The 63,632-nt window shown below is 38.7% G+C and overlaps 4 protein-coding genes across 8 annotated transcripts in view; 2 read left to right on the top strand and 2 right to left on the bottom strand.

Moving 5' to 3' along the window:
* Positions 1-7,099, top strand: part of LOC104598878 (fumarate hydratase 1, mitochondrial) — a 26,502-nt gene extending 19,403 nt beyond the window's left edge. Inside the window, exons 10-18 of the mRNA XM_010261152.3 lie at positions 689-770; positions 889-983; positions 1,056-1,122; positions 1,256-1,306; positions 2,578-2,673; positions 4,922-5,020; positions 5,117-5,146; positions 5,234-5,299; positions 6,541-7,099. Coding sequence (XP_010259454.1) covers positions 689-770; positions 889-983; positions 1,056-1,122; positions 1,256-1,306; positions 2,578-2,673; positions 4,922-5,020; positions 5,117-5,146; positions 5,234-5,299; positions 6,541-6,627 — 673 coding nt within the window. The 3' untranslated portion in view covers positions 6,628-7,099. The remainder of the gene's footprint in view (positions 1-688; positions 771-888; positions 984-1,055; positions 1,123-1,255; positions 1,307-2,577; positions 2,674-4,921; positions 5,021-5,116; positions 5,147-5,233; positions 5,300-6,540) is intronic.
* A 6,584-nt stretch (positions 7,100-13,683) lies between these two features.
* LOC104598879 (lipase class 3 family protein) lies at positions 13,684-36,643 on the top strand. The gene is made up of 7 exons (XM_010261153.3): positions 13,684-14,300; positions 15,021-15,218; positions 15,370-15,642; positions 22,313-22,415; positions 34,105-34,223; positions 35,346-35,522; positions 35,856-36,643. Exons 1-7 carry the CDS (start codon positions 14,010-14,012, stop codon positions 36,588-36,590), a joined length of 1,896 nt encoding a protein of 631 aa, XP_010259455.1. The 5' UTR covers positions 13,684-14,009; the 3' UTR covers positions 36,591-36,643.
* Positions 36,644-48,430: 11,787 nt separating this feature from the next.
* LOC104598881 (uncharacterized) lies at positions 48,431-54,104 on the bottom strand. Of its 4 annotated transcripts, none has more exons than XM_088902297.1 (8): positions 53,182-54,101; positions 52,959-53,089; positions 52,774-52,851; positions 52,650-52,694; positions 52,495-52,539; positions 52,332-52,383; positions 50,372-50,521; positions 48,431-48,983 (listed from the first exon to the last, which is right to left on the bottom strand). In XM_088902297.1, exons 1-8 carry the CDS (start codon positions 53,525-53,527, stop codon positions 48,886-48,888), a joined length of 945 nt encoding a protein of 314 aa, XP_088758423.1. In that variant the 5' UTR covers positions 53,528-54,101; the 3' UTR covers positions 48,431-48,885. The 4 variants fall into 4 exon arrangements, with proteins under 4 accessions (XP_088758423.1, XP_010259457.1, XP_010259458.1 ...); XM_010261155.3 differs by having other exon boundaries at positions 50,372-50,468; positions 53,182-54,073; XM_010261156.2 differs by having other exon boundaries at positions 50,372-50,468; positions 52,959-53,100; positions 53,182-53,322.
* Positions 54,105-55,042: 938 nt separating this feature from the next.
* Positions 55,043-59,636, bottom strand: LOC104598882 (putative protein phosphatase 2C 73). 2 transcript variants are annotated; one of them, XR_016084715.1, is made up of 7 exons: positions 59,089-59,632; positions 58,459-58,776; positions 57,998-58,306; positions 56,542-56,659; positions 56,236-56,459; positions 55,631-55,859; positions 55,043-55,324 (listed from the first exon to the last, which is right to left on the bottom strand). XR_016084715.1 is itself a non-coding variant. In XM_010261157.3 (6 exons), the coding sequence occupies exons 2-6, from the start codon at positions 58,699-58,701 to the stop codon at positions 55,686-55,688; spliced, it is 1,068 nt and encodes a 355-aa protein (XP_010259459.1). In that variant the 5' UTR covers positions 58,702-58,776; positions 59,089-59,636; the 3' UTR covers positions 55,043-55,685. The 2 variants fall into 2 exon arrangements, 1 of the variants encoding a protein (XP_010259459.1); XM_010261157.3 differs by having other exon boundaries at positions 55,043-55,859; positions 59,089-59,636.
* Between the last annotated feature and the right edge of the window lie 3,996 nt (positions 59,637-63,632).

Genomic DNA, 63,632 nt, shown 5'->3' with positions numbered 1-63,632 from the left:
ACCTCCCCTACCTCCAAATTTATACCTGCTACGCAACTCTTTTCCAGATTTATTCTCAAATTAGACACTTTCAAATCCTTTTATTAGCTCCTTTAGGTTTGCTACCTTTTCACTAAGGCCTCCTTCACAAAAAATCATTAGGTCGTCTGCAAACTGAAGGTGGGTGACGGGGACTTGGTGTCTCCCTATTCTCTAACCCCTGATGGCATCTTCGTTGAGCCTTTAGAAGGTGTAGGTTCTCCAAATTTTGTAGGCAACTCTGAAAAAGTGCATGTTCCTTGTGGCCAGGTCATTTATCGTACCATTATTCTTTCGGAAGGGAGATTGGAAAGCTATTTTAGTGCACGTTTGGGAGGGCTAAGCTGGTTCAACTGCTTTGAGACGCTCCGGATAATCTATCTAAAGAGGCTGAAGCAAACAACCCAAAAAATAACTGACTACAGCCAATTAGGGCTCTCCGGATTTTTCACCTAACATAGCATAGCTGTCCATGTAGGGCCCACCTTGGAAAGCCAGAAACCACTGTGCTTAGCCCTTCCAAACAAGCACTGAAATACATATAAAAACTTGTTTGCACACAGTCTTCTCTTAGATATTACTTTCAAATGAAATCTCATCTGGTCTTGTGATTTGATTTTGCTTTTTTTTTTTGTCTTTTCATTTGTCAAATATGTGTATTTTATTTCAGGTTTGATGCAAAAATTGCTGCATCAGTAGCTGAGGAAACTAACCTACCATTTGTTACAGCTGAAAACAAATTTGAAGCTCTGGTTAATTTCTCAACTTAATTATTATTATTATTATTATTATTGTTGTTGTTGTTGTTGTTGTTATTTACCTTTCATGATAAAATTGTTTTGCATGCTCAAAATTTTCATGCTCTACCAGGCTGCACATGATGCTTTTGTTGAAACTAGTGGAGCCCTAAACACGATTTCTGCTTCTCTTATGAAGATTGCAAATGATATACGCTTATTAGGAAGGTACGTGTATTATGAATAATCTTTTACTTATTTGGTATTATCCTTGGAAAATTTATGGTGCTTTTTTTTCAGTGGTCCACGTTGTGGCCTTGGAGAACTTATTCTTCCTGAAAATGAGCCTGGCAGCAGTATCATGCCTGTAAAATCCTTTTCTTGTCCCATACTTCATTTTTCTCCTGTTTTTCTTCTTTAAGAATATGTATTTGTAAATTTTGGTGTTGAGATTATTATTCTTCTACTTTATAATTGAAGGCTGAGTTGTTCTGTTTCAGGGGAAGGTTAATCCTACTCAGTGTGAGGCTCTCACGATGGTTTGTGCTCAGGTAAACCTATAAGCTTTTACAATCCCATTTTTTTTCCTAATCAGATCTTACATTCTTATTCATGCTGGACATTGTAACATATGAACAAATCATTATTAAACAGTTGCTGAGTATTGAACATAATTATCCCTTGCTCAAACCGTGCTAGTTTATTTTTATTTTTTGTTTTATAGGAAATGGTTACTTTCATTGAAGATAATTAAAACACAAATGCAACTGTCAACCACCCAAGTACAAAGGTGCTGACCCCATTGATACAATTTTGAATTACAATACTACCCAAAACAAGTCTAAAAGTTCCTTGCTTTGCCAACATATCAGCTAACCCATTAGCCGACCTTCTAACCCACTTGAAGGAGGCTCTTATCTCCCTTGCTAGCCAATTTATTTCCCTCACAAACTGTCTATAGACCCAGACTCCCAAACTTTGTGACTGCTTCCACCCAATTACTAGCTTAGAATCCCCTTCTACCTCAACTTGATAAAGACCTATCTGCTTAGCCAACCTTAAACCTTGAAGTAGAGTCAAAACTTGTGCTATCAGTGAATCTCCCACTCCTAATTGATCAAAAAAAATCTCCCACTCCTATTGGTCCAGAGAACATAGCAATTAGCCCTGCCGTCTTCATTCCTAAGAACATCACCTATTCCAGACGGGCCCAGGTTGCCTAAAGAGGTCCATCAAAGTTCAGCTTTACGCTTTGCAAAGGAGTCTTCCATACATCCTGAGATCTGGCTTTCAAAGAAGCAGAATTTGCCACTGCACTCCATTACTTGTAAATGCCTGGCATACCTGTGTCAAACATGATACAGGCATTAGATACCATATGGACACAGTATGCTTTCTGGCTTCAACACTTTAAAATATGTTGATGGTATATTTTGACAAATCATCCTACAACAACTCTGTACATCATAAGTTTAATTAAATTTGGCAAGATATAAGTCTTGAGAAATGATACTAGATTTAACCAACTAGATATAAGTATATAGCAGCATAATATAAACATATCAAATTGGATACCAAAACCCATATCTGTGTCCTTGATCCTACAAAATGAAGTGTACTATCCATGATTACATTTTCTATATCCATGTCATGTAGATTGTTATTTATAACATATTTACTGCTGGTTAAAGAAAGACACTTGGAGTTTGTAATATTATCTCTATAGAATATTTTCCTTTGATTGTTTTGATAGATTGCTGATTTGCTAACAGAACTCATTTCTTTGCTTAACCTAGCTAATTGATGTCTTGGCACTTTGCAGGTTATGGGAAACCATGTGGCAATTACAATTGGTGGTTCAAATGGCCATTTTGAACTGAATGTATTCAAGCCACTGATTGCTAGTGGTCTTCTGCGTGTATGTCTTTCTGGTGCACTGCTATTTTTACTTGAAAAGAGATTGTACATATTGAACAATTCAAAGGTGCTTTAGTGTTTAGGAAGTTCTATCTGTTTAGGTTTGAAACACCATGGTGTTTATTACCTCATTAATTGTCAACATGAAAAACATCCAAATGATGTCTGATAACTCCCTTTGGCACCCTAAAACAATATTTAAAAATACGGAGGCATGAGACAGGATGCCAGAATCTTTTGATTGGTGAAGCTTAAGGCTCATGGTTTACTGGTTTCTAAGGAACAAATCAGCTAATCGGATGAAAAGTTTAGTAACTTGCAGAGTACATTTTTATGTAGGAAGAACGATTTCAGTCTTACAAAATTGTTTAATAGCTATTTTGCTGATAAAAAAAATTGTTTAATAGCTATTAAGAGTTCTAAATGTTAAAAAAAATACCTCAACTGGGTTTAAACATGTTAAAGCATGGATGCCAGCAAATGTGTATACATCATTTACATGCATAACACAGAAAAGACATCTCAAGGTTTGAGGAATGTGTTTTATAGTATAGGTGTTAGCGTTGTAAGCTTTTAACTGTCCAGAAACTTAAATAGTTAAAAATGATGATTTTATTTTTTCTGGCTTTTCACCATGTAAAATATCATTTTTCAAAACCAAACATGTTTTGACCACCCTAATTTACCAGTTTATTATGTGTTTTTTGTAATGATATTCAGAATTGTGTTTCCAAAACATGCTAGCATTTTGTTTTTCAATTATCCTAGAATATTTAATGACAAATTTGTCCAAGAGGATGAGTTGCTTAGAAGGTTTACTGCTTTGATTTTCTCTTGGACTTTTGTGTTAGAAATCCTTTTGGGGACATTTTTCCTCATCCTTTTGTTTGAGGGATTTATTTTATGCTTAGATGAATGTCTGGTGCCCTTGCTAGCAGCTTCTGTGTAGTGTGTACGGCTGCTCATAGTATTTGAAGCTTCTCTATTGTATTTTTGGGCTTTTTTTATTAATTAAATACATTTCCTTTAGAGCTGTAAAGTGGGTTGTGCTGTCCATGGGCCACCACGACATGGGCAGTCCCGTGGCTTGGCCCATACCCCTGGGCTGTGCCAGGCTTGGGTTTTGAGGCCCTCAGGTTGGCATGGTACGATCCTCATAGTGGCCCGACATGACCCATATATATATGTATGGTCTATGTATAACTGTATACATATATATATACAATAATTATATAATAATATATTAAAGTATATATGTGTGTGTAAGTTTTTGTTCTCAATTTTATTATACTATTTTGTTCCAATTTTATTGTAACTTTTTTCAATTTCATTTTATTATTTCTTATATAAACAGTTGTATACGTCAAAATTCATATATAAATAAAAGTTTAAGATATTTTTTTAATGTGCTGCCCACATCCCAGCCCAGCACAGGCTTGATTGGGCTTGTGCTGCAGGCTGTGCTGGGCTTCCTTTTTAAGGGGTTCCAGGCCAGGCAGGCACGACCTGCTACATTACGGGCAAACCACATCACACCTCTAATTTCCTTTTCTCAAATAAAATATAAAATTTTCACTAAATAGGAAAAAAGTTATAATCTGATTGTAGATTTCACCATACAACAAAGTAAAACATACACCCAATAGAAGAACAAAATAGACTCAAAAATTGTCGACTATATCCACAGATAACCACAATATATCCCTGCTATCTTCTTTAGTATGCTCTTTAAATTCTGGATTAGCTAAAGGCCAATTGATGATCAATGAAAAAATGTTGGCAACAATGCTTGGCAAAATTTTTGCTTTTTTACCACCTGAAACAATTAGACAGGGAAAAGATCTCCATCAGTTCTGGTTCGGCAAGACAAAAAAACTTGTAGATGTCTGTCCATATGTTGAATTTTAACATTGTAAACCTATAGAACAACTTTATGGAAGATTATTTCTGTGTTACTTGAATAACATTTTGCAGGAAAAAAATGACATCCCATTCATACATTTACTGTTCATTTATGCCAAATAAGCAATGGGAGAAGGAAAAATGTAACATTGATGTGTCCTTCAAGAATTGATATGGTTATGGAGTTGAGCATGGAGACTTTGCATTTAAGATGGCCCATGTAAAACTACTTCATGCTTATTACACAAAATATACATGTTCAGAAGTTGAAAGCTTCTAGATTTGAAATGATCCAAAGTTAAAATGCTATATAAAGCAAGTAAGCATTGTAAATTCTCCATTTGCAGTCACTGAGGTTGCTTGGGGATGCATCTACTTCCTTTGAGAAAAATTGTGTTAGGGGGATACAAGCCAATCGTGAAAGGATTTCAAAGTTACTACATGAGGTATGTATTAAATAATATTGTTTCTATGTCATTATTTTGAATGGAAAGTACAGTAACTGATTGGAATGCTCTGGCATGATTTTATTGGTCTTGCAGTCCCTAATGCTTGTTACTGCTTTGAACCCTGTAAGTTTGCTCACCTTTTTATACCACCTTATTTTTACCTGTAAGCATGTTGTATTCCTTTTTACGCTGACTTTCCTCATCTTCCAGAAAATTGGATATGACAATGCTGCTGCAGTTGCCAAGAAAGCACACAAAGAAGGAACTACTCTGAAGGTGATAACTTATTACCATGTGATGTTGGGATTTTGACATTTAGAATGTGTTTCGTTTGATAGAAATAAGAGAGAAACAGAAGGTTGAAGGAAAGTTCTTAATGAAATTTGTGCTATTCCTTAAGACCTTTCCCCGTTGCTCTCTTATTTTCTATCAAACCAAACATAACTTTAGTGTGCTCTGATCTTATAACTGACTAGGTTCTCTGTTATTGAAATGGTGAGAGTTAACTGTCCTATGATTATGTAATCTGTTATGCAAACCCCTTCTCTTTTCTAGCTTTTAAATCATTACTATTTCCCAAATATTTCAAGTATTTAAAAAATTATGTATCTAACAGCAAAACTATTTGCTTTTTGTGTAAATCACTATCCTGTGAAGACCCTTATCAGTGGGATTAGAGGTGTATCTAGTGGAACTAGAGAAAGAACAATATGATTAACAATAGATGAATTTCAGGATCCATCTTGAGCCAAGAAGAGTGATAAAGCTTGCTGACAGAAAGAACTGAATAGTTGTGGTCAAATGGGGCCTTATCTTTTGATGAAACCTAGACTTGTTGGATGGTTACCATTCACCTACCAATGGTTTTAAGTAGTGTTCCCTTATCAGAATTTATTAGACATGCTCAACTGATTATGAGTGAGTTGTTTCATGAGCTATGCTTTTAGAAGGTAAATCATTTTCTTCCATTTGTAATTTGAACATTACAAACATTCATATTAAAATTTGTTTGGCACAATAGTAAAAGAGGGATTATTGCTTTCTTAAATGGTAAAATCTTGTGGCTGACAAGCAAGAGAACATTAAGTTTGAACAGCAGCTTCTTTGTGCAAAAACAACAACAACAACAACAACAACAACAAACTTTAGGTCCATATCCAAGTCATCCCTCCCAAGGCCCCAGCCCCAAGGTGGCTGGAACCAACATTTGCTAATGGGCCAATGGCCCTTTTTGGTACAATAGTAGAAGGTTGCTATTACCAACCCTCATGCAAGTATGAATGAATTAACAAAAATTCACTGTTATCATACTTTTAGCAAAATTGTTTCAGTAATTTAAACAGGATTGTGTATTTACCAAAATGCTCCAACCTGCCTTTATTTACTTTTAACCAAAGTTGCATATAATATGTCTTAGGTCGGTTTTCCCTTCTGGGCAAATGGGTTGCATCTCTTGATGTCATCTTTGTTATTTCAGTTGTCAGTAAATATCAATCTCAAAAATTCTTATTTTGCAGGATTCTGCAATGAAACTTGGAGTGCTTACTTCTGAAGAATTTGACAAGCTTGTGGTACCCGGAAAGATGATTGGCCCCTCTGACTGACCTTAGAAAGATGTAGGTGCTCTTATGAACTGAGCAATTCCTGAACTTCAGAGCCAATTGCCCCGAAGTTCTATTCTTGCACAACCTCCCATCTCCAATTGTTGGTTGGATGGGGGTGGATATGAAGTGCTTAGAGATGATAAGGTTGTAACATTGATGTATCATGTACGATAAATAACTTGTTTTTTGGTGGTTGATTTTTGGCTCATGCAACCTGTCCTTAGCAGTTGCTTTAGGTTAACAAGGAGACCTCTCTTTCCCCTTTTAGAGTAAACAGCAATTTGGAGGTAAATACATCTGTAGGCTATGGAGAGGGTGAGGGGCCCAAGAAGTCTGGAATTGTGGATGACATTTCCAGAGAGGCTCTCCTCTGAAATAAATATTTTGTTGTGAAAGTAAAGAACCAGTTTTATACTTGTATTATTCGTTAAAAGGAGAAATGCACATTTCTTCCCCTTTCCTTTCTGCAGTACATTACAATTACAACTGAAATACAGCAATTCTATTAAGAACACATTGCTCCCATCTATTGGGCTGTTAGGCCATCTGGAAATCCGGTAACATGGGTTCGGTCTCTCATTTGAAAATCTTTCTTGCTTGGTTAAGACAGTCAACCGCACTCCAGACCTAGTTAATCTTGGTCTGTCATACCCACCCGTTCACCTACTTGGCCTATATGGGTTGCCAACCCATTATCGATATACAATGGCTACATAAATGGGTTTGGTTGCGTGGTTGTATCACAAATTGTAACCTCTGAATAATTGGATTGTACGGAAGCAAAAAATGGATGAATGGTCTTATAACTGGTGGGATATATGTTGTCATGTTGATGCTTGTAGCATTTTCATGGATGGATGTTGTGACCGATGAAGAAAGTTGGTTTAGATTCTGGGCTGCCATTTGCATATGGTGATATAGCCAAGGAAATTACAGATACAGAGTTGTCAATTGCCTGTCAACCGTTCTCATTTGGCTTCTTTCGTCCGTGAGAACGGTGATTGCAGTGTTTGTGGCTGCAAGGAGGGCTGGAGGGGGGGGGAGGGTCCCATCTATAGATAATATAATGTTCCAAGCATCTTCAGATTACAGACATGACTTATAAGAGATAAGCTTGGATGCTTCCACGGCAGTACCGATGGTTGTTAATTAATATCCTACAGTTCATGTAAGATTCGATTCTCATGTAAACTTGAAACAATATGAAAGTCAGTAATTGTAGTAGCATCTCTTCCATTAATGAAAGCTAGTTGGGTCAATTCAAATTGTTTAATGAAATGAGACAAATTGACCATAAGCATCAGATTAAAGAATCCTACTCTTCCCAACCACTTGATCCGATTAGAAAATTTTTCCCATATATGTAAAATGGAATATTATCCAAGCCTTATCCCAACATACATAAAATGGGATATCAAAAGCAAAATTCCCTGTATCTCTTTGTTATGTTGAAACATGCTGGTGGGGCTCTGCTCCTAGGCCACTGGCCTCTTTTCCTTAGAATAACTCATCTGGAGATTGATTGGACCTAGGGGTGCACCAGTGCAAGTTGGGCGGGTTGGGTTTATGGTCAACCCAGATCCAACCCTAAAATTTGGGCTTAATCCCTAAGCTTGGATCAAGCTCGAAGTCAAGCCCGATCTTCCCAACCTGAGCCCAGCTAGGGGTGGCAATGAGTCGAGCTTTTCACGAGCTGCTCAAGTTCGGCTAGTAAAAAGCTTGGCTTAGCTTGGTTTCAACCGAGCTCGAGCTCAATTCTGTGGCTCGATTAATAAACGAGCCGAGCTCAAGCCTACTAGAACTTGTCTCATGAGGCTTGCGAGCCGGCTCGAATATATATAATATATATAATAATATAATAAAATTATAGAAAATAATATATATATATATAATAAAAATATTATAGTTATTAATGATTATAATTCTTAATTTTAAATATAAAATTATTTTATATATATAATTTTTTTTATAAAATATATAGTAAAATTTTTATAAAATATAAAACGAGAAAGCTCGAGCTCGAGCTCAAGCCTTATAGAATAGTCTCGAGCCGAGCTCGAGCCTAGTACTATTCGGCTCGCTCGAATCCACCCCTAAGCCCAGCCAGCATTGTAATTTGATGAATTCGGATTGGACTCAGGCTTGGACTGGGTTTGGGTTGGTCAAAGAACTCATTTTAGTTAGTTAGTTAGGCCAGGATCTGGCTATCTAAGGGGTAGGCTCAACCCTGAAAAATAAAAAGCCCGAGTTCTTAGACCCAAACCTAACCCATGTAAAATTTTGGGGTGATCCGTTCGGGCTCTAACTGGGCACGCCCAAGTCGCACCCCTAATTGGACCATTTTTCCTTACACGGGGTGCTGAGATCAACAAATATGGCGCGTTAGGTGCATGGATGAATATTGGTAGGATAGCAGCCTTGGACCTATTGTCTCCAGGAACGTGTAAACAGCACCATCAGTTAAGGGTGGCGATGAGCTGGCTCTGGATCAGGTCGGATTCATTGGGCTGAGATATAGTGCTGAATCCAAACCTGCAAAATCTTGGAGATACTGGATTAGAGCTGAGTTATGGTCTTCGCAAAATGAAACTGAAGGTGTGGTACACCCAACTCAATTATCAGAATAGAGTTATGATTAGGATATATGCACCCCAGAATTTGCATGGTCCATGGACATCCAAATAAGGGCATGACACGTCACCTACCAATATATGTTGTAGACCTTTAACAGCGATGTTCTAATGACTGGGACCCTTGAATTTGCATGGCATATGACTTAATTTCCAGTTGCATCATTACTCTTTGGCGTAGGTCATCTCACATCTTCAACTGCTAGCTGGTTCAAATGGATTCACTCTATTTCTCTGCGCGCAGAAGATACTTGCTACAATACCAAAGCTTTAAGACAAGGTAAAAGGACAAGAATTTCTCTGGGTACCCAAATTGTTATTATGTCTTTCAAATTTATGGTTTAGTTTGAAAACAGCCGAAGCGGCTAAACTCAATTACTTAATCCATTGTTGTCCTTACTGAACGGATAGGTAGCTATATCTCTAAACAATGTTTTCGAACCACCGTGGATCTGGATGGTTGGACCATTCGGCCTGGGAATCATTTGTCCTTGGTTAAACACCGTTCAATGACCTGTTGATTAGGACGGTCGAACCATCGACCCATTCAACAGTTTTGGCCGTTTTTTATTTTCTTGTCATAATAGGCCATCTTCGAACTGGATGGTTGAACCATTGACCAAAAAACCGGTGGTCATAACGGTTCGAGTTCCAAGTCGTTTTTTAAAACATTGTCTCTAAATATTGTAGTATGTGACTATTTTTGTTAACATAGCAATAACCCTTTCCACTCGGCCACTTCAGCCATTATCAGCTGGTCTTGACTGGATTCTCTCTCTCTCTCTCTCTCTCTCTCTGTGTTTGGTATTTAGGCTGTGTTTGGTTGCAGTGCAAATTTATTTGCACTAATACAAATGCTTGGGAGTGCAAATGTAACAAATGCAAATTCTTGTTTAATTTTGTTCTGGGTTTTACTTTATCCTACTTCATGTCTTAACTTACTTCATTTTGTACAGCAATCAAATAAAATAAGTTAAAATATGAAACAAAAATAGGTCAGAATTTACACTCAAATAATTTGCACTGCAATGGTTTTGCATCAGTGCAAATTTATTTGCATTGCAACCAAATACAGCCTTAGCAACATGCCGGAATCTCCCATAGGGGTCGTTGAGTAATGTAGCACCACACTAATACCCCCTAAAAAATGGGGTTTTTATTGTTCAATCCACCCCACAAATTTTAGTACAATTTGTACGGTTGGAACAGGTGGGAAATGAATCAAAATTCAAGAGGGAGGGGGTAGTGAATTATAGGTGGAAGTGTCCATAAATAACTAGGGATGCAAATGGATCGGATTGGATTCAAATCAGGGTATATTCAAATTCGATTTAACATTGTTCATGTCGGATCCAGTCCGATCGAATCTCATAGGATTTTATTTGAATTCGAATCCTATTAATAAGTCAGATCTTCGGATTTGATTCGATCTTACTTGTTTTCTTTAAAATTAATGAATTATTAAAAGAAAAATAAAATATACTAATTTAAATAAAATTAAAACAAAAAATACAAATATTTTTTAAATTATTTTCATCATAGATATGTTTTTATAATAAAATAAATAATATAATAAATATATAAAATATATTTTAAATAAATAAATGGCATATATATATATATACGTATTACATATATTTATATTTATAAATATATAATACATATCGGGTCAGATCTGGCAAGGGGATCCAAATCCAACCCGGTTTATGATTAGATACTATTATTCGAATATCTGAAAATGGGTTATCCGAATTCGACCAAATAGGATCGGATCATAATGCGATCCATTTGCACCCCCTATTTAAAATAACACTGGAAAAAAATAATAAAAGTCTATGAGGTGGACTGGACTCTAAATTTCTCCAAAAAAAATCAATGGTTGAGATCAAATCTACATTTATACTAGAAATGAACCAGCTAACATACCACCCCTCAATTTCTCTTGATGAAAAATTCTGTCACATCCACAAAAGATCAAAAGCATTAATGGACCATATTGGGGCTATATTAGATCTCTACAGATATCTCTCATACATCGAGTTTTGAGGTTATCACATCTCCAAACTAGCTCCAAATGTGATTGGGGAGAGAGAGAGAGTTTGTATTCCATCATCATCCTTTCTGAGTTCGCTGATTACTGATCTAATGCCTAGAAAAATAAATAAATAAATAAAATAAGAATTTTTATGAGGTAGGATCTAGATACCAGGGTTACAAGTTGGTCCAGGATAGGTTGTCTTGAGGTCAAAACTAATCCAGCTCAGTTATGGACCCCTGGTTAGGATTAGCTTGATTTTTTTTTTTCAAAATTTTTAAATATTCTTATTTTTTAAACTTGAGATTACTAGATCAAATTAAGACAAACTTTCCTCAGCATGGTTATATCATTATATGTACAACGACAAGCTATAGCTCTTTGGGAGTACTATACATGTGCCATAATAAAAAATTTTCCCTTTAAACTTAAAATTGTTCTTACATGGATAATAGATTCATGGACACATAGCTGGATGCATAATGCTTTTATAATATATATATATATATATGTATGTATGTATATATATATATATATATATATATATATATATATGAAGAGATATTGGGTTTGGCTTAGGTCGAGTTGCACAAGACCTCAACCCTAATCCAATTTAAGCCAAGTTCATATTCTTCGACCCCAACTCTAATACAAACTTCATCAAACCCCAACTCAATCCAACTTTTTCAGGTTTTAATTAGGATTAATCCAGCCGAAGTTCAAGTTGTTAATAGACTTGTTCATGGGCTAGGTAGCCCGATGGCCCGGCCCGCACTCCGATCGGGCTTGGTCATGTAATTAGGCCCGCGGGCCTGACCTCGGGCCTAACACAGTAAGCCCGATTATGTTACGGGTTAGGCTCGGGATTTATCAAAAAAGCCCGACCCAAGCCCGGCCTGGCCCGACTCATCATTATATATTTTATAAAATACATAATATGTATTTTATATATTATATAAAATATATAAATAATATAATATTTATTAAATAAATATATATATATTTATAATTTAATATATACATTTTTTATTTTTTTTCTTTATAATTTCTTTCTCACTCTCTCTCTCTCTCTATTCAACCGCTTCAGTAGTAGTAACAACATGGGTTAAATTTCGGACTCGGGCCCAGGCCTGGGCTTCAGGCTTTTTATAAAGGCCGGGCTCGAACTCGGTCATTAAAAAAATTTGTTAATACAGAGTGAAAACTTGACCCGAACCCACCCCGCCCCGTGCCCGCCCCGGCCCATAAACAGGTCTAGTTGTTAAGGACGTAAAGGGGGTAATGACTAACAGTCCTAAAAAAAGGACTAACAATCATAGAATGTTCAAATAGACTAATAATATGAAGCAGTTTCCTTCCAAGCAAATGTAAGAAAGGTTGAGATCTTTGGCCATTTTAAGATCAGCTATAAAAGCCCTTGACTCTTACTTCAGGATCTGCGATTTCAGTATTGATAGCTCTGCCGTAACAGCGTACATTTCAAGAAACAAATATTACTAATTTATTAGAACCCTATTATTAATTTATTACACTTCCATTCAATTTATCACAAGTGTTCCCTTTTGGCAACACCACGCAAGGAAGGTTTTCATTGGGCCTAGGAGTTCTTACAAGTTTCAACTTTCACCCATTTAAAAATTGTCGGATAAGGCCTAAGGAGGGAAGGAAACTTCTTTGCCACGTGGCAAAAGGTTTGATGGATCGTCAACATCTCTTCGTCCTGTATGTATATGGTAATGGTAGGACGCCCACCTCAAATGCCATGTAACATGGAAAAATGGAAGTCAACCCTCACCGGATTTTGCTAGTTTTGGTCCATCCATTTCAACCCGATTCTCTCTTACTCTAGATTTCTGGTTACACTGTTGGTTTTACTCTCTAGTCTCTACTCATGGGCACTCGCTCGCACCGACCCAAAATGCGATTGCGATGCGGTGACCCGATAACCAAACCGACGAGTGAACCCGTTTCAAATATTATACAATTGTCACTTGTCAGTGGTGGACCTGACCACTTGGTCCGTAATCCGTATCATCCATACCTGATTTGATTGGGTATTTTGGTTGTAGTAGGCGCACGGCACGCGGGGTGTCTTCCGATGCTAAACGTGCGCATCCTGTCTCAATGGTATAATTATAAACGGATTTTTCTTCTGGGCAGTAAATTCTAGACTCTTGAGTCCAGCTCCAACGTACTTACTGGTAGTAGTCGAAATTACTGTAATATCTCCGCTCAGGTAGCTTATTAACTTCCGTTGGTTAAACCACATGATGGGGTTATGGGCTCTATTGAGGGGTATTCTAGTCATTTGGATAGGACGTTATCGTCAATTTTTAAAAGACATGGATACTTCCGTAATTTACTTACTCTCACTGTTACAGCAAGTAATTCTCGTCATTGGGTTTCATTCACCTATGAAGAAAGGAAGAAAGCCTCTCCCACTCGAATCCATTTTCTCTGTATGCAACAGGCGATATTCTGGTCTTAGCTTCAAGCCACCTTTTGTATTGGCTTCTTTAAATCCTACATTTCTTTAATTTTCAATTGTCGATTTTTAGCTAACTTTAATATTTATATTGATTTCGATGAAAACCTCTTAATTTATTCATGTTAACGCGCTAAAGATCGACAGCAGATGTTTCTCCACCCACCCAAGATCTTCGGTTTTATTATATATTCTTGAAGATTTGGTCTCTCTTGGGGATTCTTAGAAACTAATGGCGACGGCGACAATGGCTACTGCCGTCGGTGCGGCGATGCTTCTGTATTATGTGTTGAGTCGGAGATTGTCGCCGAAGGATGGGGAAGAGGATAGGAGCGGAGACTTTTCGAAATCGAGTCGATCAGGGAGGAGAAGAATCTCTCGGCGGCCTGCCCAAGCGCCTGCTACGTGGTTTGAAGCGATCACTACGTTATCGGAGACACTTAGATTTACGTATTCGGAAACCCTAGGCAAATGGCCGATTGGGGACTTGGCTTTCGGCATAAATTATCTCATGCGGCGGCAAGTAAGCACGCCCTTTTGCAATTTCTTGTCTTTGGACTGCTTAATTACGATTGCATCCGCGAGTTCTGCCCGTTGATTTTACGGGATCTCTTTGGAAGTTCAAACCCACCTCCCCACCTCTGTATGCCTGTATCTAGAAATTATGTGTTATTTCTTGAAGTCTTTCTGGTTTTTGTATGGTACCATGTCTGGAATATGATTCCGTATTCTTATGGAGACATTTGAAATTACTTGTTTAAATTCCCAAAAGGGAAAGAAGTGCCGAAAATGACTCGTGGGTCGTGGCTTTGGATTTTGGTTGGGTCATAATTCTTGAAGAATCCACCTTTTAAGGCCCTAAACTTAGAACATTGGTGCATTCTAATTTCCGGTACCCACTAGGCATGTTGGTCCAGGTGTTTTAAGATCTTCGTCTTATGTTTGACATATATACTGCATCCGGCTTATGGGGCTATATACTCTTTATATTTAATACTTTGGACTTGCATAAGCTGGTCTAATGACAAAGCCTATATGCAATTTGAGATGTTCTGGATATATTGTATGAGGGATCGGCTTCAGTCAATGTAAGGCCTGTTCGAGCCTTTACAGCCTTGCATCGGGAACATCTCCATACTTCTATGCTTTATTTCATTGGGACATATTCCCAATGCAAGACTATGATGGTTGTTTGAATGGACTTTGCACTGATTGAATCCCATTTCATTGTATGATGTTGCAGGGTGACATACATGTTGCAAGTGTGTATGCTGGAAGCAATTCTCTACAGCTTAAAGGTCCTGAAATTCTGGTTGAACTGACCTATCTTCTCAGATTGTTGACATTTTGCATGCTTTTTTCAAAGAAGCCATTTCCAGTATTTTTGGAGTCTGCTGGTTACTCCCAAGAAGATGTTCTTCTTCAAGAACCCAAGGCAGGGGTAAGTAATAACCTAGACACTTTATTTGCACTCCTGAAATTCAAGGGATCTCTGATGTTCCTATTAGTTCTTAGTAAAGAGAAAACTACCACTTCACAGATTCTGGCATTGTGCTGTAACTCACACAGTCTGTTGATGCAATAATGTGCAGCTTCTGAAGCCTGCTTTCACAATTCTACGTGATAGAAGTTCAAAATGCTTCTTGCTATTAATTCGGGGAACTCATAGCATTAAGGACACACTAACAGCAGCAACTGGGGCTGTGGTCCCTTTTCACCATTCAATTTTACACGAAGGCGGTGTCAGTAATTTAGTTTTAGGTTATGCACACTGTGGGATGGTTGCTGCAGCTCGTTGGATTGCAAAACTCAGTACCCCTTGCCTTCTTAAGGCACTTGGTGATTATCCTGACTACAAAGTCAAGGTATATATTGCATCTTTGGTCTAAGGGAGCACTATAATATCTACGTTCATTTCCAGTTTTTCTCACTTTTTGACATCATCTTGGAATCAATGGAGAATGCCTTTTCACCTTAATGATGAGTTGTGATCGACCTCTTAAATTTGAAAAGATTACTGCAAAAAAGATGTTCTGATTTTCACTGTTTTTACTCTTCAGTTCCTGCCAAATGGGGATTCTCCATGAAGTGTTTAGGGGCTTATAATGTAAATGATGTGTATTGATTTGATTAGGCTGTGATTGTAAGGCCAATTAAGATGTTCTGGTAGTGAATATCCACTGATTTAACTCATAACTTACTAGGTATGTCTTTATACTGGTCATAAAAATGAAAAAAAAAAACTTACTAGATGCATATAATTTATTAGTTTGGTTGAGTTGAATCACTTCTATGGCATGCCATTGCTTTATGGATTTGGTTTAATGTGTGTAACTATTTATAATTTTGCAGGCTCTGTGCCTCTGCCACTGGAATGATAACTAATATACAGAATTTACAGTGCAAATGAGGGCAGAGTGCACTGTATTGTGCCAAAGTGCAATATTTTAAGAAAATGATAAAGAATTAAGAACAAGTATCGAAATAGTGGAATGTAGAAAGGAGATGCATATGTTTTTTTTCCATCTACATTGATCATAACACATAGAATTTCAGTTTCTTTGCTCAAAAAACTTTATCATATTAAGAAAGGATGAACAAAAGCATGCTTGTAAAACTTCAGTTGATAGATACACATATAACCATAAGTCCATAAGTTAGTCTAAGAAAAGAGATCGTGTCCAGTAGTAGATTAAATCCTTATTAGGGTGGATGAGAAAGTTGACTTGTCTCAACTATCAACCAGCTTGGAAATTAGAGCAGGTTTATGGAAATGTCTTTGTTAAATTTAAACCTCATTTTTACAAATTGGATCTATTAGATTCATAGCTTACTTATCTTTTTTCTTTTTTGATCAGTAGAGTCAGATCTTACTAATTGAGCCTATAGAAGAAAGTGGTAGTAACTAAAAGAATTTAGTTAATGTGAAATTTGGAGGTCATTTTAATTCTATCTTTCCATTTTCAGACTGATGAATGGAAGCACTTTTCCAGGACTGGGAAGTGCAGGGTCACTATTGCTAAAGCCTGCTGTTGCCAAAGAATTCATGTGAAATACTTGAGGTAGAAAACATGTAATTTTTTGATAAATGATGACAATTTTATTATATCATAAATAGGTTTGAGATTGAAAGCTCATACAACCCTCAGAGAGGCGTGAGCTGCAGCTTCCCCCAACAAGATACAAGGAAAATAAAAAGCAACATAGATCACAATTGAGCCCAGAAAAGGTCTTGCTTGGCTAACACATCTGTCAAAGCATTTTCTGATCTCCCCACCCACTGTATAGAAGTAGACATATTCCTTACCAGCCTTTTGAACTACTTGATTTCATTTTTGTAACACCAAACAGCATTCTGGGGGTTATTCATCCAGCCCACCACTACCTTTGAGTCCCCTTCAATAATCAATTGCTCTACACCCATCTGGTTTTCAAAAAGAACCCCTTGTACAGCAGCTAATAATTCTGCCCTAACAGAATCTCCATGTCCCAGAGGACCCGAGTACAGAAGGATTACCCCTCCATAACCCCCCCCCCCCCCCCTGCCCAGGTGGATTGCCTAGGCTGCTCTCATCAAAGTTAAGCTTCACAGATCCTGCAGACAGGGGAAGCCACCTCACAGCTGCCCTGATCTTTAGTGGAGGAGCAACTTGCTATTGATAACTAGTTTCTCCAAAGGTCACTAAAGGAGAATTGCTGAAAGAGCTCCGTGGTTTTTAGCTAGTGTAGCCCTATTCAGAACACAATCCTTCAACTCTAGGATGCTCCTCTCCTCCTTTTCTTGGAAAAATTTGGCATTTCTTTCCTCCCATAAGATCCATAGCAAAGCTGCATGAGAACATCTCCGCATAATTCTCCCTCTTTTGGGCCAAGAGAAGGTAGAGTGGTAAAAAATCATGCATACATAAGTTGGTAGATTCCAACTACACCCAAAACAATGAGAGAAGCCAAACCCACAACTCTTCCGAAAGTGGATAGGAAATCAATAAGTGATAGCAATCCTCCCCATGGGCTCTATAGAGAACACATCAGTTGGGAGAAATACACGAGAGAGGTCTTCTCTTTTGTAGGTTATCTAAAGTGTTTAATTTCCCAAGGTACACTTTCCAACAAAAAGCCATGATCTTTGGAGGAGTCCGCCTACACCAAACTTCCTTGTAGGGGAGCAACTGATGACTCGGAGAAAGGCAAAGAGACCTAAATTAAGAGGCACAAGTAAAGGTCCCTTTGGGCCTCAGAGCCCACACCCTCTTATTTGACTAAGTTGGGTCCAAAACAAAGCTGATTGACGAGGGAGAGAAAATTAGACAAAGAATCAATTTCAATATCCCTTAACCTTCTATGAAAGCCACAATCCCAATTCAAAGCCAAAGGGGTTCCTGACGTTGAAACAAATTTTGATACCCATTCGTTTTTATAAAGAGAAACAGAATATAACAAGGGGAAAAAGGTCTTTTAAGGGGTTGTTTCCCACCTAAGCATCCTCCCAAAAGCGAATAGAGTTACTAGAACAAACCTCATACCTAATATATTTGAGAAATTGAGGAAGAGTGTTGTGAATGGCCTTCCAAGGTGCTACCAAATTAGCCCGTCTTGATACACCCAACATTCCACCCATTCTTTGAACTGCCATGGGATACTTTCCACCACCATGCCATAACCTCTCTCTTTCTCTCTCTCTCCAATGTTCAGTGCCAAAGCCATTTTCCTAGCAATGCTATTTTTTTTTTCAACCACCCTTCCTAGGCCCAATCCACCCTCTTTGCTTATGCACACAATTTCCCACCTAGCTAAGTGATCGTTTTTGTCTTGTCCCAGTTCCCGTGGGGAATATCTCATTAATTTCTCTAGCTTCTTTGCTTCCCTAGGTGGCACCCTAAAGACAAACAAGAAATAAGTGGGTAAGTTCGCCAAAGTAGCCTTTATTAAAGTGATCCTACCCCCAAAGAGATGCAGTTCTTCCAAGAGGCTAGTTTCTTCTCAAACTTTTCCACCATTGGAGTCCAAAAGTTACTCTCCCTAGGATTTTCCCCTAACGGAAGACCTAAATAGGACATAGGCCAAGAAGAGACGGAGCAATCTAGACACTCTGCAATAGCCTTAATCTCCCTCACCTCCAAGTTGATACCTGCTATGCAACTTAATGCAGGAGTTGAAGAATCAAATATGGAATTTTCTTAATTTTTTTGTATATTTGGATAGTATGGGTATTTTCGTCATTTTAACTTATCTTTCAATTTTCAATTTATTTGCATTAGTAGATAGAAAGTTATTGTGTTTCTTGATGCACAAGACAATGAGTGGCATTTTTGTAATTATGGTGAACAGTATTCCGGGCCACAAGTCACTCTATATAAATAGATGTATTCTCTTCCTCTTGAAGCTAATGAATGAATGAAGATTTCTTAAGAGCTCTCTTGCTATATAGAGTGATTCCTACAAGCCCTAGAGTGATTCTAGGACCCCTTAGAGTGATTCCTTGGGATTTCTCTCTCTTTTCTCTTTCTCTACCTTTTCTACTCTCTCTTCCTCTCTCGTTTATGTTTTCTGATAGTTTGTTCTAGCCTCACTGCATCGGTTTTGGTATCAGAGCTAATGGTTAGTCACCATGTTCCACAAAGTGACCAATTCTATGAGCCTAGGGTATCATTTAAACAATCTCATGGGCCTAGAATCAATGATGATAGGGTTTTTGAACCATATGAAGGGTCTATGGTTGATTTACTTGATAAATTGGTGGAAGAAAGTTGATCTAGTAATGTGGCTATAGGAGTAAGGTTTTCAAGAATGTTAGAAGAGAAAGGGAAGTGCCTAATTTCAAAGGAGATGAAGACAGACAAGCATTATTTGATTGGATTGCTATACTAGATGAACATTTAGATTGGCGTGATATGTCTGAAAAACAAAGATTTAGATTTGCACGCATGAAGCTCGCGGGTATTGCTGAAGTATGGCGGAGAACTCTTAAGCAACGACTAGAAAATAGAGGTGAATATCCTATTATCACATGGGCAAAGATGAAGATATATTTGCAAGAAAAGTACATTCCACAATACTTCCATGATGATCTATATGTGGAGCTGACTAATCTCAAGCAAAGTAATGCAATCTGTAGTTCAATATATGCATAAGTTTGATGAATTATATATTAGATGTGACATTACGGAAAGTGAAAGGCACAAATCAGTTCATTTCATGAATGGACTAAGGGGTGATATCAAGAATGAATTGTCTATAATTTAGATTTATGACTTAGATCATGCCTTTGAATTGGCTCTTAAGATAGAGAAAAGCAGTTGATTACAACAAAGAATTTGAAGCCAATGAGAAGAAAGTACAAAGTTGAAGATAAAGAAGATGATTTCTTGCATGTCGATGCCCATCCTAGAGATAGAGTTGCGAATTCATTCTTGATATCACCCCTTAGTCCATTCATGAAATGAACTGATTTGTGCCTTTCACTTTCTGTAATGTCACATCTAATATATAATTCATCAAACTTATGCATATATTGAACTACAGATTGCATTACTTTGCTTGAGATTAGTCAGCTCCACATATAGATCATCATGGAAGTATTGTGGAATGTACTTTTCTTGCAAATATATCTTCATCTTTGCCCATGTGATAATAGGATATTCACCTCTATTTTCTAGTCGTTGCTTAAGAGTTCTCCGCCATACTTCAGCAATACCCGCGAGCTTCATGCGTGCAAATCTAAATCTTTGTTTTTCAGACATATCGTGCCAATCTAAATGTTCGTCTAGTATAGCAATCCAATCAAATAATGCTTGTAGCCCTACTAAACTAGAGGAACAAGATGTTGTAGCCCAAGTCCCATGGGACTAGTTAAAATGACGAAAATACCCATATTATCCAAAAATACAAAAAAATTAAGAAAATTCAATATTTGATTATTCAGCTCTTGCATTACCTATGCCTAGACTTCTGCCTTCAGCTGATCTCTCTCAAAAGCACTTCTTCAAGATCCCTTTTTAGTAGTCTTCTCGTTTCTCTATCATTTTTAGACAATATAAGCTTGGATTCCTTCTCGTCCAAATCTTCTATCCGAGTGATCGAACTCATCTTCTGTTCCTCCAATCTCCCAAAGTGATCCCTATTCCACTCTTGATCTTAATCTCTTTACTCCCCCTCCCAATTTCCTTTCCTTAGCACTCTTTCACCTTATTCACAAAATCCCGATGGGTTAGCCACATATTTTTGAACCTAAACGGTCTAGTTCCAGTGACAAAGGATTTTGAACCTAATTTGATGGGACAATGATCAGAGGTAACCCTAGGCAAATTTCTAGATACCAAGGATTCCCAAGGCCTCTCCCAAGTTGTGTTGAATAGGAAACTATCCAATTTGGAACAAAGAGGAGATGCTTGGAAATTGGACCAAGTAAATTTAGCTTGCAAAAGTGTAATTTCCTTCAACTCACAATCCTCAATAAAGCCATTAAACTTTCTCATGTTGGTTGTGATTATTCGATGAGGGTTGTTAGTCTATTCTGAAAATCTAATTATTACATTAAAATCCCCTCCAAAACACCACGGAACATTCCAAAGCCCTTGGATTGCATAAAGCTCCTCCCACAACTCATTCCCTTCTCTTTAAGAGTTAGGTTCATAGACATTGGTTAGAACCCATACAAAGCCATTCTCCACGTTCTTGAACTTGATTGAGACTGTAAATCTGCCTATCAATTCCTCCATGCTTCTACAATTTCCTCTTTCTAGAGTGTGACAATTCCCCCCAAAGCTCCCCAAGGGGGAGTTGAAGTCCAACCTACTCCCCTAAATTTCCTACACGGATGGGTGAAACTAGCCAATGTTCTAAAATACAGTGGCATGAAATCCTGAGGCGTGAGGCTTGATTCAGAACGCAAGAGGTGTAAGCCTCCTTAAGAAGAGGAAGAAGGCATAAGAGAAGTGCTACAAAGGCATATGTCTCCGTACGCTCCTTTGTACTAGAGGCATATTCTCGTGTATGCATGCCTCCACCATGTGCTCGAGGTTTTTCTCCCACACCTTGCCTAGAAGCGTGCCGCGGGGTGTAAGCCTCTTGTGCCTTTTTTTTTTGATAAATAAAAAGCCTCCTGTGCCTTTTAAAACATTGAAACCAACTTAACCATACAAGATATTTATGTTGTGCCAAAAGCAACTGACATGGTGTTTTTTGAAAATGGATGTGGCATCATGATTCAGAGTCATGGAATGCATAATTGTTTTATCCCATATGGTTGGGATATGGCCTTATTGAGTTGAACTTAAATATGTCTTCTTGTAAAACAGAAAAGGAAGATTACAAAAGTGTTCTTTCAGAAATGCCCTATGTTCACTTGCTTTAATTTATTCAGTGAATCAAGTTGCAACCTCTTCTGTGAATATACTTGTTTCCTATTATAGTTATTCTTTTCTGTAATTATAATGCACAATTCCTCATCAAGAATTTCTAATATGTATTTCCAAAAAGTACTAGGGTAGTTTATGAAAATGGTAATAATGGCTTTTTTATAAATTTAACTTTTAGATTGTTGGGCATTCACTGGGTGGTGGAACAGCTGCACTCTTAACATATATTCTTCGAGAACGTAAAGAAATATTTTCAGGCACTTGTGTAACATTTGCTCCAGGCAAGTATCAACCAAATGTTGTGTTTGTATTTATGGGCCAATTACATGTAACTTTTTTGTTTGCTAGGCAGGTATATATAACATGATGATCAGGTGTGTTTTTCCTGTTTGTTGCATTTGGTGTTACAATCATTAAATGGTCTATTTCAGGATCAGAAGTTTAGTTTTTAATAGTAGTCCTGATATTGGATTAAACATGGCTAGAAGTAATTATTTCTTTTCATTTCATGTGTCACTAAGAACTATTAAGTATCAACTAAATTATCAACTAGTAATGACGATGTAAATGCTGAAATAGGAAGCATTTTATCTTCATTTGTACAAGAAGTGATCTCTTCTTTGTTTTGACTTGTTATAGTTCTACGGTTAATATTCTTCTGAATGCTTTGAAGTCACTCAATAATTTTCTAAATGGTTTGAAGTAGCTTAAGAACCTTCTATTATCTTTCTTGAAATTATGGTGCAGATTTCTTAAACTTTTTAGTGCAAACCCATATAAAGGGAAAGAAGCCAAGGAAGAAGATACCAAGGTTTTTTATATTCTTGTACCAATGGCAGCTTTGTTATTTTTGTTGATCTGGATTTTGGTATTTTTTTGGTCTTTTCAAATTCATTTTCTAGTGTATTGGTATTGCAAGAAGAGGTTTTAGTCATTTTTAAGGGTCAAAATAGCTTAAAGAGTCTAATTAGAGTACTTCGAGAATTTTGGTATATTGAAGATGCAACCATGTAACTTTTAATTGAGCATAATCTTCACATTTTCAAAACTTGTCCATTTTGCATGAATTTGGGACCAATCTATTGTAAATGTAATGTTTTTTTTTCCTCATTGTAAATCCAATGTATTTTTGATAGAAAGTTATGTCCATTTTATTAATAGGGTGTTACTTGTTTAGTAATTTGAATTTTCCCTTGGTTTTTCTTGGAGTTATTTCTTTTTTTTTTGTTTGTTTAGTAGTAGTGGGTATTTAAAGTAATTTAAGGGTTGGTATTCATATTTGAAGGCCTTTATGGGTTTATCCATGGGTTTTTCTTAGTTATAAAGTATCTAGGAGCTTCTTTTGGTCAACTTCCTCGTTGACTTGAGCCCTTATGCCAAGTCTCAATTTTTTTTTTTTTTGGTTGCTAACATAACTTTATTGATTAGAACAAAGAAGGAATGATATTTACAAAGATGCCAAACATCCCCAACTTTAGGCCACCCAAGGTGTTAACCCTAATTTCTTTTTGCCATTGAATTTACTTAGCCCCTTCACCATTCAATTTACATCCTAGGACCTTTCTCCTTCCTGTCCTACATTAGTTTCATATCAAAGATGGCCTACATCATGTGTTTTATGAAAAAGGAAAGGCTTGATAGAAACCTAATGCATTTGAGAAATCATGATAAAAGGTGTTAGTGTTTTATGCATGCATCGTGTGTATGTGGGTGTGGTGCATTGCAGAAGGGACCATGCAAAGAAGCATATCCTATGTTCTTTTATTTTTTGAGCAAAATTAACTGTGAATTTATTCACTCAAAAGGTACATAAGAAAATGTACAGAAACCAGAAAAGGCTGAGGCAGAATTACAAAGGCAAAGTTCTTTCACTAAACAAATTTTCTCTATAAGCCCGTGATTTAGCTAGGCTGTCAGCTACAGTGTTTAGCTCCCTAGGAATCTGAAACAGCTTCACATTCATTGAGTCCAAGATATCTCTAGCTTCAGCCAACAATTGTGCTAGCTTCCAAGGCCCTCCTTCCCATAGTTTTCAAGGCGTCTAGGCGATTCTGGGCGACACTGGGGCACCTAGCTGCCTAGTCACCTAGGTGATAAAAATTTTTTAATATAAAAATCTGACTTTTGGCTAGTTTCCTAGTTTTATATACCATTCAGCATGGTGTTAATTGAAAAAATAGTAATTCTCTTTATTAAGAACATTAAATTTCCTCTAAAAATGTGGCAAATCATCACATCTAAAAGATAAAAATCTTTTACATATATTAATTTCATTATTTTAAAAAATAATACTACTATAATAAGTATTTAATAGAGAAAATTCATATTAATTAGTAGCTAAAGATGGTTATCAACTTTATATGATAAATATTCAAGATGGAAAGTAAAATAGCAAGAAAAACAAGGATGGAGTTTCTGTTTTATTTAATTAGAGAGAGAGAGAATAGAAAAAATAACTTTATTATTCTATTCTTTCTTTCCTCTTTCTTTTCTTTTTTTTATTCTTTCTTACTTTCTTTTTCTCTTCTCAAAACCCTTCGATCTTTTAAGTTTCAATAGTAAAACATTAAAACAAAGTATAATTGATATATATATATATATATGTGTGTGTGTGTATATATATATATATATATATAGCATATAATAAAATGTATTAACACATACATTAATAAGATACAACAATATAAATGATATTATAAAAGGCGCCTGCCTTGTCATTTTTGTTGCCTAGGCGGGCGCTTAGTTGCTAAAAGTCAAGGCGTTTGGGCGAGGCGCCCAGCCAAGGGCACCTAGCCGCCTAGGCGACGCCTTGACAACTATGCTCCTTCCTTCTCCCTTAGCCATTTTATTGTATTGGAAGAATCACCTTAAATGGTTACAGAGGACAGGCCTAATATTTTGGTAAAACGAATCCTTGTAAGTGCAGCTAAGATCACTGCCTTGTAGAACCAGCCCTCCCTATTGGACCATTGAAAGTCCAACAGATATTCCCCCTTCTCACTCGGATTACACCACCGATTCCTGCTTGAGTTGTGGATCCTTGGGCACTTCCATCAAAGCGTAGTGTCATCACTCCCTCCTCTCTAGAATAATGTCTATGATTTATAACACTCCTTGGGGAAGAGTAGAGGACTTCTACTAGATTTCTTTGAAGATCATTTAAAGAGAAGCATTTGAACACTCCTGAATTAACCACCCAAAGGTTACACAAAAAAGTAATGTAGGAAATCAGGTTTTCAATGTTTCTATCTTTATTTCCAGAGATCCTATTGTTTCTTTCTTCCCAAACACCTGACTACGCTGTGTGAGTCATTGTACTCCAGTACAGTTTTTCTCTTCTTGGTAATCCTCTGCCTTGCCATTGCCACAGAAGGTCCACAACCTGTTTAGGAAAAACCCAGCTATAACCTACTAAGTTGAGGAAATAACACTAAATTTTCCTCGTTACAGGGTAGTGGAGGAGAAGGTGCTCAACCGTCTCTCCGTTATGGAGACAGAGAGCAAACATGGGGTGAGATATGCAATTTGCCTTTGTACATCTTTTGAAGCAGATCACAAGTGTTTAATTTCTTTAGGCATGCCTCCCACACAAAAAAATGAAACTCTAGGGGGATATATGAACACCAAACCTTCTTGACCGGAAAAGGTGAACCTTGATCATTCCAACACTAGAACCTTGAAGGAGTTAGTAGAAAACTTGCCAGCAGGACTGAGTTTCCAAATCCTTTGGTCAAGGGCCTTTTGAGGTTTAAGTTCTAGTTGGTTTCCGAGGGTGAAGAGCGAAGCCACAAGGATACCTAACAAAAGCAAGGGTATTCTCACCCCACCATGGATCAGTCCAAAATTTAATTTTATTTCCGTTTCCCACCTGATACCTAACAAAAGCAATGAAGAGGTCATAGGTAGAAGAGATGCCTTTCTAGGGGTTAGTTGCTTTCACCCGGTTCAAGTGGACCTTGCTATCCCAACCATTGGCATTCCTTCCGTACTTGTTGTTGATGATGGTTATCCAAGTAGCTTCCGTCTCAAGGGGGTATCTCCACAACCATTTCCTAGGAAGGTTCTATTGTAGGGTACTGAAGAATGTTCTATAATATGACCAAGGATCGAAGTATCAACATTGAGTATTGTATCAGACAACTCAAACATGGATATACTTTGGAAATGCATGGATATGGACGAAAAATATGGAAATGCTTGGATATGCTAGGGAAACACATACAAATTCCATAAATATGTTAATAATACTAAATTTATGGTCAAATAGCCACACATAATATATAAATACATAGAAACTATATATTTCAATGGTGTATATGAAAAAATATATTACAATTAATGTAGAGAACACTAATGTGGGCCCCACATCTGTAGTCCCCACTGTGTTCGTAGGATAGTATGTGTAATTATTTGTTTCAGTCATGGTAGTGTCAGTTGGTGGTCAGTTTGTTATTTCAGTTATTTATTTGCTTTATTTGTCATGTAAGTACTAAGGGCAGATCTGTCCTTTTCCCTATGTACTGAACATAACATATAAATACTAAGAGAGTGGCGGTGGCAAATCATTCTGAACCTGTCCCTTCTTTCAACCTTTGTTTTCTCCAGTTCTTCTCCTCTCTTTTCTTCCTTTCTCTTTCTTTTCTTCTACTTTTCCTAATCTGAAATCTATTAGGGTTCAAGGCTGATTGTAGTCTTGATCGTCTACTTGGTATCAGAGCCTATCTATCTAGGGTTTCTCATGTGAGTCTAGTCCAACCGACCACATGAGAACTATCTAGGGCTGGAAGTTTATGAAGAAGTATATGTTGGTTGATTCTTGGAGGTTACCAGAAGAGGTTCGCAGCTGTTGAAGACTTGCCACGGCTTGCAGAGTGTTGGTAATCAGGAAGAATCAAAGAAGGCTAGGGTTCAGGCAACCTTGGAAAGTAGCGAACAACATTCTCTGGGTAAGTCTTATTTATTTTCTAGAAACTGCTATCAGTTAAGATAGGTTGGACCTATCTAGAAGGAGCGGCCGAACTGTTTTAGGGTTTTCTCTCTATACTAGGGTTTGACATTAACCTTGCGGCAAACCTTTCTGTTGGGCCGAACTCTTGTTATCCTCTTGGAAAGTGCTTGTTTTAGGGTTTTCTCCTAGAGGTGATCAGTTTTAGGGTTTCACATTGACCCTACGACAAAACCTAATTGTATGGACTGCTTGGAAAGTGCGGCTGAGCACTTATTTCAGACTTACGATTGAAACCCTAATTCTGTTCCAGCATCTTAGATTGCTCTCTAAGCTGGTTTCAGACCTATTTTTTGGTTTCGAGCTCTTTTAGGGGGTGAAAACTTGTACGGACTGCTTGGTACTGTGATTGCCGATTGGTTTCAGATCAGATTTATACTGGTTTCATGCATATACTGTGGTTGCCGATTGATTTCAGATCAGACCTGCACTAGTTTCATGCATATACCGTGATTACAGATTGGTTTCAGATCAGACCTGCATTTGATTCCATACTGATTTCTGATTGTGATCGACTGTCCAAGTGCTGTTTTCTGTTGTAGTGACCCTAACAGTTCGTACCTACTGATTCTTGACCAAAGATGGAGTTTAAAAATCAGGGAGAAGATAGTTTTGGGAACAATTGTTATGGTAGTATATCTGAAACTGGGTTTCAGATTACAACTGTGAGATTTGACGGGTCAAACTACTTGGAATGGGCCCAATCAGCCATGATGGCTATTTGGGGAAGGGGAAAATGGGCTACCTCTTGGGAGATGTGAAAGAACCTTCCAAGGAGGACCCGATGTACACCAAGTGGGTTCAAGAGAACTACTTGGTTATGGCATGGCTGTGTAATTCTATGCAGCCACATATCAACTGAAATTACTTGTGGGCCAAGACAGCCAAGGAGATATGGGATGTTATGAAAGAAACCTATTCCCAACCCCTTAATGTTGCTAGAGCCTATGAACTGAAGTGTGAAGTGAATAGTCTTAAACAAGGAGAGAAATCAGTTTCTGTCTACTTCTCTACCTTGAAATCCTTGTGGCATGAGATTGATCACCTAGAGACTCTTGAGTGGGAGAGTCTCAGAGATGCACAGACTCATAGAAAGCAAGTCGAGACAAATAGGGTGTTTGAATTTCTGGCTGGCCTGAATTCAGAATATGACATTGTGCGGCAACAGATACTGACCAGAGATAGTGTGACCCTCTCTCAAGCATACTCCCTGGTGCATAGTGAAGAGACCAGGCAGAAAGTCATGATGCAACCTCAGCCTCTTTCCCCAGCCCTGACAGCTGTTAAACCTAAGTCAGGGGGTGATCCAAAAAGGGACAGGAAGAAGGAAGATAAACGGGACCTGGTATGTGAACATTGCAAGAAACCCAAGCACACAAAAGATACTTGTTGGAAGCTGCATCCTCATTTGGTCCCAGCAAAACTGAGAAATAAGAAGGGTAATGCTCATGTGGCTGTGAATACTGATTCAGCATCCATGTCAGGCACAAAAGACACACCCCTAGAGACCTTAGTTGCAGTTCGGGCTGCCCTAATACAGTTGGAAAAGGAAGTTGGGAGTTCAACTCAGTCATCTTAGTCACCAACGGCCCCTGCCACATCTGCCTTTGCACATTCAGGTACTCGAGCCTCAGCTTACCATGCTTCAGCTCCAGGTAATACTAAACACTGTTGGGTAATAGATTCAGGTGCAACCGACCATATGACTAGCTTGCCATCATTGCTCACTACTTATCACTTGTCCTCCGGTAGAGATAGAGTATCCATTGCTGATGGCTTTCTTGTTCCCATTTCTGGCAAGGGTGACATCAAGTTATCAGATACTATCTCTTTATCTTCGGTCTTGCATGTTCCTAAGCTTGATACTAACCTGCTTTCAGTCAGTAGTATTACCAAACATATGAATTGTTCAGTAACCTTTTTCCCTGACCGATGTGTTTTTCAGGACTTGGAGACGAGGAAGGTGATTGGGACTGGCCGTGAGACAAATGGGATCTATCTGCTCGGAGAGAGTTCTTGTTGGGAAGAGCCAATGGATAAGAAGTCCTTTATTTCTCAGTTTGTGAGTCCGGTGGTCCTTGAAGAGTTTGTTTCCTGTTTTATTTGAGTCTGTTGAGTTGTCAAAGTTGAGATGTGAGAGTTGTGAGCTTGCCAAACATTGTAGAACATCTTACTCTTTAAGTAATAAAAGGAGTAATTATTCTTTTGATATTGTGCATACTGATGTTTGGGGGCCATATCACATCCCTTCTATGGGTGGGTACAGATATTTTCTGTTGTTTGTTGGTGACCATACCCGTTTTTCTTGAGTCTACCTTATGCGTTCTCGAGATGAGGTTCCTGCTCTGACCCAAAACTTCCATCAGATGATTCTAACCCAGTTTGGGGCCAAGATCAAAGTTCTTAGATCTGATAATGCAAAGGAATACTTTGCTAAGCCATTGACCTCTTACCTCCATCATGGAGTTATTCACCAGAGCACTTGCTCTCATACACCACAGCAGAATGGAGTTGCCGAAAGGAAGAATAGGCACATCTTGGAGGTGGCTAGAAGCATTATGTTTACCTCCAATGTACCTATTCGCTTCTGGGGTGATGCCACCCTCACGACAGTATATCTCATTAATCGGGTTCCTTCCCGGGTTCTTGATATGAAAACCCCTTTTTCCCTTCTATACCCAGACGAGGAGTTGTTTACCGTTCCCCTTAAAACCTTGGTTGTACCTGTTTCGTTCAGCTTCTCGGGCCCCATCATTCCAAGTTTGACCCTAAGGCCTCCAAATGCATTTTCCTCGGCTATGCACAAACTCAAAAGGGTTATTGCTGCTATGATCCTGTTTCGGGGAAGAAGTTTGTCTCCATGGATGTCACCTTCTTTGAGGAGACACCCTTTTATCCTAGGGTTTCTCCTCAGGGGGAGAGCAGTGAGAGTGGGGATTTGGGTCTTTTTCCTCAGGGGGAGCGCAGTGGGAGTGGGGCTGTTCCTTTACCTATTCCATTGGGTGATGAAGGTTGTAATGGTGAGGGTGGTCGGAGGGATCAGGAGTTGTGAGTCTATCACAGGCAATGTAGGCAGGTTGATCCCAGTCATCGGCAGTCCAGGCCAGCTCTAGTTCCTTCTGCATCTCCAAATCCAGGTATTACAGTCCCAGAGCCCACTGAGACACCTTCCACTGTTATTTTACCTCCTGCGGATGACCTTGACCTCCCTATTGCCGTCCGCAAAGGGAAACGGCATTGCACCACATCTACAGCTCATTGCATTTCCCAGTTTTTATCCTGTGATCGCCTATCTCCCTCTTACCGGTCCTATCTCACTTCCATTGCCAATGTCCCTATTCTAAGAACAGTGCAAGAAGCCTTATCAGTAGTTCTAGAGTGGAAAGATGCAATGCAAGTTGAAATGGATGCCCTATTGAAAAATAATACTTGGGCGCTAGTTGACCTACCCATAGGAAAGAAACCGGTTGGATGTAGATGGGTATTTACTGTGAAGTATAATGCTGATGGCTCCATTGAAAGGTACAAAGCCCGGCTGGTTGCAAAGGGGTTCACCCAGACTTATGGTATAGACTACTTGGAGACCTTTGCCCCAGTAGCCAAGATGACCACCATCCGAGTTCTGTTATCCCTTGCAGCAAGTTATTCTTGGCCCTTGTTCCAGATGGATGTTAAAAATGCTTTTCTGAATGAAGACTTACAAGAAGAGGTCTACATGCAGTTGCCTCCTGGATTCTATGATACAAAGACAGGTAAGAAGGTTTGCCGACTGAACAAGGCATTGTATGGTTTGAAGCAGTCACCTAGAGCCTGGTTTGATAGATTCAGACTAGCCCTTGGGAAATTCGGTTATGTATAGGCCCAGTCAGATCATACACTGTTCATTAAGAGGGTGGACTCCTCTCTGACCCTGCTTGCTGTGTATGTGGATGATATTGTAGTGACAGGAAATAATAGTAGTGAGATTGAGTCCCTCAAACAGCTCCTTCATCAAGAGTTGAGGTGAAAGATCTTGGTACACTACAGTACTTTTTGGGTATTGAGGTTGCTAGATCTAAACAAGGGATCTTTATCTCTCAGAAAAAATATGTTCTAGATCTGTTGGCGGAAACTGGAAAGTTAGGTGTTAAGCTTGCTGATACACCCATTGAACAGAATCACAAAATTAGTGTAGAGGGCGGGGAGCCTCTTGAAGACAAAGTTATGTTCCAATGGTTGGTTGGAAAGCTCCTATATCTCTGCCTCACTCGGCCAAATATCAGTTATGCAGTTAGTGTTGTCAAATAGTACGTGCATTCCCCTAGAACTACTCATCTTCTTGCGGCAGAGAGAATATTAGCATACTTGAAGAGATGCCCGGGTAGAGGTATACTGTTCAAGAACAATAATCACATGAAGGTGGAGGTCTATACAAATGCCGACTGGGCTGGGAGTGTTGATGACAGGAGGTTTACCTCTAGATATTGTGCCATTGTGGGAGGTAACCTTGTTTCTTGGAGGAGTAAGAAGCAGAGTGTTGTTTCCCGCTCTAGTGCTAAAGCCGAGTACAGGTCAATGGCTAACGGAGTGGCTGAAATCCTATGGCTAAGATCACAACTTGAAGAGTTGGGTATTGATTATGAGAAGCCCTTGATGCTGTATTGTGATAATTAGGCGGCTATTAATATAGCTTACAATCCGGTGCAACATGATAGAACTAAACACATTGAAGTTGATCGACATTTTGTGCGAGAGAGGGTCTCATCACAAGAAGTGTGTCTCTCGTATATCACATCCAATATGCAGCTCGCAGATATCCTCACCAAGGCAGTACCAAGGAAGAAGTTAGAGGCAGACCTATCCAAGTTGGGAATGATAAATATCTATTCCCAACTTGAGGGGGAGTGTAGAGAACATTGATGTGGGCCCCACAGCTGTGTTTCCCACTGTGTTCGTAGGATAGCATGTGTAATTATTTGATTCAGTCATGGTAGTGTCAGTTGGTGGTCAGTTTGTTATTTATTTCAGTTTTTTATTTGCTTTATTTGTCATGTAAGTACTAAGGGCAGATCTGTCATTTTCCCTATGTACTGAACATAACCTATAAATACTAAGAGAGTAGCGGCGGTAGATCATTTTGAATCTGTCCCTTCTTTCAACCTTTGTTTTCTCCAGTTCTTCTCTCTTTTCTTCCTTTCTCTTTCTTTTCTTCTACTTTTCTTCTACTTTTCCTAATCTGAAATCTATTAGGGTTCAAGGCTGATTGTAGTTTTGATCGTCTACTATTAATTTAGCGGGATGTATAGATATCATACAATTTTATTGATAATACATCAGTCAAGAGTCCAAGACTGACTTCATAGAGATGTGCATAGATATTATACAATTAATATTGATATTGCATAGATATATTTTAATGCATAGATATACTTTTGGTCATTAGATGTGCTTCTTTTGTGTATAAAGTTTGACACTGACTTCATAGAGAATTCTCCATCTCTTGAAAATTCTATCTCCCTTCTTGATTTAAAATTTCCTTTTATTTGCATGTTTATTTCTTCCCAATCTCAATTAGCTGGAGCAATTGCTACAAATGTATGCCATTTGTAGTTCGAGTTTCACAGTAATTTTCTGGCATCCCAAGCTGACATTGTCATTGTTGTGAGTTCTTCAAGCTCCGAGTATGGTTGTGTGGAGGGGATCCCAGCCATGGGAACTTCTGGTGGATCCTAGTTGTTATGGAAAAGTTCCGGTCAATGATTGGTATGAGAGTAGGTTCTGGTATGACAGTTGTGGACGATGATGGAATCATCTTCATTGAACTCTAGTATGACTTCGACCAGGTCTTGTTTGCTTGTCTTGTGACAGGTCGCTGAGGAAGATGGGCAGCATTGCTCTCTCAGCATTGAAGTCGACGATGGAGTCTAGATGCCTGTTGCTATTGTGCCACTTCACAATTTCTGTTTGTAGCAAAGATTCATGGGCCCAAAACCGATTTTAGAGTTAAAGCAAACCAATTTGAATTCGGTTTAGTTTGGTTCACGGATTTAGTTAAACCGAAATATTAGTTAGGTTCTGGATTTTAACTGAACCGAACTGAACAAACTGAATGAACACCCTAGCTCCTTGAGGGGTCTCTCATTACACCAAGGGTCCAATCAAAACTTCACTTTGGAGCTACAACCCTTTTCAGCTTGATTCCCTCCCTGAAGCTCCTGAGTAGCCTTTCCAGGGCTCTTCCAGACCAAGCATCATCAAGTCTGAATGTCAAAACTAGAGCCTGAGCCTTCATTGATCAAACCATACTTCTCAGTTATAAGGCTTTCCCCACCAACTTTGCTATTCAGAACTGAGCTGCCATAGCCATTTCATAAGTAGGTCCTCGTTCATCATTTTTAACTTCCTAGAAGCAAGGGCCCCATATTCCTTTCTTCTTTCCATCCTCAAGTCTGAATTTCAATTTTGCGATGCAAATTATATTGATTTTTCTTGGTTTGATTCATATAACATGTTCATTGGACTTTAAGCTTCTGGATGGGCTGAATGTTAGTATGTTAATCTTCATATGTTGGGATTTTTAAAGGTTATGAGAAGTGACATATTTTTAAAAGATCATAATATAACAGTATGGTGTATTTTTTATTATTAAATGGGTCCACAGTGAAAGGCATAACTTAGATCAAATAGAATTCTATTTGAGCAAAGTGCACCTGTTTGCCTTTTTCAATGTCACATGCTTTTGAGCATTCATTCTGGATACATCCATATTATAACCATTGAATCTTGTAAGTCTAAAGTTGATTTTTGTATGATTTACATCACATGTAATCATTATATATGCTATTTACTTGTGCTTGGATGAATTCATGTGGCATTCCTGAAAAAATCTATGCAAGTTTTATGGCATATGATGTTGTGAAGTTTTAGTGGTTGAGACTTGGGACCTTTTGTGTCAATAAGAGTACTGATGACAAGTCATTCTGCAGCTGCCTGTATGACTTGGGAATTAGCAGAATCAGGCAAGCATTTCATTACAACTATCATAAATGGTTCTGATCTGGTGCCAACATTCTCAGCTGCTTCTGTTGATGATCTTCGTTCTGAGGTGCATCAATTCTTTTCCTTACTAAATAGCTGCTTGTAATGTTGTTTTTGTATGTACTAGTTGCAAGCCAAGTGCAATGCATGTGATATGGGGTCTGGGTTGGACATAGGGGGTATTAAAATAGTTAGGTCCGTATGTATGCAGACCTGGACCTTATGAGTTTGGATCTGCTGACCACATAACACTGGCCATTATCCTGTGCACAAGACACTACAGCCATACATGGGGAACATCTCCCCGTGAATGGTTCAAGTCTGGTATAATACTGTTGGTCGGAGATCCCCCCCCTAAGCAAACCAGTAATTGGGTATTTGGAAATTGGAAATATCTTAATAATGAACACTAAAATTTAACCTTACTGATAAAATCATAGTTTTTCAATGGGTGAAGACTGAAGATTTCTCATGTTTCATGGTTGAAGATATTCTAAGAGGATGGAAAGTAGTGGCAGTGTCATTGTCAAAAAAAAAAGGATAGAAATATGTTACCATGAATACCCCCTCCACAAAATGAAATGAAGCTTAACTTTAACATCCGTAGTTTGGGTAATCCTGGCGAATGGGGTATGGGAGTTTTCAGATGCTATGGAGGAGACATTTTCTTAAGCTTGTTCAGGCCTGATAGGGGTATTGATCTCTATAAGCACATAACTTTTGCTTCATTGTCTTCATCAACTAGCAAGGAATTTAAAATTCAGGAATTTGCTTATATAAAGGGACTATCACCCTTTCTTGCAAATCAAAGTTGTATATGGAAAGTGGGTGAGCAGCATTGCGCTGGCTCTTTGATAGTATTATAGACAAATGTAGATTTACCCTCCAGATACAAAATGCACACGTATTTAGGCCTGTTATCCATGTCAACCTATATCACACCTAAAAGGTCTTTATAAAGAAGAAATTATAATGACACAACAAGTATTTTATGGCCGAAATTTATTACAAAGGAAGTTGAGAGTGACTCGCTTATTTCAATGTTGAAGATTCCTAGATTGTGCTTCATTAAACGCCCCAACTTGATTTGAAAACCAAAACCTATATATTTAATGTTTGAATATCATGGACTTCCTTCCAATCCATGTTTTTTCTTAAGAAAAAATGTTTTGTTTATGTTTCCCTGCAGGTCACGACATCATCTTGGTTAAATGATCTCCGGGATCGAGTTGAGCATACAAGATTTCTTAATGTTTTCTATCGGTCTGCAACTGCTCTGGGATCTCGTCTACCATCTATAGCTAGTGCAAGAGCAAGGGTTGCGGGTGCTGGTGCACTTCTGCGTCCTGTCTCCAACAGTACTCAGGTTGTATATTTGTTTCAGGGATTGTAGATACAGAACCTATAAATAATATGTCTTGTGTATTTCTGAATTTTTTCCGTACTAGGATATATGGTCATTAAATGCTATATAAACTAGACAGTTTCTGCAAGTGTTTGACACTGTTTACATAGATTTAAATAATTTATTTTGCTGTTAGGCTCATATAGGTAAATCCATGTGTTTGATTGGATTTCCCATTCCTATTCTCATTTTAAGAAATCACATGCACCTTTTACCTTTAATCCTTGACCTTGAACTTTTGATCCTCCCAGTTGTTACAATGTATTACTAATGAAATCTCTTTGCTGAATATAGGTTGTGATGAAACGAGCACAAAATGTTGCTCAGGCCGTTGTCAAGAACCGCTCTTCTCTGTCATCATGGTCATGCATGGGTGCCCGTCGCCGTGTTGTAGCCTCAACATCAAACACCAAAGAGGAAGAACATGCGGCAGATTCTCCTCTAATATCTAAAAGAACTTCTGAATGCATTGCGACTGAAGTAATAGATGAACTGGATTTTCGTTGCTCAAGGGGGCAACAACCTGAGCATGATGAGACAGAGGAAGATGAGGAGCTCTGTCCTGTGGAGGGTGTAATTAGTACATCCACAGTTGAGGAGATGACAGAAGGGGAGTTGTGGTATGAGCTAGAGAAGGAACTTCATAGGCAGGAAATTGAAGCCAATGTTCAGGTCCAGGAAGAAGAAGCTGCAGCTGCAAAAGAAATTGCAGAAGAGGAGGTGTTGGCTGATGCAGTAGAAAAAAAGAGGCCTACCACATCATTGGATGCTTCAGAAACCCAGCGCTTCTATCCACCTGGTAGAATCATGCATATTGTTGCCATACCACCTGACACAACTGATTCTGGCAATGGTGGTTCCAACAAGGAACGTGTTGGTATTTATGAGACTCCTCGAGACCTGTATAGTAAACTCCGTCTCTCAAAAACTATGATAAATGACCATTATATGCCTATGTATAAGAAGATGATGGAACAATTAATCAGTGAATTAGAAAATGATGAAGAAAACAGTGCCTGTATAATGTAAAGGAGAAATAAAGACGGTTCTTTTTTGTATACATATTTTTGTACAATTTATAAGTGGTAGTGGTGCATGCAGTTGATTCTTTCTCTTTGGCAAATGCTCTAGAAAAAAATAAAATAAAATAAAGATGCTCTTTTTTTCACAGAACAAAGCCTGAGGTCCAGAAGGAGAATAACCAGGTTCGTCAACATGAAAGTGTACTCACAGTTGCACTATTAAAACTTTTTTATTTGGTGCAAGGCACTATTAGAAACTTGATCAACTAAATAGACTAATAGGGCTGCTCCAACATCTGGACATTGAGTTCTGGGTCGAGGGTTAAACTTGACCACATTTTAATTTGGCATCAAAATCTCAGGTGAGACATCCTATTAAGCATGGTCACATTCACATAGTGTAAGACCTAAGTCCTTGAATGTCTGGTTACTTCCAGTTCATATTTCACATGGCAAAAGAATCAGCAAAGGAATGTAAATTGCAAGAAGTCTATGTGGTTGTGAGCTTCAAAATCTGCCACAATGTTCTGTTTATTAGTGCTTTGGATGAGTAAGCTGTTAATACATCTAGACTCATTTGTATCATCACATTCCAATGCACCCTGCCATGTTCTCTCTGGGTATCTTTGAGAGAGGATGGTAAGTTGTCGACAGAGAGAGATTGCTTCTTTAATTCTGGACATTATTCTACCTTAATTGAGCACAAGTTAATTCCAGACGGCTATACCCTTACAAAAGTAGTTCAATTTTGCAAAAAAGATTAGAGTACAAATTCTTCAACTCCATTATAATTACTGGACATATATTATCTCTTGCGATTGGCATGCAACTACAGACTATTCAAGATTTTAGTGGTGTTTCAACATACAAGAAGTGAGAACCAATTTCTTCAAACCATAGCAATGGGGTTTGTATTTAGTTGCATTATGCAGTAAAGTCATAGAGACTTGATAACAAAAATAAAAGGATTACTAAACTAATCACCTTAAGGCCCAAATATAATGATATAACTTGAAAGTAGAGATCATTTTTCTTTTTAAATAAAAAAGAGAAGATCATGGTGGTAAAACCCCCCGGAAGGTTGGGGAGTTTTCCAAAAATTGGCGGGCGAGAACACCGAAAGTAGGGCGCGACTCGCTCGCCTTAAATATGTGTTCGAATTCGTAGGTGTCGGCACGACCCGCCGTCTCTAAACGATCATTGACGAGTCGCCTCGCACCCCCGACAGGACGAGTTAATTTAATCTTTACCTCTCATCTCGTACTTATAACCATCTCCCTTTCCTCTCTTTCCCATTCTCAAACGATGTGGGACTCTTCTTACGCCCCCTCTCGCTCCCCTATATAATGAGAATGCCATGTCCAATTCTAAACTTAAAAACGCGCGCGATCTCTCTCTCTCTCTCACTCTCTCTCAGTTCTTGTCAACTGAAACGTAACCTCAGTTTTGCCCTATTTCTGGTGCGTAGTTTTCGCCTCTTGGTGGTGTTTCTTAGTTTCTTATTGATTTTCCGGTGCATTAGGTTTTCTACTTTAATGTTTTTTTTTTTTTTTTTTTTCTTTCGGGTTGGTCATTTGAGTTCAAATCTTGAAGAAAATGAAGTTAATTCTAAGACCTAACTTAATTGAATATTTAGCCCCACGAAATCTTCAATCTTGTTAAGGATGTAGTCTGATCAGATTCAAGCTGAAGTACCAAATTTGGAGAAGCTTACCTGATCGTGGTTGTCTTCGTTGCTTTGGAGAGTTGGTGGTTCAACATTTATTTGTTTAAGTTCGTTTGTGAAAAGTGATTAGTGATTAGTAATTAGTATATTGGTTTTTAGAGTCCTATCAACGAAGAAAAAAACCACTACTAGAAAGACCTCTACTGGACAAATTATGCGCAATCAGATTTGAACTTTTACTCTCTTACTCAAAAATAATTCTCAGATTCTGAGAAAGTTTTCTAATGACGTTTCAAAAAGATAGTGTCCTTAGCGCAAGGCATGTGCAGATTTTTTAAAGATTGGATCTGCTGCAAGCTGTCACTGGCTACAACAACGGTTCTCATTTCTCAAGGATTGGGTCAGCTTTAGACCTTCCATCACAGCTAACGCTTCAGCAGTTAGGAGAGGCTTTACAAGGTCCAAATTTCACTGAGATACAAGCTCCGTCGTGGTCTCTTACTACCGCCATACCAAAAGAAGCTAAGTTACTATTAACAAAATCACCATCGGTGTTTACCTTGAAGCTTCCAACATTTGGTGAATTCCAAAAAGAAACAATATGATTTCTTTTCTACTCATCTGCCTCTGCTGCTAGCCTGTTAATCAGATTGAAAATCAAAGCAGGGCCAGGCATCTAAGAAGCATAGGAGTTTTGAGATTTCCACAACATCCATAGACCACAAGCAAACTAAAACCAAAGCTCTCATAGTTCTGCTTCCCCACTCTCTTAACCACAAATCAGACCAAGATGATAAATCAGCTATTTCACCCCACCCATCTACCTTGATACTAAAAGGTCCACCACACAAACACACCTTGGCAATTCACAAGAGACTAAAGCATGACCAATAGTCTCTGGGACTTATTACACCTACTACAGATTGGATTTTGGGAAATGTTTCTTGTGACTAGGTTTTGATTCACAGCTACACCATTGGTGCAAATGAACAGAAGTTAACTAAGGCAATCTACTAGTGTAGACTTGTAGTAGGATTCTTGTTTAGGCAAGTGAATTAAGGGCACACTGAGGTGTCACAGCTGGACCCAAGGCGCACTCTATATATATTATTACTAGCTAATGGCCCTTGCTAAGCATAGAAGATGCTTTGTTTTATAATATAATGACTAATTTGGCTGGTATAACTTATTTTATAATAAATAATTTAGAAGAGTTTAATTTATTCAAAAGTTAACTGAGGTCAATATTACTCATTTTATGATAGATAAGTTATCTTTTTATATGTTTGGCTGGATAACTTAAGGATAAAACCTTGGGTTTGGAGCATAGCCCTGGTCTGTGACATCAATAACTTGCTACCTCCCATATTTCAAGGGCTGGGAGTCAAAGATGGTTGGGTCCCCGCCTATGAAATTAACTGCCAAAAATTCATCATTAGAAAGGGAATGGAATTTCTGTAGGCAATTTCTATGATAGTGGAAAGGTATGATACCTGAAAAACTTTAACCAATCAGAAACCCAAGTGAATTTGGATAGTACCGGTTGAATTTCAATTAGAATTTTTTTTGATCAATAATTTCAATTAGAAAATCATAAGCTATTTATAACTTGGAAAGTTTGAATAACCCCTATATCTGAGGAAAGGAGTAGCTGCATGGATTAGTGAGAAACCCATCTAAGGGTCTTAGTTTTATCATATGCATAAACTTTATTATGTTGATCGTTGGATGGCATTATGGCTCAAACTGCTCTAGTCAGATGGTTGAATTGTAAGTATCACTTACTTAATGTTGAGAAAATTCCTAATGGGTTATGCTTGTTTTTATATAGGTGTTATGTTATGGACTCCTTCCTTGGGAATACGTACCATCGCCGCTGGCAGCAACAGGCCCCGGGCCCACTGCCAGCAATAGCAAGGATTCAGTGATGCTCATCCTACCCAGTTTGGCAATAGTAGCCTTATCTAGATTAGATTATCTCATTTTGCTTGTTCTTATCTTATTGTTCTTATCTTGTTAATAGCTTATCAGATTAGGACTAGCTTAGTTTATCTTATCTTGTTAGTAGCTTATCAGATTAGGATTAACTTATATTATCCATAGCAAGATAGAACTGGAAGTCTCCCTATTCAGCAAGGAGACTCCCTTTGATTAGGACTCTTGTAATCTCCTATTTAAGGAGACCCCATTATTGAATAAGATATCAAATTATTCAGTCAAGAGTGAGTTAGGAGAGTTGGTGATCTCTTGGAAAAATCACCGAAGGTGCCAAGATAGGTTCATCACGAGCATGAAGGAACAAGGGAAAACAGGAGGTTTTCCCCGTGGACCGACCCGTGACGAGATCCTATTCCCGGGCCCTCAACAACTTGGTATCAGAGCAAGGCGTCATGGGAGATCTGGAGCAGCTACCTTCCAGGGTCCACGACCTCGAGCACCAACTCGTGGAGACCAACTCCGAAGTTTGTGAGATCAAAGGTTAAGTGCGAGAACTGCGACGGCTAATGGAGATGTTTCTTTCCTGCAGGGAAAGGAACTCTGACGGAGGGACAACAGCTAACGACTGTCGGCCAGATCTGCCGGAGTCTTCCGGCAAACAATAGTTCGTCGGCCATGGAGCAGCCATCATCCTCAAGTACAGCAGGCTGGAGTTCCCATCGTACAACGGCAACGGAGACCCCCTAGGCTGGCTGTATTGCTATGAGCAGTTCTTCCGGAATCAACGGACAAATGACCAGGACAAGGTAAGCCTAGCCGCCTTTCATTTAACGGAAGAAGCACAACTTTGGTTTTATCGGTTAGAGCAAGAAGAACCCGGGCTCAGTTGGCCCCAGTTTAAATCCTATTGCCTTCTTCGGTTCGGACCCCCATTGACCAGCAACCCACTGGGCGAGCTAATTAACCTTAAACAGACCGAAACAGTTGCTGAATACCAGCGACAGTTCCAAACCCTCATCGCGAGGGCATCCTCCATGCGACCAGACCAACAAGTGGATATGTTCACAATAGGGTTAGCAGAACCCCTACGAGGATGTCGAGATGCAGAATCCCCCAAATTTGGTCACAACCATGAACTTAGCTCGCGCATTTGAGCGCAAGCTGTAGCTCAGCCGCGGAATTTTTAATGTGGGTCGTCCACCGAACTCGTGGGTGCCCCCAAGACCACCAACAACGACCCCCTCTTCTGCTACCAGCCGGGAAATGAAGCCTCCCACGACCACCACCTCTAGAGCAGTGACAAGTACAGGCAGTAACATGGTCACTCCTCCCATCAAGCGCTTGACCAGGGCAGAAATGGTAGAGCGCCGAGCGAGAGGTCAATGTTTCAACTGTGATGACCTCTACTCGGCAGGACATAGATGCAAGAGGCTTTTTTGCCTTCTCATAGATGAGCAAGAGGAGGATGGGGAACCCGTCACATTCGAACTAGAGATCTCTCTCCATGTGATCACCGGTATTAAAACCTCTCAGACAATGCAGTTACAGGCACAGATTGCAGGTCAGCCGGTGCGCATTCTCGTCGATTCAGGGAGCACACACAACTTCATAAGTGAACATGCAGCCCTGCAGTTAAAACTACCAATGGAACTCCGGCCGCGACTACAGGTAGCCGTCGCAAATGGTGAAAAAGTTCACAGTCCAGGGATTTGTAAGGACGTCCTAGTACATGTCAATTCTAAACTAATTCTAGTTGATTTATTTGTACTCTCATTGGATGGGTTCGATATTGTTCTTGGGATCAAATGGTTAATTACCCTAGGCCCGATTTTGTGGGACTTCAGCACACTCACCATGACCTTCCACCTAAATGGCAAGCAAGTTTCATGGCACGGTTGCAGGGTTAAAGAAAAGACACCGCAGGTTCATGCACTCTAGACAAAACCGACAGCCATGGAAAAACTTCTCGTCGAGTTTTCAGATTTGTTCTAGGAACCGAAGGGCCTTCCCCCTTCCCGAGCTTGCGACCATCGTATTCCTTTGGTGGCGGGTTCAGCACCAGTCGTTGTCAGGCCTTATCGCTACCCTCACTTACAGAAGGATGAAATAGAAAAACAATGTACAGCGATGCTGAACCAAGGGATCATACGCAAAAGTCACTCCCCCTTCTCTTCGCCGGTTCTGTTGGTGGCGAAGCAAGATGGAATGTGGAGGTTCTGTGTTGACTATAGAGAACTCAATGACCGGACGATCAAAGATAAGTTCCCTATTTCCGTTGTGGACGAACTGCTGGACGAGTTGCATGGTGCCCAGTATTTCTCTAAGTTGGACCTCAGGTTCGAATATTTCCAAGTTCGCATGGCTCCCAGTGACGTGAAGAAGACTTCTTTTCGCACCCACCATGGCCACTTCGAATTTTTAGTCATGCCATTCGGACTTTGCAATGCACCATCTACATTTCAGGCACTAATGAACGAGGTATTCCAGCCCCATCTGTGCAAATTTGTTTTAGTTTTCTTTGATGATATCCTCGTTTACAGCAAATCATGGGTAGAGCATGTCCACCATCTGAGGACCGTTTTTGTACTCCTACGCCAACACAGCTTATTCCTGAAACGGTCCAAGTGCTCCTTCGGGGAATGACAGGTTCTTTACCTCGGCCACATCATCCATGGGCAGGGTGTAATAGTTGATAGTTCCAAGATTCAGGCTATAACAGAATGGCCCAAACCTCAATCCGCCAAGGCCTTACGCGGGTTCCTCAGTTTAACGGGTTATTACCGCAAATTTGTACAGAACTATGGAGTGTTGGCGGCCCCGTTAACCAACCTGTTGAAGAGAAACTCCTTCCGGTGGGACGACGCAGCTGATGAAGCTTTTCTATCACTACGAAATGCATTGTCTTCAACCCCTGTCCTGCAATTACCTAATTTCGCCCTCGAATTTACAGTCGAGTGCGATGCTTCCGGAGTGGGTATCGGGGCCGTACTACAGCAGCAAGGGCACCCGATCGCTTTCTTCAGCCGCAGATTGGCCGAACGACATCTGAAGCTTCCAGCCTATGAGCGCGAACTAATCGGCCTTGCCCGAGCCATCCAGCACTGGAGGTCGTATTTGTGGGGGCGGTCGTTCATCGTCAAACTTGATCATTACAACCTCAAATACCTGTTAGAGCAGCGTCTCACCACTTCCCCTCAACAACATTGGGTTAGCAAATTGCTCGGGTTTGACTTCCGGGTGGAATATAAGGCGGGATCCTCTAATCGCGCAGCTGATGCCTTGTCTAGGCGAGAAGAAGATGCGATGGTTCTATGTAGCATTTTCCAACCTCGGATCTCTCTGTTTGACGACATTAAGAAGGCAGCACCACAGTCCCCGGAATGGTTGCTCTTACTGCAGAAGATCCAAACCGTCACGGCCGACCCCAATTGGTCACTTCACGACGGGTTGGTACTATATAAGGGACGAGTCCATCTTCCAACAGACTACCCGTTGATTCCCACCATCATCACCAGCATCCATAACTCCACCCATGAGGGCATTCAAAAAACACTACACCGCGTCCGGACTGATTTCCATTGGCGAGGTATGAAGACTTCTATTCGAGATTTTGTTTAGAATTGCTCTACATGCCAACAACACAAATAGGAAAACCTACACCCGGTAGGCCTCCTTCAGCCCCTTTCCATCCCATCGTAGATCTGGGCCGACATCTCCATGGACTTCATTGAGGGACTTCCCAAGGTAGGGGGCAAATCAGTTCTCTTTGTGGTAGTCGACCGCTTCTCTAAATACGAGCACTTCATTCCTCTATCACACCCGTATAGTGCCACTTCGGTTGCCCTCGCCTTCTTTACACATATCTTTCGCTTACATGGGTTGCAGGAATCCATCGTCAGCGATAGAGACCCGGTCTTCACTTGTGCCTTCTGGAAAGAGTTATTTCGACTACACGGCACCACCCTGGCCTACTCATCAGCTTACCGGCCACAAACCGACGGTCAGACGGAAGTGGTTAACCGCACTATCGAGATGTATCTCCGCTGTTTTGTTGGCGATCAACTTCGACGGTGGTTGGAATGGCTTCCTTGGGCTGAGTACTACTACAACACAGCCTACCATTCCTCCCTCGGCATGACTCCCTTTCGCGTCGTTTACGGCAGGGATCCTCCCTGCTTACTGTCCTACGAGCCCGGATCTACTCGCTTGGATGCAATCGATCACTCCTTACAGGACCGCGATGCCCTCCTTGCCGACGTCCGCATTCGCTTACAACAGGCCCAGCTCCGCATGAAGCTCCACTATGATAAGCACCACCGGGAACTATCGTTCGATCCAGGACAATTTGTTTGGTTGAAGCTCCAGCCCTACCGGCAGCTCTCCTTGCGCCACAAGGCTGCCCCGAAGCTCGCCCCTAAGTTCTATGGGCCCTACAAGGTTTTGCGACGGATTGGCAGTGTGGCCTACCAGCTGGAATTGCCAGAGACTAGCCGAATTCATGATGTCTTCCACATCTCCTTGCTGAAACCATTTACGGGTGTTCTCCCAGACCAAGTTCCCTCCCTGCCACCCTTGAAAGATGGCAAACTGGTCCCCCAGCCTAAAACTGTCACCCGCTCTCGTTTCAATCGTGGAATCCTTGAAGTCTTGGTGGAATGTTGTGATCTACCACCAACAGAAGCCACATGGATCCCATTGGCAGAGTTCCAAGCCACATATCTAGCTTTCGAGCTTGAGGACAAGCTCGTAGTCCAGGAGGGGAGTAATGTTATGGATGCCTTCCTTGGGAAGACGTACATCGCCGCTGGCAGCAACAGGCCCCGAGCCCACCGCCAGCAGCAGCAAGGATTCAGTGATGCTCATCCTACCCAGTTCGGCAACAACAACCTTATTTAGATTAGATTAGCTCATTTTGCTTGTTCTTATTTTATTGTTCTTATCTCTTATCTTATCTTGTTAATAGCTTATCCGATTAGGATTAGCTTAGTTTATCTTAACTTGTTAGTAGCTTATCAGATTAGGATTAGCTTATCTTATCCTTAGCAAGATAGAACTGGAAGTCTCCCTATTCAGCAAGGAGACTCCCTTTGATTAGGACTCTTGTAATCTCCTATTTAAGGAGACCCCATTATTGAATGAGATATCAAATTATTCAGTCAAGAGTGAGTTGGGAGAGTTGGTGATCTCTTGGACAAATCATCGAAGGCGCCAAGATAGGTTCATCACGAGCAAGAAGGAACAAGGGAAAACATGAGGTTTTCCCCGTGGACCGACCCGTGATGAAATCCTATTCCCGGGCCCTCAACATGTTAAGCTTGAATTTTATTCAGTATGCACATAAAGTATGCTAGCCTTATTGCCATAAACACTTCTTTTTGATGGGTTTACAGCCATACTTCAATTCTCTGTTTCTGCTTATTATTAATGCATAGGCTTCTTTAATACAATTTCAGCCATAGGTGTACAGGGTCTAATCTATGCTTGAGTTGAACCCCAACCTGCATCACTCCGCAAAGGCATTATTGGGCTCAAGAGGGCTCTTCCTGACGGAGGGGAGCCAGGAATTTTTTGAGGGGACCAAAACTTATGGATGGGCCAACCATTGGGTGAGAAGTGAGGGGAAGGAGGAAATTTACATAGAAAAATGTATTCAGTGTACGGATTTCTGGGGGCATGGCTCCCATGGGTCCCCCCTAGCTCCGCCCCTGCTTCCTGATAAGGAAGTACAGTCGGAGAAGCTTGCCCATTGGATGCTTGTGAAGCATGGAAGGATCTGTTGATACATGGTATTAATGTTGGACTTTTCTTTTGCAATATTTTTGTTCTGCACGGAATGATCTGTTGATACATGGTCTTGGAAATGATGATGTGGTAGATCTGAGTAGTACAAGGAGCAAAGGAATAAGGTTCCCCATCTAAAGAAACAATAGTGCACATTGGACTGGAGGTCTGAGTGCCAGAAAATATGCTGGCTATGCACGTTGTATTTTACAGATTCTTTGGCTTACTTGAATATATATTATTATTATTTATTAGTTATGAAAATATGCTGGTTGATGAAGGTAAAGTTATAGCCTTCTTTTGTAGGCCCGGTGATTCGCTTAGAACCAGGGGTTTTGGCGTAACGGAAGGGATTAAAAGAGCAAAGAGTTGAACATCAAAAAGCTGATTGTTGATGGTGATTCGTAAGTGGTTATAGGCTGGCTGCTAAAGGAGGAGAATTAGATATGGAAGTTTTCTAATGAAAAAAAAAAAGGTGTGGGAAGAGAGTCTATCTTTGGGCTTTGTTGTAATTGATCTTTGGGGAGAATTGAGAGTGTTTACCTCTCCCACGTATTTACTATATCTGTTTTTTTCTTATTAATATAATCTCAGTTACTGATAAAAAAAATGCTGGTTGATCAAATTTACCTTGTAACATCTAAAATAAATATTTTCCTTTGGCAGGGATCGCAAACCATTCAAATCCTTCTGGTGAACAACAAAGTAGATTATAATGGATGCAAGTTAACCTGAAATGCCCTAATTATCGTTTGGCATTCTTTTATTTTTTTGGACCATGAAACCACCAATTTCAAACAATCTCTACAATATGTACATGATACTGAATATTATTCAATTTTATTTCAGACATGTCAGTCTAGCTAAGAATGCGGGAGAGATGAGAACTGAATCAGAATTGCTTCTACGGTGTGGGGAACAAGTGGGCTTTAATTATCATTCTGCAGAGAACTGCTTTATTAGCTGATACCATCCTTTCTAAGCTCAAGGATTATGGTTCAATACATGGGAGTTCTTGACTGTAGATTAATCACATGTTAGAGGAGTATAGGCTGCATTGCTCAATCATGTGGAGAGTTTGCAGAATTTGTTCACCCTGAGATTTTGTCCATCATGCAACAACTGATTGAGGATTCTGCAACTGTTGTCCGAGTAGGTGCTCATAAGCTCACTCTTGCCTAATATGGACAAATATTTCAAGGTCGGCCTCACTATTGGCCACGATGTAAGCTCTAGAACAGGTTGGGAACACATGATTCTGGGAATGGCTTAGATGCTCTTCCCCAATCACAACTTGATGACAACATCTAAAACAAAATTTTGTTTGTTGAATTGGTTTAATTGATGTTCCAGCTGGTCTGGCCCCTCTAAGAGTGGTCGTTGAGACTTGTAGAACACAAATGGAAACAAGAACATTTTTTTTGTTGATGTGGCAAACACAAATGGAAACAAAAACATTCATCATGTAAAACAACCCCTTACCCCTAGCCACCTCTCATTACAGTTTTTTTATTTTCCAGTTTACGGGGAGTTGGGGCGTAATGAGTAAAAGAAAAAAAATAAAAGGATTCGATTATGATATGGAAAAGATATGATATCCGAAAAACAACTGACCAATAAACTAGAATCATAAATGTAATCAAAATTCATGGGTGAGTTTTGATTGGTCAAAACTCTTTCTATATCATATCTTTTCTGCATCATAGATTTTTCAAAAAAAAAAAACCTTTTTCCACATTTAGGGCCAACTAATATAGCAAGCCAATAATATAAAGGTTTCTGATAATATTTATGGTCGCATCATCGCATGTAAAGCAACATGATATAACTACTTTCTAGAAATGATTATTTTCCTTCATTTCAAACGTAATCAAAAGGAACCTTAGTTGTGCTTGCATAGCTAATTTTAGTAGGGAGATTACTAGAACCAAACAATTACAACAGAAATTTGCGTTTAGTTATGGTTATGCAAATGTGAACGTGCAATATTCCTGAGTTGCGTTTCGGAGTATAGATAATCACATGAATTTTATCATTTTATGTACAAGGAGTCGTACACTTCTACTTCACCAACATTTTGATAAAATTTCCAGATTTGCCAAGTATCCTACTTTTTCTTGTTCCTAAGGTCAAAATTTCGGTACGATATGCCCTGTATCGGGGTGTATCGTATCTCATCGGGAGCTGTCCGAAACCCAAAATAAGAGGTGTTTCAGACTTTGACTATTTTCAGGGGGTAAGCATGCTTAAAACCGACCCCTGGTGCAATTAAAAAAAAACTTAATATAACTAAGTTATAAAGTAGCAAAACACCTGATACGCCTGTTCGTGCCTATTGGGTATATTTAAACCACGTTCCTAACTAGGAGGCGTTCAGTAGTACAGATATCCCATAGATTAATTGGTTTTGTCATTTTGGAACACATTATACCCATTAGGCATTCTTTTTAGGGGATTCTTCATGATAGAACACCTTACAGAATGTGATTTGATTCAAATTATCGTGGTTTCAACTACACTACATTGGGCCCTGTAGATCAAGGTTCAAAATTTCAATACTATACATCCCAATCATATCAGTGGCTTAATGATACCTCACTACAGGGGTCATATAGGGGTCTGGCCTGGTTCAGGGGGTAAATCAGCCTTAAACTGACCTGGGGGAGAGCGAGGGGGCGTATCAGCCTGTATTGATATTTTAAACCTTGCTGCAGATACAAAGACACCACAATACCGAACACCGCCCAAGTTTGCAGTATGCTCAACTTTTTCAGTCTGATTACAGTAAATGTAAGTCATTTCTGCAAGTGCCATGTTTTGCTGCTGATTGGACTTAACGCTTCTTAATATCATCCACCATAACGGGCCTTAAGTGGTTCTGGCGGTTCTTCTTCCATGATGCCCGAACCTCTTGTTGCTAAGTACTCACGGATGGTTGTTTTACGGTCCCCAAGAAAAGTGTGATCCAGAAAGTTGTTATAAGCAACATCGCCACAATTCTTTGCTGCCAATACACTACCAGGAAGTTCAATTGTATTCAGTCCATGTATAGAAAGATTCTCATGGCTAAAAATTTCGTCTTGTAGAAACATGAAACCAAAAATTACATTGTTTTTTGATTGGTTAACCAAATTCTTAATTATCAATGCCAAAGTGACAATAAGAACATGTTTACAAACTATTCGTATAGAACACAGGAAAGAGCAACAAGCATTATATTAGCCGTGGGTTAAATGCAGCATTTGGGTTGAAATGGATGTGGGTTAAATGCAGCATGCACAGCTAGTATGGGTGGGGGCAGAGGGATGATAAAAGAAGAAATAAGAAAAATTAGAGATCTAAATGGAGAGAGAAGATAGTCCATCAAAAAGTTCATGGAACTGTTTTATATAAGGTAACAGATATAGATAATTAATAAAAGGGTAAATTATAAAGAGACCCCCTGTATTTTATTTTACAACAAACACCTCCCTTGTATTATGACTATGAGTCAAAGACCCCCTTCTGTTAAGGTTACGTTAAAAAAACCGTTACAATATTTTTTAATCCCCATATAACCTTCGGATGAAAAAAATACTGTTCATCTTCTCCACGATACACTAACATTAGCGGCACTAATCTCATCTACATCAGATTTCTTCAAATTTCTCTCTCCCTCTCCCCCTCTCTTCTTACCCTTCCCAGTGAGAGGGGATACAAAGTTAGCGCGGATCTGGTGTTTTTCTCGTCAAGCGCCAGGCTGACGTCACCGTAGACGAAAAACGGTGACACCGACTGGTGTTTCTCGTAGCCGACATCCAGTATGGTGGGTCGGTAATATCACCGTAGCCGACATCCTCGACCCGCCATACACAGATCTGGTGTTTTTTTCGTCCGTAACCGATGACACCAACTTCACCGTAGCCGACATCCACTGACTCTTGACTTCGCATTCGAGCGTTAATGGAGCCCACCTGAGAGTCTAACTCCACCACGTGTTGAAGTTCTACGGGATGAGGTAGCCAATGTTCATGGAGGATTCTCACCTCACTCCAATCCCCAATTAAATAACGATATCTTAAGCGAAGCAAATCTTTGCAACCGACCATGTTGATCCAAATCTTTGCAATGGAGGATAGAAGAGATTCTTAGGGTTGTTAATGAGAACAGACAAATTGTAACGGTCTTTTTAGATGGAAGGCTAAGGGAAGGGGGTCTTTGTCTAAGGGGGTGTTTGTTGTAAAACAAAGTACAGGGGGTCTTTGTCACAGACCCCATAGTACAGACACTTCTTATACTTCTTATGTGCAGACAAAATGAAGTAACCTAATAAACTAGTCTTTTCAGCATGCATCACGTACTCGTTCAAGAATACTTCAACAGCACCAATGAATTGTATACATAAAAAGCCCTGTAATAGTTACCAGTGTCGAAGATAAACACGGCAAGGTAAGATATCATCCCGCCATATCTTATGGATGTTATACCGCCCATATTGCTTAAAATAGATTTCCTTGCTTCCTGCATGAGAGATGGCCCCATGAAACAATATAACAGTCTGTTATAGCTGAGGCCTGTGTGGTTCAAGAAGCATAAGAAATGCTATAAAGGTAGATTATGACACCTAGAGACCTCAACATGCATGTTCAACTCTTAATTCCAAGCAATTTGTTAATTTGATAATTCATCAAAAGAATAAAAAATGTAAAATGCTATTCAACAAGTATTACTAAAAGAAACTTTATAAACCATAAGTTTCATCAAATTTAAATATATAGCAAACATACTTAAGAAAAACTAATACTAATTCATGCTTCAGCATACATACATATATGGGCATCTTAATTTGGAACAAAAAATCCCACTTAATTTTAATTTGGAACAGACACAAAAAATATTAAGACAAAACAATTATTCTAAAAGATTAGGATAGTAAATGACAGGGAAAAGAGGAGCAAATTACATTTAAAATAGCTTCCTACAGCAGAAGAGGTAATGGCAAAATCTTGAGGCTATTTGACAATCCATCTACTTATTGATTGGCATTCCATGGAACAGAAAGATTCAGGAATAAATACAAGAAAAAGAGTTACAGAAAGAAAAAGAACAGGATTTAGTGGGGAGGGGGGGGACGAAACATAATTAAGTGCAAGTGTTTATTTAGAAGAAAAAGGAAGAAAGAAAAGATAAAATGTTTATTTGGAAAGGTCATTGTGGCAATGAAGCCATGAAACGCAGTTGAGGATAGGACTTAATGGTATAGGAAAAATCAATAGCATATTCATTATCATAATTGTTGAGGTGATGCCTAGGCAAAGATACATTGCTTATGGATCACTTTGGTGTTTCCTTATAGGAGTTGCAATGATTTTAGGTGAATTGCAGCTAAACCACATCATATTGAATAAATAAGGTAAAAGGATGTAAAGGGGCATGATGAAAGACGGATGATATCCGGATGCCTGTACATGCCTAGCATACCAGTGTCAGATACAATACCAGATAATGGCATACTGCATGGATACTTCCAGATGTACTTTATAACATCAACGCCTTTAAAATATATAAATAAAATGGCATGTTTTAACAAATACTATAAAAAAGATCCACACATGTTAGAAATTTAAACAAATTTAGCAATGCACAAGTCCTGAAGAATGACATTTAGCTTCAAGCATTGGGTAAACAGATGATATAAGCATATCACATGAGACACCTGAACCTGTTTTTGTGTCCAGAGTTTTAGAAAACGGAGAGTCGTATTCACATATCCTGTATCCATGTCCTTCTCTGTGTTCATATCCAAATCTGGGCATCATGGATTTTTGAGCTAGGGAACCATAAAATGGGCTTTGCTCCTACTTTCTCTTATTCAAGTTACAAGGTTTCTGCCCCTTCATATTTATGTTTTCTTCTAATCTTTGATTCAAAACACACACACACACACACACCCCTCCAGCATTAATAGAATAGAGATTCATTCCCTAGTTAGTTTTAGGTTATGCAATGTTCTTTTAAGTTTTACTTTTATTGTTTAATTCTTTTATGCTAGATTGCTTTTAATGTTTTTTAATTGCTACACCAACCAGGAAAGCAAGCTAATTGATTCATAAGAGTAGGGAAAATGGGAAAATAGGCTTTACACGAAAAATCATTCCCCTAGGCAAAGCCTAGGTGGAACCTGGTTCTCTATATGACAAAGTGCTTTGCTGTTCCCCAGCCTTGACTTGGTGCCTTGACACCTATGTAATTGATGAAGGCGTGAATGTCAAGCGTTAATATTGTTTTTTGAACATGAATTGAACTACATAAGGCTAAATAGGCAAATAACAGAGTACTATTTTCATATCGACTGGAAATGGTTAGCAGCATTGTGAAGAATACCTTTGCATCTAACTTGAAAATATTCCTCATCACTATAGCGAGCACAAAGCACCTGCTTTAACAAACCAAACCAGAAATCAAAGATCTGTCTGATAAACATTCACTTATAATAGGACCTCGAGATGTCAACCATGCCGCTGGAAGCTTATCCATCTCTACTTACCGCTGGACTAGTAAATGGAATCCCATCTAGTGTTTCAGGTATCACCTGTATGATCAAGTGAATTCTAACTACAATTACATCAAGTAATGAATAACCAAAAAAGAAAAAAAATCAAGAAAGTAGAAGACTAAAGAGTAAGAATTTAAGCAACTTACAGCCAGAAAACGAAATTCATGTTCCCTCTCAATAAAAGATGGAATCTGCACGTGTGATGTCACTCGCATTTATGATTTAACCACACACAATAAAAAAAGTTTAATAATTAACAGAGATCTTTACCTCCGATGGTTTAATCTCAAACACAGTGATGATTAGGGTTTCATCTTCACGTGGTTCAACACTTAAGCTCGAAATCTCCTGACATAATTCAAATTTTCATTCAGTTAATATATATCATAGATAAGGGAAATTCAGATATCATATAGTAAAACACTGAAAGGGAGAGTTTAGGGAAAAGTTGTAACCCCGGTTTCTGGATTGGCAATGCCACGCTCGAAGAAAATGGGAGCAGCGTGGGCAAAAACGCGTCGAAACCCTTTCAATTTCGCAACCCTGAAGTTCATAAGATCAGGAAATGTGCTCCTCGCACTCCTTTCTGGTTCATATCTGAACAATCAGTACCACCACCGTGTAACGCAGCGTGTGCAATACAGACACGGTACACGAAGAGAAAAGTAAGGGAAGTACCAGAGAGGAGAGATCCGAAGCCACAGATGGAGAGATAGCCATGGGGAGAGACGAGAGAATCGAAATCCGATTCGTCTTTCAGCTCGGTTAACTCTGTGTGGCCAATCGGAGCCGTTGCTCGGTCGTCTGATGCCATGATAAGCGAAGATTGCCGTAACTTGTTATGCTTCTGCTGCTGCTTTACTTTTGCGAAATACAGTGGAAAAGCGAATGCGTATCTCCGGCTATGAGGATGTCGAGGTGGGAAGAAGAATTGAGTTGGTTGTTTGAACACGAGACTCGCGCAAGAAAAATGAAACAGACAGATAGATGAACCACCTCCACCACCACCACCAATAGTTGTCATTACAAATTAGAAATGCAGAAACTATGGAGTTCTTCTAGTTCTGCTATGCTCATGGGAAAATTTATGGTGTTTCATGAAAGAACAAAATCCCTCCTTTCGTAGGGGTGATCATGGGCTGGGCTTTGCACTTATATAAGAACTATAAGTACTAGCTAGGCCCAGGATCGCCCCTAAATCGTGAAATGTTGCTAACCATTTCCAGTCGATATGCAAATTGTCTTTTTTGATCTAAACCCAGTCGATATCACATGTTCTATTTTTTGTGTTTTGCAAGATGAGATTTAATAGTGGGTTGTGGAACAAATGATAATATGCTCTACAACAGGCCTACAGTGATGAATTGAATGGAGCATTATTATTGATTCCACGGCCTGCTGAACAGCTACTGTATTCAGCTAAACTTATCTCCTCTAAACCGCAAATAGGACCTTTACTGCATATGCATGTTGGATTGACAAACTTTGTGTACTAGAAGGGAATTGCAAAAGGTTGATGGATTCGTGCCGGGACCCCTTAATTAGGTTTTAGTTATCTGTTGTTTGATCGTTTGTTAATTTTTCTATTTGGCCGTGTTTGTTTGGTTTAGGTAATTCTAGTCTTGTGTTTGGTAAGAGAAAAGAAAAAAAAAAAAAAAAAAAAAAACTATGAACTCATCATGCCTTTTTCACTTCCGGAGTTTTTCAAAGCGATTGATATAGAAAAAGATGATTATAACCTCGTCAATAGTTTTGAGACTTTTGACCATACGTCAAAATCTGAATTCAATTCATTTATGTAACAAGATCGTCCAAATTTGGGATAATCGCATCAGATGTCGGATCAGATTTTGGACTTTTGGAGTCCGTTGACAGTTCATCTACATGCAAATAACCCAAATGTAGAATTGTTTGGGATTGTGGATGTGGTGCATACATACCCTGAGTTCACATAAAGCGCTATATAGGTGATTTGACATTAACCTAGGCATGAAAAATGCATTTGATTGGGATAGATTTAACTTAAAATGGTTATACTACTTTTTATATTGAGATTAATGAGATGGTGTAGTTTGATTTTCACTGTTTGATAACCACTATGAAAGTTAGAGACCAATCTAACACCCAATCCGATTATCTAAGATTCAAATGATCTGGTTTACTTATTTTTTGTCACCACTAAACCTCCCTTTGACCCCTTTTTCTCCCCAAAGTAGTGGTTGCGGGATTCGATTTCGCATCACTGCTGAAACAAACCAGCTAATACACCAACGGACCACCTCTCCGTTGGTAAATGATCTGTTTACTTAATTGTATCTGAGGTGATTTCCAATTTGTTTGATCCATGTTCAGTTAAATTTTATAATATACAATAATGTTGGAAAGGTATGATAGCAGAACTTTGACCGATCATCTCACCCTGTGAATTTTGATGAATTACAACCGATTATTTACAACTTTAATGATATCGGTTAATTGGTTATAAGTTTTTTTTTGGCAAAACCCATAGTAGATGAACCAAATCATAACTATGATGTGATAAAATGAAATGTAAAAATTGAATTTTTAACATTGTTAAAACCTTCAATGGTAAGTACATCTTGAAAAACACAAAAAAAAAATAGTTTAATGTGATGGTTGAAATTTTGATTTATCATGAAATGCATCTTATTCAGCTTTAACTGGACAGCATTAGTTTTGTGAAGGACGTGTACTTTGTTAATAGAAATTCCATGCATCAAATTCTTCTGAATTCATCCAAGACTGAGGTGCATTTTAAATGAATGGTCCATGATTCTTTGGAGGTTCAGACAAGCATAACCTGAAATAGAGTTCAGAAAGATAAAAAACAGTAGACTCCTAGCTGCAGTTGAACTGCATTCTTCTAAAATTAAAATACCCTCATTCTGCTATCCTTGTTTTTGCAATTGGCCTGGATCATCAAGGCATGTACCTTGTATATTTCTCGCAGTCATCTGTGACTTAGTCGTTTCTAATGAAATATATAGTTCATCAAGCAAAAGAAAGGGAAACAATGAAAAACCTATGGGCTTGGATGCTTGACAAGTAATCATGCATACATACAAGGTTACAATAAACCAAGAAGTTATCAGCAAAAATAAACTACCTTTCTATTTGTCATTCTTGTTTTTCCAGTTAAGTTGGTGAACCTGCTGAGAGGGTTAGGAAGAGTGAAAGAAGAGACATATAGCTGAAATGTCGTCCATTGCAATGCCCTTTCTCTTTCTTTTCCATGCATGGACTGCACATTCAACTAGTCGTTTAGCTGATTTTTCTCTATCTGTTGTTGAAGAGACGATATCCACTACTTCTTGGTTTGAGATAACATCCCAGAGCTGAAGTGTAAAGAAAACAAAAAAGAAACTTGTATAAAGAAGACTACTAATACTAAGAATTTCTACAATGCAATTAGAGCCATATTGATGTTTTTGTTTGTAACTTATGAATTGCTTGTTTGGAGAAACAGCCTCTCTGTGTAACTGCAGGGGTAACTAATGAATTGCTTGTTTGGATTTGTATGGACAACCCCAAATAGTTGGAATAAGACTGGGTTGAGTAGAGAGAATCACTTGTTTGGATTCACATGCTTGATGCTTTTATTTATAATTAAGTTGAAGTTTCATGTCCTACACATGATTTTGTGTGCTTTATCTTTCTAAATTATGGATTAGTTCAAAACATCTGTAAACTAGAGATGGTACAATACATTACCCCATCTGTTGCCAGCACGATAAATTGGTCTTTAGTGGTTATACTCCTCTGTGTGACTTCAGGTACCGAAATAAGTCCGAAATCCTTGACACAATAATCACCAAATGCTCTAGACATCGCCAGCCCAGGTGTTTCACTATTTGGCAGCCAGACCCTGTGCACCCCTGGTTCATCATGCAAAGAGAAAACCCGTCCTTTGCACTGAGTTATCCGCTCAGCCTCCTCTGTAACCAAAATGAACAGTAAAATGTAAAGTTCATAGATGTTTGTATGTGTATGTTGGGGGAAGAGTAGAGGGGTACTGACGGGGTAAATTTGGCTTGAAATCAATAGTAAGCTGAACTGGTACCAAGCTGCCATCATCACAAGTGGTAGCCAACACAGCACGAGAGTCACCAACATTTGCTATAACTATGAATTCACCCTAAACAAAACATCACCATTGAAAAGATTTATGTCATTTCTTGATGAACTTGTTTAATTATGCTAATGATGCAAAGATAGGGGTGTAGAACTTGAAAAGAAACAATAATGGCTTATAACTAAAACAACTTAGGATTGTTTCTTATGCTCCTAAGAACTCTGGCATAATTGATAAAAGGAAAACAAAATCAATGGTCTGCAATACATGAAAATTGATATTACTTGCATATGTATCATGAAGGAACTCAAAGAAGAAGATAAAACTGACTCTGGTGGTGGCTTCTCTCTACATTTTAGGAAATTAGGATTCTTGCTTATAGCTTAAAACAGTTTCTTCTTGAAGCCTAGACCAACTAGCGAGCTTGAGACAAATGTTTTATACCATTTGGTAAATTATAATTTGGTATGAACTATCTAATTGATGCAATTATTATGAATTCCTCACTGTTTATTCAAGCAAATAAAACCTTCTAGGGGACCATTACATTTGACTCTTGTGAAAGTTGAAATCAAGTCAATAAGCAACTGCTTGCAATAACTGAATGAAATGTGCAATTTGGGTGCAATCCACCATCCATAAAAGTGGTGGCCAATGAAATAGACATTTTGAAACCAAAAGTTAATGTGCCACTGGAAAAAAAAAAAATCCGGCAATGGATTAATTAATTGTTTCAAGAATATAAATAGCTTAAGAAGAAAGAATTTGTTGATCAATTGATAGAAACTAATTAAAAACATACATACATATACATGTGTGTTCTTCTGCTACACTAACTTTCTGATCCAGGTTAATATAATTTTTTTTCCTGTAATCCTTTTCAACAAATTCTCACCATGATTTATCCCTTTGAGAAAATAAACAGATGCCTATAACTCGAGATGTTTCCTGTTTGGTGCATATGAGTCTATCTATCATTTCATCTAATGAGTGAATTTATTCAGATTTTATAGATAGCTAAGAGTTTGTTATATATTTTTCTTATGGGATTTCCTCTTGGATTACGGTGCTCTATCCAAAACTAGTATGCTCATTCTATACAAAAGAACTTCCATTTTCTAATTTGTCCTCTTAAGCAGTAATACAGAGAACTAGACAAGCTACAGAGGGAAAGCAAATAAAACAGAACACAAACAAGAGAAGGAATAAATAGAAGCATGACTTAGGAATGCTTGCTTTTAACCATAGATTTGTTTAATCAGTGCATTCATGCCAAAGCAAAGTAGGTATTGGTCTCAAGTGGATTCTGATCCTATGCCAATAAAGGTTAATACCTCACATGAACGGATCTCATGAGAACAGTTCTCCTTGTCAATACTATAGGAGTAGAATTCCTTTTACCTGTCTAACAACTGATAATGCAGTGGTTCCACTGTAGAAGGAATCAATCCTGGAATGGTGCTCGAGCTCCTGATCAATAGCAGCACAAGTCTTTAAGTAGGATTGCTTCCATACATTAAAATGATAAAGCTCCTTATCTGATTCGAAGTCAAACTCTGGTTCCAGGGAAGCTAGAGCAAGAGTTTCCTGCCAATTGCAGAGTAAAGACAATGGCATTGATTCCCTAACTGTTTTAGCTACAAATCGGCCCCATGGACCATGCCCATCAAAAACCCCACAGAAAATCATGTCTTCTTGGCATCCGAATTCCTACCAACAAAAGCAAATAAAATCTAGCTTCAACAATTGAGATAGAAGAAGAAGGAAAAGAATCACAAATGAAAAAAGTAAAACGATAACATTACTTCAATGATTTGAAATTTTCTTTCTTATCTTATATAAAAAGGGGATACAAACCATACCTCCCACACAATGAAGCAGTCTTGGTTCACTCCTTTCTTCCCTTTCTTGGAGAAGATTGAGGCAAAATTGCTGGAACCGTTAGAGTTAACAATTCCAGAAGAACGCGATATCAAGTCGTTCTTCTTAGCTTCTTTAGCCATGGCTTCTGCAGCTTCCTTTCCAGCGTCATTCCCACAGTTCTTTCCTCTTTTGAAGGAAAGTGACCTTGCCAGACCATCGAACAGAGTCGACAAATGTCCCATTACCTCTGCAATTTGACCCCAGTGTGTGAACCACGAGTTTCTTCCTTTTTCTCTCTCTAGATGTGAAGGAATCGTCTAGAACAAATTTAACGTTGTTCGAATGAACAAGAAGCGATCCAGAAACAAAGGTTAAGAACCTCGGAGTTTAATAATATTAACCAAATAAAACAGAAGTATAAGAAAATAATAACCTTGAGAATTCAAAGAAAAAATTCTAACGTTCAAGACTAGCATTCTCAGATGCAGAGGATATTCATTCTTACATAGAATTCCAACCCTGGATACTCTTTTTAAACATTGCCCGAGTACCCAATAACCCAATCAAAAGTTGATAAAAAATTTCATTCCACTCTAGAATAGAAACTCAGAACAAGACAGATAGAAGACCTTTTTTTTTTTCGGTGATGTTGTTCGGATAACGAGAAGTCAGAGGGCGGGAATCAGATGGTGTCGTTGGAAATCGCCTTGTCTCGGCCGGATTATAATGGAATTCCGGCAAGTCGAGCTAAGATTTCGGAATTCAAAAGTCTCGGATTGCTTCGACTCCATTCTTTAACTTGTGAGAAGAAAAACAAAAGCCGCTGTAGATAGAAGTCTCTACGTTTACTTGGCTATGCAGATTGCAGAGCAGCAACCGAATAACGAACGGACAGTAGCCTTCCCATCGATGGTATAACCGTTGTGACTTTAAATAGAAGGGCGAGACGAGAGGCCGAGAGCTTCATTTCTCTGCATGCTGCAGTATTCATTAAACAACCACTCCTGAAACAGTGAAAGAACGTCCTCTCTAAATAACGTAGGGCTGCAACCCGCAAAGTGCAAACAGATCGAATCTGATATGGGCGGATCTAATTTTGATTCGTTTATATTTGCAATTCGATTCAAATGGGATATTGTCCATCGGATTCATATCGAAATTTGGTTATTGAGTTGTTTAATAAGTCGACAAATATACCGAAAGGTAAGATATCTAAAATTCTTACAACCAATATGATGTTTATGGGATTAGATTTATCAGTTATCAGATCAGTGGGATCTATATCAACGGATCGGATCACCTTTAAGCAGCAAAACATTTGCAGTCCTACTAAAACGGGTCCAAAATCCGAGTGCTTTTTTTTTTCTAGATATATAACAGAGTAATTCACACGAAAGACGTCCAGCACCTTGGCGCACGTTAGAAACAAGTCCCACGCTTCCCTTAACGACTTGACGTATGAAATGTACTTGAGATCATAAATAAAGAAATAAAAAAAAAGCCAATTGCAAAGCTGGTAAAAAATTTCTCTCTCTCTATATATATATACAAAGTACATGATAATAATGAAGACGATTATTAATTTATTATACAATAATTAATAAAACTAATTGGCCTAATGTTAATTAATTATCAATTATTTGAGGAGGCTGTCCTCTGTTTTAGTTTGAAAACATACAAGTAATTAATTGTCCGTTGTTGTTTATAGTTTTATCCAGGCTCAGATCAATATGATAAATGAACTGATCATCCATGTCTATTCCATATATTTGAAGATAAATTGATAGGCGGTGTACCCATATGAATCCACCTGGCAACAATTGCAAACCATTGTATGCAATTAGTATGTATATTAGTAACCTAGATTTCCTGAAAACAAAAACTCTGAGAACATGTAATTTAGTTGTATATTGAGAATATCTCTCATACATTTATACTATATATTAAAACAAGTTCGGTCACGGCCGATGATCTCTCCTTGCTTCAATATTTCAATAGAAAGCTTTCAATTCCTCTTTGTTGTACTGTTTTTTGCTCTCTCAAAAAGCCACTTCAACAGTCTATTCTCCTTTTTCTGGCCATTTACCTCAAGTTGTCACCTTATCAATTTGTCCCACCCTTTGTCAATCACGCAACATACACATGATGTAATAGGAAATTATCATAAATTTTCATTGATAACCTAATCTGTTGGCGGTCGGTCCGACCCATTCTAACAAAAATAGTAATAATAATAAAAAACAATCAAAAATCATTATTTAAGTCACCGGTTTTAGGGTAAAATAAAATCGGTTAAGTGACCGGTCCCAGTTTTTTCTAATCTAATTTTGAAAACATATATATGAGGCAGCCCCTCTTCATTTGGTTGCATTGGGTTGGCAGCCCCTCTTCATTTAGTTGCATTGGGTTGAGATCGGGTTAATATTGCTTGGGGTCAGATTCGGTTTAGGAAAACCCGTGCTGAACCCGACCCGTTGCTTGGGATTTCATTTATTGTTTGAAACCCATGTGAATAAACACATAGGTTGGAGAGGTAATAAGCCCATTGACCATATGAGTGGGTGGTAGGTTGTGATTAAACATATAGATGTGATACTTACCGGATTATATAAATAAATAAAAAATAAAGACCATAGCTAAGAAAAGTTAGAATCAGAAAACAAAAGATGCAACTTCAGTGGGCAGAATTGAAAGAAGAGGAGGGAAGACCGACTACTGGTATTTGTTGAAGACGAAAGGAAAAAACAAATGAAGAAAACCCCAGAATTTCCAAACCCAGTGAGTGATGGAGAGGAGTTGAGACCTTCACATCATCATGACACATGACATAAAATAATGGTGGGGTCTATGGAAAATGAGAGAATCATATCGATCAATATATGTATTAATATTGGGTTTACATTAAAATAGATCATCTTCACCTAAACCAACTGATTAAGATTAAAATACTGATGATATTATATATTATTTATGATACATCCCATATCAGTCTCATTTGATGCACCAATGATGCAAAGACAACTGGAGAATGACTCCTTTCTTTCTCTCTATCTCTCATCATTTTGATATATACATGACATCGGCAGCTGCAGTGGGATGAGAATCTTTTGGGGTATCGCACATTCGACACGTACCTCAAGACAACAGGATCACAAGGAAGGAAATAAAACAAAAAAATCCAGTGGAGAGGAAGAAGGAAAAGGAAAGATGTACGAGATCAGGGCAGATGGGACCCAAGTACCACGTGATGGTATACCCACATTCACAGGTGGGGCGGTAACCAAGAAAACGACATGAAAGCCTCCGGCAGATCACGTTACTGACGTCAATGGTTACAATTCTTATTATTATCTTTGCAATAATAATAATAATAATAACTTATGAAGGAGTAAAATACATGTAAAATTGTAATGTAATGAAATATAATTAAAAAAAAAAAACGTAACAAATAGGAATCCAAACTCCCATACACAATACATATTTACTCTTAGTTTTGATTTGGCTCCTGGAGATTTTTTTTTTTTTCAAAAAAAGCAGCTTTAAAATGTACATGAGAGTTCCTGGCAGAGTTGTAGTATGTCGATACTTTTGATTTACAAGCAAAATAAGCCAAGATATGAGTAGCTTGATTTTGACACCTTCACATGTATTATTTTATAATATAGGAAAAACCGAAAAACAACTGACAAATAAATTGAAATGATAAACGTGATAGTAAATAAGGTATTATTTATCAAAATTCATAGATAGATTTTGATTGATTAAAATTCTTTCTATATTATATTTTTCTGCATCATAGATTTTTCTATTATCATAAACTTTTTCTGTATATAGATATTGAGTCCTCTGCCTGAGTTGAGTTCATGTCTTTCATTCTTTTTTTCCTTGAACCCCTTGATATTTCAGGGGGGCATGTAATACAGTATTATTATTATTGCTATTATTATTATTTATATAAAAAGACAGTTTTATTATGGAAGGTAAATTAATTGCATATATGCATGCTGTAGTGGTGATTCAGTTGATATGTTAGTTGGTTTGCTTCAGTTGAGATGTATCAATTCAAATCCTGATATTATTGATTTTAAAAAGAATTATTAGTATGTTGTTGTATTATTCTCAAAAAAAAAATATTTATGGCCTTTATGAGGATCCAGGTACATGATTAAATACCAAAAAAAAAAAAAAAGTGTGGCTGTATGAACAAGAACGCTACCGCATAACATTATTGAGATCTCAAATCATTTTTAATACATTATAGGAAGATGTTTTCAATACACAGTGGAGATGTGCTGTGAAGCATTGTGGGATGCCCCTTTGGTCTCATCTCAAATATACAATGGTAGACTTTACAATCGGGTAGTGTTCATCTCGGGTCAAATCATCTTCCAAGACATTTTAGGTTAGATCTTTAAATTATAAGTCCTAACCCTAAATGTTCAAATTAAGGTTGATTAATAAGTAAAATAAGTCAATGATTTAACCGTCTGAGTTAATTATCCTTTAACCAAGTCAACCATTTTTTTATAAAACAATTAATACGGGTTTAACTGTTTGAATATTCAAAAGGTTATGACCAGCATCCAGTGATCCAATCCGATCCGGCCTGAGTTCCCTTCACATCGGATCGGGTGAGGCTGCCTTCTACTTAATTCGGGTCACTGGGCAAGGGATCCCAAGTCCTAAGTCCTAACCAGCTTTATTTTGGGATTGGGTCAGACATTTTGCAAGGTCTAATACGTTGGACAGGTGGTAAGAAATCTAAGAAAAAAAGGCACGAAACTGAGAACATTAGAGACTTACCCCCATAACCCATTTATTTAGACATTGGACTCCTCCCTTGTCATGTTGCACCGACAACTAAAAGTGCCACGTAAATTACGTAACCCTTTTCACAAATTTCAAAACTTTAAAAACAGGGTTCTATTATTTCTATGTACCGGAATTCCGCCGAGAATGAGACAGGTTTAGTTTGAATATATATGTTGATAGAGATGGGGGGTTCAGGAAAGCTCTAGCTTTGGAGTCGGTCAAGTGATGAGGAGTCGGGGGCCTGTGAATGGGAGAAGATACGCTTTGTCTTTCAGGCTTCCATCACCATCACGATTCAACACAGTACTGTACGTGTGAGGTTCGTTTACCCATTTGTCCATGTGGTACCACTCCCACCGCC

This window comes from Nelumbo nucifera, chromosome 3 (genome assembly GCF_055504915.1).
Source record: "Nelumbo nucifera cultivar China Antique chromosome 3, China Antique-T2T, whole genome shotgun sequence".
Classification (NCBI taxonomy): Eukaryota; Viridiplantae; Streptophyta; class Magnoliopsida; order Proteales; family Nelumbonaceae; genus Nelumbo; species Nelumbo nucifera.
The sequence above is the reverse complement of the archived record's forward strand: the minus strand, read 5'-3'. Positions and strand labels throughout refer to the sequence as shown.

Excerpts from the sequence above, each read along its gene's own strand:
- LOC104598879 (XM_010261153.3), top strand. The coding sequence starts at position 14,010 with ATGGCGACGGCGACAATGGCTACTGCCGTCGGTGCGGCGATGCTTCTG. Across the intron at positions 22,416-34,104 it reads TTGTGTAACATTTGCTCCAG|CTGCCTGTATGACTTGGGAA; the intron begins GCAAGTATCAAC and ends GTCATTCTGCAG. Across the intron at positions 35,523-35,855 it reads CTGTCTCCAACAGTACTCAG|GTTGTGATGAAACGAGCACA; the intron begins GTTGTATATTTG and ends TGCTGAATATAG.
- LOC104598881 (XM_010261155.3), bottom strand. The coding sequence starts at position 53,527 with ATGACAACTATTGGTGGTGGTGGTGGAGGTGGTTCATCTATCTGTCTG. Across the intron at positions 52,384-52,494 it reads TTCCATTTACTAGTCCAGCG|GTGCTTTGTGCTCGCTATAG; the intron begins GTAAGTAGAGAT and ends TTGTTAAAGCAG. Across the intron at positions 48,984-50,371 it reads CGTGTTTATCTTCGACACTG|TGTATTGGCAGCAAAGAATT; the intron begins GTAACTATTACA and ends ACTTCCTGGTAG.
- LOC104598882 (XM_010261157.3), bottom strand. The coding sequence starts at position 58,701 with ATGGGACATTTGTCGACTCTGTTCGATGGTCTGGCAAGGTCACTTTCC. Across the intron at positions 56,660-57,997 it reads CATTATCAGTTGTTAGACAG|GGTGAATTCATAGTTATAGC; the intron begins GTAAAAGGAATT and ends TGTTTTGTTTAG. Across the intron at positions 56,460-56,541 it reads TTTCAAGCCAAATTTACCCC|AGGAGGCTGAGCGGATAACT; the intron begins GTCAGTACCCCT and ends TTTTGGTTACAG.